The sequence below is a fragment of the Setaria italica genome, chromosome V (assembly GCF_000263155.2).
Source record: "Setaria italica strain Yugu1 chromosome V, Setaria_italica_v2.0, whole genome shotgun sequence".
In the NCBI taxonomy this organism is placed as follows: domain Eukaryota; kingdom Viridiplantae; phylum Streptophyta; class Magnoliopsida; order Poales; family Poaceae; genus Setaria; species Setaria italica.
The window spans coordinates 23,226,540-23,289,745 of record NC_028454.1 but is presented as its reverse complement, the minus strand read 5'-3'; the positions used below and the strand labels follow the sequence as shown (position 1 = coordinate 23,289,745).

The window sequence follows — 63,206 nt, the reverse complement described above, 5'->3', positions numbered from 1 at the left end:
GTGTCAGCAACGAGCTGCGCCAAAAGGTTCTGGGCAAAGAAGAAAAGACACAAAAAAAACCTACACGCATGGCGTCAACTTCCTCCAGTACGTCGGTGCAGGTTTTCGGGCTTGTCTCCGAGAAATATACCCGTGACAACTATCTACTATGGAAAGCTCAATTTCTTCCTGCTATCCAAGAAGATCGACTTTGGGGGATCCCAGCGGGTTATACTCCTAATTAGTATCTAAACATTGATGTGACACTTGATTAAAAATAAGCAAAGGCCTCGAAGGCAACGGTGAGTGAGATTTATATCACCGACCTTTCCTTCTTTGGTAACATAAGAAAGCAAAAAAAGATTATAAAAAAAGATTTGGCAACTACTTCCTCGGTCTCAAATTGTAGATTGTTTTAGTTTTTCTAGATGTATAATTTTTTGTCATGCACTTAGACATAATGCACGTCTAGAAGCTGAAACGACGTACAATACGAAACAGAGGTAGTATTTCTAATTAATGGAGTGAATATTTTCAGTTAAATAAATCAAAATCTCAATAGCTCCCTTTGAAGCTATATTTGATTACGAGTCAAAGCAAAGCAAAGGTTAATAAAGAACCCACCATAGAAATGGAAAAGGCAACTTGTTAGAGTCTCGATTTGGGCATCATGCTTTCGAAAGTGTAAACCGTGACTATTAAAATCACTCGAGTACAGTGGTACGATCATTGGCTTATTAGTCGTATGTATTCGCATGATGTGAAGTAGGTCAATAGTATATATTCTATTGTGGTCACTTTGAGAAGTCACTTTGGAGATCTAATTGTTACGGAGTTTAACCAGCTAAGTTTGGTGGTTCTCGCTAATTTTACCACATAGCTTAAGCTCAGCCCCCGCCGGTGAAAACTCCCACAGCTCGAGCTCGTAGCCCGGTGATGAAGCTCACCTCCATCTCGCCACGAGCGGCTCGACCTTGTCTCGCAGGCTAAGCTCTCCTGCATCTCGCCATTGCTGAGCGGCTTGATCTCTTCCTGCCAGCGAAACTCCCTGCACCAGAGTTGCTCGACCTCGTCTTGCATGTAAACCTCATCCATATCTCACCTCTGCCGAAGCAGAGCAAGGTTGTGGAGGTCGTGGAGCTCACAGCATACACTCCGTCCCCAAATCAATTCCTGCAGGCTGCAGCTCAACCTCCTATTGCCGCCTCTCAACCATTGTTCGTGGATGAGGAAAAATGAGGAAGAAAACTATAGAAGATGGAAAACGGAAGGGCGGACCATGAATGGGCTATTGTATTAATGGCCATCTACCATCACTTACTAGTAGATACAATATTTTGTTAAAAGTATAGATTTTTTTTTAAAAAAACACTTATTTTGGTCATGCTGGACGCCACATCATGCGAATACGTATGATTAGTGCGTCAATAACGATATTAATGTAGTCATGTGAATTTAGTAGCCGCGTTTTATGTCTTTTAAAGTACGGTGGACAAATTGAAACTTTCTAGCAAACATAATACCATTTATGCATTTTACTTGAATCGAAATCATCTTTGCATAATCGATTGCACAAGCCGAATGAACTATAAACGTTACCGGACAGCCGTACTGCCTCCTCTCCTTATGTCTGACTTAACATTTTTCGTTTAGCAAAGATAAAAAAGTTTTGGGTAATTGATGGGGATAGAAATACTAAATTTTTCCAGCAAGCTATTCTCAAGAGAGCAAGAAGAAACAGAATTCTATTTCTTACTGATGAGCAGGGGAACCCTTTAACAACACAGGATCAGATTGTTGCTTGTTTTAGGAACTACTTCACAAATTTGTTCTCAAGTCAAACTGATCACCATCACACTCACTTTTTCTCTCAGCAAAATAGAACAGAAGAAAATCTATTGAATGACTTCACAGCAACCATTCCAGATAAATCTGAGTTATGGACAATCATAAAGAACATGAAGAAGGATGCTGCCCCAGGACCAGATGGTTTTAACGTTGCCTTCTATAGAGCTGCTTGTGAGATGACGTGGCCAACCTGGTTCACAATTTCTACTGCACAGGTCAGTTGCCTCCTGAGCTCAACAAGACTTTCATAGTGCTAATTCCTAAAATGAATGCTCCTGTGATTCCCCAAGATTTCAGACCTATTAGTCTTTGTAATGTCATTTATAAGATCATAGCTAAAAGCTTAGCTGATAGGATTAAGCCTTTTCTTCCTGATAGAGTGCATTTATCTCAGTCTACTTTTATTCCTGGTAGACATATTTCTTCTAATATTATTATTGCCCAGAAAATCACACACTCTTTTGCTCTTTATTCTTGGAAACATAAAGGCCTCCTTAAACTTGACTTAGCTAAAGCTTTTGATAGAGTGGAATGGAATTTCATTTCAGATGCTATGCTTAGGGTTGGGCTTCCAGTGCAGATTGTTAATCTTACTAAGGCTTGTATTTCCACTCCTGAATTTTCTGTTATTATTAATGGCCAACCTTCTGATTATTTTTATTCACAAAGAGGATTAGAAAAGGTTGTCCTTTATCTCCCTACCTTCTTGTTTTGGCAATCAATGAGCTTTCTTTCAGCCTGCAAACTGCTTTGCTACATAACCATCTCTCAGGAATTTCCCTTGGTCAGAACTGTCCACCCATTCATTCTCTTCTTTTTGCTAATGATCTTCTTATTTATGGTACGACCACTACTGCTGAAGCTGCACAAATTAAGCTTATTCTTGATAATTTTTGCCATGCCTCTGGTCAGACTCCTAGGGCAAAATCCTCCATTCTCTTTAGTAAACATGTGGATATCTACACTAAATAAGAGATCATAAATCTTTTCCATGTTCCTTTGATGAACTCCCAAACCACTCATCTTTTTCTTACAAAGACAGAACCAAGGCATACAGTTTCACTCTAAGAGCAACTCCAAGAGTATCCAAAAAAAATCTTCCCCAAAACTATGTATTAGGGGTTTTCCAAAAAAAAATTTCCCCCAAAAACATATCAGTCCACAGCAGATCGCTAATAAATAGCCCCCAATATTTCAAACACGGGCCACGTCATCGTATTGGGCCCATCGGAAGGGACGCGCGGGCGTACGGGAATCAGGATTGGGGGAGGAACACCAACGCTAAAATATACGTGATGGTAGGCTGTTTTTTAGCGTCGCTAAAAAATTGGGAAAAGTTTAGGTGGATTGTTGGAGTTCATTTTTTCTCTCTTTTTTCCTAAAAAGGGTATTGGGGGTAAGATTAGCAGCCTCTTGGAGTTGCTCTAAACAAGTTCAGGGCAAAGCTTACTGGTATTAAGGCAAATAGGCTAAATCATGCAGGTAGAATTACTCATTAATTCTGTTTTGGCTTCCATTCCTACATACTACATGCAGAATATCTTGTTCTCTAAAGCTTGTACAGAGAAGATCAATTCCATCCTTAGACGCTTCTGGTGGCAAGGAGTCCAAGAAGAAGATTCTGCGAAGCCTTTCTATTTTAGGTCTTGGGATGACATCTGCCAACCAAAATCAGCTAGGGGTCTTGGTATAAGAAAAATTCACATTGTTAACAAGAGCTTGGTTCTCCACTCTGCATGGTTAATTGCTACTAATAAGGATCCTTTTTCTGACTTCTGTTCTAAAGGCAAAATATTTTCCAAATAGTAGTTTTTGGCACTAGATCTGCCTTTTGGTCTTCTATCATGCAGGTAAAATATCATCTTCATCAGCAGAGTGTGCTACAGATTCATAAAGGTAATTCTAATATTTGGACTGATCCTTGGTGTGATAATTGGGAAGAAATTCATAACCACTTGAGAGATCCTCATATTAACAAACATCTTCCTAATTTGGTTTCTGAATTATGGAATGAACATCAGTCCACTTTCAATGAAAATCTGGTTAACTCCACTTTTAGTCAACCTTTTGCTCAAGATGTTCTTCATGTTCCTAAAGTCTCTTCTAATTCTGTTGATCAACTTTGTTGGAAGCATTCTTCCAAAGGTACTTGCTCCACCAAACATGCCTATAAGTTCCTTGCTTCTCAGGCTCCTCATTCTTTGCCTAGTCAGGGTCCTAGAGCTATCTCTGCTGCAGCTCTTTCTATTCTTAATCGAGTCTGGAAGCATAAAACTATTCCTCCTCGCATCAAGGCTTTTTCTTGGAGGGTTATTAGATGCTCCATAGCTACTGGTCATCGAGCTGCTACTTTCAGTACTAGAATAGATAACACCTGCAAACTTTGCGGGGCTGATGAAACTGATTTCCATTTGTTTTTTGAATGTAATTTTGCTAGAGCAGTTTGGTTTACTGCACCCATCCCCTTGAGAACTGACATTTTGTTGCAGGAACTAGATGGCCTTCAAAGTACTTCGTAAGCAATTTTATCAAACAATCTTTCTAATGATATTTTGCAGGAAGTGTTTACTAGGCTCTGGTATCTTTGGAAAGCAAGGAATGATTTTAGATTCAACAACAAGGGGTCTGTGAATAGGCTTAATCATGAAGTACATGCAGACATTGCTACTTCTATCTTGTTTGATATTCATGCAGGTTTAACTGCAAATTTGGCAACAAGGACCTCTACTACAACTAATTCCATTCATCAATCCTTTCCTTTTATCATACCATCTATTGATCTCATGCAGCACTCACAAAATAGCCAACATTGGCAGCCTTTTGTTTTTGCTTATGCAGATGCAGCTCTACAACCTGATGGCCAAGGAACAGGTTACAGAACATCAGGCCTCGGTGTGCTGATTGATCTCAGATCCACCATATTCTCTTGTTGTCTGCAGGTACTGGGAACAGTGAGAGCATAATCGGTGGCCATGGCTGAGCTGGCGACTCTCCTTTTGGCGGCAAAGTATCTTTCTGTGTTGCAGGTGTATTCTGGTGGGATTGGCTCTGATTGCCTCATGGCGGTTACATACCTTCAGAGTGATGTTCTCAGTTCTCCATGGAAGCTTAAGCCATGGGTTTCTCAATTCCAGGAACTTATTTCACCTAATGCTTTCGAAGTTGTCAAGATCTCTAGAATTCAAAATCATGCAGCTCACCTTCTTGCTGTTAAAGCGAGAAGTTTGGGTTCTCAGAGGGTTCCTACTTCAGTGTGTACAAAGTCTGAACATGGCCATCCTTGTGCTGTTCTTTCAGCACTGCTATCTGTACAATGGGGTCTTCTGAGCCTAAACCATGTACATTGCTTTTAATTCTGAATGAAGTCCTTTATAAAAAAAAATCGTTTTAATCAGTGCTCCGTTTTCCTTCGATTTGCATTAGTTCCCCCTAAAATTGGGTCCAAATTTGTTGGATTTTGTACCACAATTCTCTCGGATTGAAAAAAAAAAGAAAGAATGAAATAAAAATTGCAATAAAGTTTGGACTCAAAATCCTCATAAATTGAGTTAAAGGACTAAAAAAACTCTAAAAATTATTTTAAATAAAATATTACATGCTATGATAGTTGTTTTCACGGTGAATTTACTAACTTCCTTTTACCTTTACCTTTTACGTTGACAGGGTGTTTGGATCCTGGAGCTAAAATTTAATCCGTGTCACATCGGATATTCGGATGCTAATTAGGAGGACTAAACATGAGCTGATTACAAAACTAATTGCAGAACCCCTAGGCTAAATCGCGAGACGAATCTATTAAGCCTAATTAATCCATCATTAGCGAATGTTTATTGTAGCACTATATTGTCAAATCATGGACTAATTAGGCTTAATAGATTCGTCTCGCAATTTAGCCTAAGGGTTGTGAAATTGGTTTTATAATTAGCCTATATTTAATACTCCTAATTAGTGTCCAAACATTCGATGTGACAAGGGCTAAAGTTTAGCCTGGGGATCCAAACACCCCCTTAGTTATTTTGCATTTTTTTTCATGTTGTTGGAGTATTTGTTGCAATAAATTGTTTAATATTATTTCATATGAAATCAAATTATCAACTAAAGGCGATGCATAAAATCATTTATAGAACCAAATCATAAAGGGAGGGACATTGGACATTTGAACTCCTTCATTCATTCATGAGAACGGAGAAGCCATTTTGCTAAACATTCTTCAAAATAGATTCAACTCCACCAAAGAAACCGCTCCACCAGAGGAGCCATTCATGAGAACGGAGAAGTCGTTTTGCCGAACATTCTTCAAAATAGCTTCAACTCCATCAAAGAAACTGCTCCACGGATAAGCCGGAGCTATTTTGGGAAAAGCCAAACCAGAGCCCTACCCAACAGGGCCAAAAACTTGAGCCCGGAACGTGAATCTTTGCAACATGCGTCAACTCCGGCTCTTCGCGTCCATGCTCCATCCCATGCATGGCTGTCATTCAGACTCTTTATCACCATTCTTGGAACAGACTGTGTGATTGATTGCAACAGAACAGCACTCGGAACATCAAAAGAAGTGTCTCAAAACTACAGAGCATTCGCCAAGTACAACCATCTGCTCCTTAGCCGTGTTCTCTTTCTCGGTATCCTTTAAAACAGCAGTACAGCTACAGCACTACAGAGGCTATGCATGTTTAGCTACTGTTTCCTACAGGGATTCAAAAAATCGATCCCCATGAACACAACTGCTAGAAGCAGAAAACTATTCATCCCCAGATCTTCCACACGGTGTAGAATGTATAGACGGCGTGAGTATCCTATTCACATACTTACATACAACACACCCTCAACCTGCAGTCCACATCAGGCAGTACGTCCAGCTAGTTCATCGGCTTCCTCCTTGGCTCTGCACTCCACATTCTCCTCGATTTCTGAATGAACTTTCTTTGATTTCCTGAGACGCATAGTGCTCTGCTTGATGCGTCCTTTACCTGGATCAGTTACTAAGAGTAGGCGGGACATGACATAGGACAAAAGCTCCTCCCTGTGTGAGAATGTGAAATCCAAATGAGCATACTCAAATTCATTGTATGAGACCTCCACTCCAGATTTCCGCATCAGCTTGTAGTGCTTCTTCACCATGGATGGTGAGATAACTCTGTCCCTCTGCCCAGCGACCAAGTCCACAGGAATGTCAATGAGACCATAATGAGCTCCCAGGTCCAATGGCTCTGGTGTTCCATATGCTTCCATATTTGCTGCATGGCTGCCATAGTCATACATTTGGAACTTCTTTGCCCTCTTTATCTGGGCGAGGTGAAGTGCAACATGAAATGATACACCAGGCATGTCATCCATGTTGTAGTGGGGCAGACCGAGTACTCCTACCCAATTTGAACTGTCACCACCAACAACGTAGCCCATAAGGGTTTGGACAAGTCCTCCCAAAGCTGGATAGTTGTGGAAATCCCTAGCTAATTTGTTCAGAAGCATCCTAAAGAATCGAGTTGGGATGTAAAGCCCAGGTATTAGAGGTGCAAGTACTGGACCAACAAACAGAAGGAGCTTCTCCACCATACTGAACACCACATTCGAATCCTCATGAAAACCTGCAGGAGATAGCAGGACCAATCTCGACAACCTGTGGGGCTTCTGTGTGATCCTTGAAGTCACCACATACATCAACATAACTGCACCTCCCAAGCTGTGGCACACAGCACAAAGCTTGTAGGGTTGATCTTCTGCACCGCCTTGTGAAGCCTGCTCTTCCAATTTTTTTATCTTATCATTTTGAACCTCTGTCTCCTCTCCTGATAAGGGCTGACTTTTGCCAAGTTCTGAAGTTTTAATCTTGTGGATTTCCTCAATTATTGCAGGCATATCTTTTGTTCCATGCTCATTAACAGAATACTTCCAGTATCTGACAAAGGTTCAAGAATGATGCACAAGCAGAATTAACAAAATAATTTTTCACAGGATAGATTTCCTGATTGTGATAAAATCAGATACGTACAGAAGGCCTGCTTAATACTTACTTGTAGGAAGAAATGTTTTTATCTATATGCTCTCTTGAGACTAAACCTCGTAGATTTCCAAGAAAAACATCATAACCTACATTCCAGGAAAAAAAAATAATTAGCACTTACTGCACAGCACCATAATGCCCTATATCCACTTATCCAGTTTTATTTCTGACCTTGATCATAAGCTGCAAATGCTGGCGAGCCAACAACACCATTTGATACCCAACTGCACCGTAAATAACAGGATGATAGATGAGGCTCAAATAATGTCCAGAAGAATATCATACCCATCAGATAAACTGCTTTCAACTAAAGCTTAAACAAGTTAACTGAACATTTTTGCTAATCATCCAAATTGCGCAATCATCTCAGCAGCTCTTCTTTATTTGGACGTTGTATTCAGTAGCACAAAAAAATTATATAAAAAGTAATTTTAGCACTAAGATGTTCTGATTGTCTGTGGAAAACACTAAACATGCAGATTCAGTTATAAACAAAAGTTGAGAACAGTAAACATGGAAAACAATTTTAAATCTTTAATACCCATGTCTAACTTTAAGGAACTCATGTTATCAAACAAACTAATTACATGCATAACTCTTGTTAAGAACATCCCAATATCAGTTTCTGTGAAGATTACCACTACTGACTAACAAGAAGGATTATACAGGAAAGATACCATTGTCACTTGCCAGCATACAGATCAGAAGTGCAGCAACTGATTATAGCCAGGTATGTTTTAGACAAGGTTGGAGGCACAACTACACAACTCTCTTGATTAATCAATGTGCTGATTTCAACTAAAAATTACACTCACTGCCTAATATATTTAGCTATCTGCCACTCACTACGGGAAAACATGGAAACAACTATACCATCAGCTCATATTTCTGTAGATCTTGCAATCTGTTTAAATTCCCACACCACCCAAAAGGTCAAATGACGCAAACAAAGTACAACTTTCCTTTTTTGGAAAACTTGCTGCTTGTGAAGTGGCAAAACTGTTCAGGTTGTAAAGATGCAAACAAAGGATAGTTCGGAAATCAGAAAACGATAAAACTAATGAAGAAAATACGACTTCGTAAAGAATGGCGAATGTCCTAAAGCTGCCTGGAATGTCAATAACATTGTCAACGGTGATTTGGTCAGCACTCACCCCATAGATGAGTCCAGTATTCCATGCTGCAACAAGACAACCTTCTGCGAATCACGCCTAATAAAAGAGTAATGCATCAAATTTCTATCCACAAACATCAGGAAAGACGATGAAATGAGACAGGTATTGTTTTCACCTTGGAATTCTCTCCAGCAACAGAACATACCCATCTGAAGTAACAACCTTTATAGCCTCAAATGGATATCTGAAGAAAAGAAAGTCGTGAGTTCTTTATTTCGATGAAGCTAGCTATATCAATTATCTACTATATGACAACAGTGCTATATTTAGCATATTTTAGCACATATACAGGAAATAACCTACAGTAGTACCAGAAGCCACAGCATACATGTTAATGATACTATTGCTATCCAAAATCTTGGCTTCGAACGTTGCACAAATAAAAGGGACAGGTGTGCTCACCCAAGCTCAGTAATAACATCCTCACATGTTCGGGAATCTGTGTTCAAAGAATGACGATTCACAGCTTTCCTCTCAGTTGGAACTGGATTATCACTGCCAACATTAGCTGTTGGTACATCAACAACAGGACTGGTATCATGGCCACTTCCATGAATCCAGCTAAATAACTTCTGCCACACTTCTGAAGGAGAAAGAACATAATGTGCTCCTTTGTGAACAATGTCAAAGACTGATTCAATGAAAATCTCAATTGCCAGATGGAGATCCTATATGAAAAGAAGAAACCAAGTAGGTGGATGAATACTATATGTGTGTAGGAGAATTGAACAAGAAAGGTTCAAAACATCATAATTTGCCAAAGAAAGTACAGATTGACAAGCAGAAACTCAAATACTACCTCAAAAACTCCACGCCTCCTATCGGTCGTGCGTTGGAGAAACTGATCCCTTATATGAAATGATCTCTTGGCAGGACTACTTCTTGAATAATGAGGTGTTTCTGCACTTTTAGAAGATGACCTTATTATCCGAAACTTGATGGCACTGAACAGAACAAGTAACAAAGATATGAAGAATCTCAATGGCCAAAGAATCCAGGAAACTGCATATCTGATATGCCTTCTCAATCGACGATCACGTCTACCAAAGCTGCTTGCACGTGATAGTCGTGAACTTTGGGACAATGGAGAGGGCGGACAGACAAACTCTTCATTTTCATCATCCCCAGTGATAGAGTCAGCAACTGATTCAGTATCCGAATCGGCAGAAAGTTCATGGATGAACTCATTAAATGAAGAGACCCCACTGAGCTCAGGACAAGAATAATGGAGTCATCAGAAAAGAGCAAAACTATGTTCCCAAAGAAACCATGAATATGCATACTACATTACAATAGTTAACGTAAACAGGAACATGCATACTGTGGTAGTGGTACTCCCTCCGTTTCAAATTGTAAGTCGTTTTGGCTTTTCTAGATTCATAGCTTTTGCTATGCACTTAGATATACGCTATTTCTAGATTCATAACTTTTAATAAGCATCTAGAAAAGCCAAAACAACATACAATTTGGGACGGAGGGAGTATATATCAAGGCTAAAGTTGGTATACATAAGTTCTCATGGAAATTAAGACAAACTGGAACAAATCATTTACCATTACATGAGACAGAATCTATCCAGCAACCGAAGTACCAAACATAGGTCTCACTGGGCAGACGCACTGGTTCAAATAGCTGGCATAAAATATACTAGAAAGTAACAGGTTATGGAGATTCAAATTGCTCGTACAGAATTTATTGTTACAGAGCAGGTACGGATTCAATCAATACTTGCTATTTTCCTTTCCTCAAAAAATAAACTTGCTATTTTCCTACTGAGTTCTAAGAATAGCACATGTTCCTTATCATCACAGACAAATAAGAGTACATCATAACAGCATATATCATAAATCATAAATTTCCACTATAATTTAACTCATATGAAAGAATGCTAACATTACCTTTCCATCCAACGAGGGAGGCGTGGCCCACGGAGAGCTGGCTTCAGTTCCCAGCCACTGATCCCTTCTAAAATGTTGCCTTTCCCAGGTAACAGAGTCAATAAGAGTGCTGATATTCCATTGATGAACCTTGCAATGTTGTTCAGTGACTCATATGTGAATGTCTTCACAGATCTGCCCATAGAAGTACCAGAAGTCAAATGGTGCATGCTGTATGTACTGAAGGGCTAAGAAAAGACCAACTAAATGGCACTTTATGTTCCTTGTCTTAAGAACTGCATACAAACGATATCAAGAATTTCTTTAGTCTCAAACTACCATGGAGCACATGTGTCAAATGCTGATCAGAGGCTCAAGTAGAATTCTGCAGCAGGGCTAAAAACCTAAAACAAGATCAAACTTAAGTCGCACTCTTCAATTCCTTGTCTAAAAAGCAACATGCAGATGAAACCAAGAATTTTAAATGAAATCAATTAGTTTAGTTCGAGTTCCTGGAATTGTCTCCCAGAGACACAAATAAGATGTATGAACCATGAGAGCCCTTCACTACAAAAAAATTTAAGTTAGAAAGCATAGTTCTCTACAAGAAGGTCAAATAAGTATTAGGTTCGTCAGGGTCATATGTTACAACCCACAAGTTCATCAAATGCCAAAGATACTTATAGTCCCATCTTAAACTTTATCAACAGCTTTGGAAAGGATATTCAAAGAGAATATAACTATCCACTTTTGCAAATATCAGAAAAACTCGTATTTCAAAAAATCCACCCGGTAGCCTGGATAAATAAATGTCTGGTTATTCATACTAGAACCCCTCCCTAGCTATGAGTATTACAAAAACTGGTAGCTGACATATACAAGGCTTTATGAATGGGTCAACGAGAATGGAGTTTGGCCACTTGGCCCATTAGTGTTAATCATCTATGTCATGACACTATCTTTGATCCTTCTACAAGCCATTGTTGAGGATTACTTGTGTATATCAGGTAGAACTATAGAAGCATTGCATGTACACGCTTATGTGCTCATGGATTTAGCGCTAGCCTCTGCAATTCTAGGCATGTGCTAGGGCACACTTGCACTTGCCATGTTGTGTTAATCTACCAGTATAATCTCAGAAGGGGAAAGCTGCTTTCATGGATATTAATGGGCAAATTATTAGAAGTTCAGTATCCTTGAACAAAAAAACATCATCATCTATTTAGGATTGGATGAGGCAACCATGCCCTCTCTTTTCTTTTTCTGAGACCAACCATGCCCTGTTTTCGCAAATCGCCCTTCAGGCTACTTCTGTTAGGAAATCTTCAGAACCAGCTTCATAATCAGGAGCTGCGACAATCAGTATTATTCTTACAAGTACACATTCTCATCAACGCTAATCCTACCGCAACGCAATCATCACTACGGAGGCTAACATCCTACAAGGTTTTCAAAGATAAACGTTAACCCAACTCGAAATTCGTGAGTAGCAACACGCAGCTCGTCGCCCCAAATCCCTTCATCAAACAAGCCGACCCTCAACCCAACCGAACCATCCCATCAGGGGCACACGAACCCTCTGAGGTGGACGACTCCCCGCGCCCTGATGAACCATTCCCTAGTACATGTACATCACGCCACCGGCACACACACACACACACACATCCAGCGGAATCGCGGGGTTGGGGATGGGGGAAGGCCGGCTGCTTACTCCTTGGTAACGGCGATGACGTTGTCGACGAACTCCTGCAGCATTGCTGGCGGCGGATTGGCGCAGCGCGCCGCGGATTAGGCAGCCACCACCACCACCACCAGCTCCTTCTGGAACCACGCAGGTGAGGGGAGGGAAGAGGCGACGCGAGCGAGGCCGAATCGGCGAATCGGGAGGGCGGAAAAAGGTGAGAGAGATTGGGGAGAGAACGGAAAGGAGGACACAGGCGGTTGGGCCCCTATTTTGGTTCTATTGGTTTTTCCGTGTCAATCTTGTTTCGGAGAACTTGTGGAATTACCTGATCCACATGTATCAGCTGTGCGATTGGGTGGCAAAAGCCTCTGTTGAGACATGACATGTGGGCCGCGCAGGGAAACTTTAGCCCACATGTCGGCGTCCGTTTCGGGGAAAGGATAGTATCGGCCGGTCGTGTTGCGTCATTGGTCATTGCGTGGCGTGGCCGGATAAACAGTTTCATCCATGGGTCCATGTCGACCAATTACCAACGGCACGGGCTGCGCGCTGTAGGTCCCAATCGGAGGCTGGCTAAATGTCAGTGTCAGGAGGTGCAACGAGGCATCTCGGGGAGCTGTCGATCTCTCTCGTGCGGGGCGCGGCAAGGGTGACGTGGCTCTCTAGGAGGCTGAATGCTTGACACGTCAAAGGAAAAGCTTTGCTGGTGGGGAGAGAAAACAAGAGAGAAGGGAACGGCCGCCTCGTACATCACCCGCTGAAACACAACCGACGAAAAAACATCTGCACCCAGCTCGGTGCGAGCAGGATGAAAAATCGGATTCGTATGAAATTAGATCTGGCACTTTTTACCGCATTTTAAATCGAATATAAATACGAGTTCGATGTTCTCGAATAAGAATAAAAAGAGAATATCTCGGGTTCGAAATATTTACTCAATTTGGAGATAATATTTAACTATTTTGTTTATTGATGGTTTTTAATAACAAAATTATTATATGTTGGATTTATAAGCCCGACAGTCCAGGCTTACCCAAGTGGATGATTTTTGGTGAAGACGATTGCGAAACCAAGAACTCGAAGGTGATCGCGAGAACATGAAAGGATACGAGAGTTTTAGATAGGTTCGGGTGAATTGTATTGCTCAATGGTTCGATTGCTCTCGCGAGGCTCACTTAGCCGCCTTATATAGACTTACGAACTATAATTACAAATTACAACTACTCGGCAATTACATGGAAGGTAATCGAGTCGGACTACAATACGCATTCTACGATATCTGGGCAGATTTGATCTGTCTCGTTGCCTTAACGTGTACTCCAAGTAACTTTATGTCCTCAGCCAGCACGCCTTGGTCGGACGGGCCCACTTGTCTGATCCGATTAGGATTGGTTGGTAGGGACCCATGGGATACCCATATCTCTCAAGTCCCAAACGATGTGTAGGCGAACAGGAATTTGAGGTCATCACAGCGAAGTTTGAATGAAGTCGGCTGAAGCTGTGATGGCGTCATGCTGACGGAGAGGCTACGCAGTGCTTAAAAAAAGAAGAAAATCTGAGCAAACGCAGAGCCAACACGCAGAGCGAAGATGAGCGCCGAGTTGATGGATGCTGGCATCCAGTAGGTCGAAATAAAGGTTACGGAGGGCGTCGCAAGACACACTCCATAGGAGTAGCCCCCGAGCATTGAAGCGATTAGAATAATCGGTCCAATGGTCAAAGAAGAAAAAATTGATCTCTGAAGATCCTAGTGCCTGAGCACAAGGAGAGGCACAACCGCAGAGGCCCGCCAACCAAAAAGGATGCACCCAGCTCTTTGATGACTGGTGCAATGATAAAGTCACGACAAAGATGCCTACCCACGAGAGTACTACTGTGCCTGAGCAAGATTCCTATCAACCTTTATGGATCAGGCCGAACGTCACGTGAAAACCATAGAGCCGTCTCGGTACTGGGGAGTCTTGTCGTGAACCCTCACGGATCCACTGTAGCACCTTGGTAGTGTGCTGGCCACTGTTCTATAAATAGACCATCGTTTATCGCCGGGAAGCAAGGCCTAATCAATAGCACTTGTAGGCTTGAAACTTGTAGTTTTTGATAGGAGTAGCACCCGCCTGGAAGCCCGATGCTAGAAGAATTCTCGTGAAGAAAACTAGAATGCTCCTTCCCTTTGTAGTCTCTTTAACGAAGTCAGGGGTAACGATACTAGAAGAATCCTCGTGATGAGGCTGTATACTGAACCCCGCGAGGTTCTCAAAGGCACTGGTACTAGGGAGGTGTTTCGTGTAACTTTTGTTTCTGTTGTAGCTTCTTAGCCGATATCTTGGGATATTAGTTATCTTAGATTTGTCGCACACATTTGTAACATGTATCGCTAGTTATTATTCCACGAAATACGTTGTATCTGAGTAAATATATGCCCCTGCATCCAAATGTGGGGGATTGATAGAGCCATAGAGGCACACCAACTCGAAATGGGGCGTCCAACCCTTGAGTACGAGGACTAGCAGAGCTACGTAAGCAGGCTGACTAAAAATAGGCCTCCAGCCCCGAGGATGAGGACTGGTAGGGCCATGGAGGCACGCCGACAAGAATTAGGCATCCAGTCCCCGAGGTCAAGGACTGGCGGGGCCGCAGAGGCATACCGACTAGAATTAGGCACCCAAACCCCCAAGGACGAGGACTAGTGAGGCCGCGGAGGCATGCGAACCAGAATTAGGCGCCCAGCCCCTGAGAACGAGGACTGGCGGGGCTGTGGAGTCACGTCGACTAGAAATAAGCATCCAACCCCCAAGGGCAAGGACTGATGGGGCCACGGAGACACACAGTTAAAAGCATAACAGAAAGCTCGCAGATTCCGTCCCGCGCATACCACACTAACGGATAACCCACAGATTTCGCCCAGCACGTTGCGCCGCAGTAACGGGAGGTTCGCAAATTTTGTCCATAGATTACGTCGTCATGCCCCTCAAAAGCGCAAGGGGTCACATTACCATTGCATTCCTATCTAAAACACTCACAGCGCTGCTGCCACAGTCCACCGAGCTCCTTGCTGCTGCGCTTGCGAACCCTAGGCCGTGCCGCCGCATGTCCAATCTTCTCGCGCGCATTACGTCGCCGCTGCCCGAGCCGCCACGCTACCGTATGCACAGCAAAACCCTAGCCACTATCAGATCCAAATCCACCAGCTTGGAGATTGAAGAAATAGCGCAGGCGAACACCCCAGATCCGGCGACGGTGTGGATGAAGTCAGTGATGACCCAGGAGCGCATCCACGCACTAGTCAACCGGGACCTCCTGGGGCCGCAGGCACTGCTAGTTTGGAAACCGACCGCCAGCCAAGAGTTCCCATTAGAGGACGAGATGGAGACGGTGGTCTTCACGCCGTTCTTCGAGCGCGGGTTCAGGATCCCATGCAGAGACTTCTTTCAGGGTCTTCTGTACTACTACCGGATCGAGTTGGTACATCTGAATCCCAACTCCATTCTTGATATTGCTATCTTTATCCACCTGTGCGAGGCGTATCTTGGAATCCTCCTGCATTTCAATCTGTGGCGTTATCTGTATCAACTGAAGCCCATGTCTACCAAGGGGAAACCAGCTCGGGTCATTGGAGGTTGTGGATTTTCGCTGCGGTCCAAGAAAGTACAAGAATATTTTGATCTGCAGTTGAAGGATTCCAACAAAGGTTGGCATAAGGAGTGGTTCACCATTGCCAATCAGCAGCCCGAGCTGCCACCTTGCATAGGGTACGGGCCAGTAGTGATGCCCGAGTGGTCGAACCAGCTGACCTCAGAGGAGCAAGTCCAGGTGAATGAGCTGCTGGCGAGGATCGCCGGCCTAAAATCACAGGGAATAACAGCTAGGGCTATTAGTATCAACTTCAGCAAGAGGTTGATCCAACCAATCAAGTACCAAGTGCACCCGGCGTATGAATATTCAGGGCTAGAGGACCTGACCTGGGAGGTCCAGCGCAAGGTGCCCAAGGAAGAGGTTATCAATTGGGTGTCCGAGTTCTTCGGGGGCGTGATCAGGAATGAAAACCGCCCCAATGCATATTCATTGAAGAGACCGCCATCCAACCTGGTAAGATTGTCAACCGCATTGATTTTGGTGTACTACATGTTCTTGTGTGATGGTTCTGAATAAATCTGTAACGTATTTATATTCTTTTCCCCAGCGTCGATGCCTGGAGGGGTCGATCAGCAACAACCCAAGATCCGCCGGACCGACGAGCCCAACGTGCTGCCCACCTACCTTCCGTGGGAGACCAACTCCTTCATTGGGTTGGATGAGGTGTGATAGAGGGAGTCGGCCAAGCCCAAGGCTCTGAGCTGGTTGGACGAGTGCGCAAGAAGCTTGTCTCCAAGTTGCCGCAACCAAGCGGGAAAAGGAGGAAGATGGCCGGGAAGAAGAAGGAGAAGGCTACCCTGAGCACAACCTCCATGGCCAAGTCGGCTAGCGATGAAAATGTGGAGTCCGACACGCCGAGCCCAGCCACGAAGAAGAAGAAGTCGGTGCTCGAGGAGACCATCACAGTTGACGCGACGCGCGTCAAGGAGGCGCTCAAGATGAAAATGCGCGACGGGTCCAACGAAAATACGTCCACGCTGTTGCCGCCATTGCACCTCAAGTACCAGGTGAAGAAGAAGAGCACCCTGTAAGTGCAATCTGCTTGTGTTGTCTGTGTTGTAGTTACTAATGCTGACTAATGTGTTTGAATTTTTTGTTGATACAGGATCGCCGTGCTAGCGGACGGTGCTGGTGCACAACTGACCAGTTGCTCGGCCCAGACCGAGACAACGAGTAGTCAGACCGTGGAGCAACCGCCACCCCCGGAGGGCGGAGCTGATAAAGATGATCATGCCGGAGAGGTTACGCCGACTCCAATGCTGCCGCAGGATGAAGCCGGCTCCAGGGCTGCAGATATTGCCGTCGCCGACCCAGAGGTTGGGTAGGTTGCTGATGAGGGGGATAGAACCTGAAGATGAGCTCCCCAGAGATGACCTGCTGCCAGAGAGGTCCGTCAAAGATGCTGGCCTTGGTGTACTCCCTAAAGAGGAGTGTGACGCCGAGGACTTTTCTAACGCAGATTTAGCAGGAGACACGACGCAGGACAAGGTAGACCTTCTCAAGCTGTGGCAAGCATCCCTGGACGTCGGCGAGTTAGTTTTTGTAAGTACACCGTCCAACTTCTATTTGAATTCCAATTTTTTTTCTAGAACTTTGAATATTTGAGATCTAAAATAGGGTCTGGCCGCGCGCGCTCAGAAGAGGGCGAGAGGAACTCGGCAGGCTGAGCATTATCGCCTAAAGGCGGAGCACCTTGAGGCCAAGTTCAAGAAGGCCAAGGAGGATGCCGCCGAGCAGCTCCTACAAAAAGACCTAGAGAAGGATGTTCTAGCTTCGCACATGAGAGGTAGGCTGTGCCGACCTGTTTACGCAGTTTTGACCTTGTAACATTGATGCTGATGTAGACTTGCTTGGGTGAGTAGATGCCACAATGAGGGAGCAGAGACTCCAGCGGTACCTCAAGGAGTGTGAGGACTCCAATGCACGCCTTCAGCAAGAGCATGACACGGCGGTCAAGCGTGAGTATGCAGTATCGTAGAAGCTAGCCTATGAAACCAACGCCGCTGCTCGATCGTCTCAAGGCCGCACCAGGTCAGCTCAAGGTGCTACTGAAGGACACTGCAGTGCAATGCGTTAAGAACACCTTCGCTCTGTTGGTGTCACATTTCCCGCAGCTACCCTTGGTGCGCGTTGCGATAGGAGTCGTGGCCGAATTCAACACGAACTTGATTCTTGAAGTGGCGGACCAATATCAGGAGGTGGCAGAGAGTGTTATAAATGTCTTGGACCTGTAAAGTAAAAATCTGCAGTGTATTAAACTGTCTTAGAAGACAACTGATGTAATTTAACTTAATCGTCGGCGGATGAAAAGAGAATCTCTATCCCTTCCTTGGTGTATATGATAGGACAGCATGTAGCTGAGGCCTGCAGCCACTAAGCGCCTAGCCTTGCCTTACCAGCGTCTTGCTGAGACTGGATCTCGAGCTTGTAGGAGGGATGAACACAAGGTTGTCTAGGTTTCGCGAGCTGGGACGCCAACCACATGAGTTAGTCGTATTGCCTCAAGAGGGAGAGAAGGATGCGGGATCCGGAGGTGGGCACCTGGGGGTAGCCCCCGAGCTTGAGAGTGAGCGGGCTGTTGAATAGGTCGGACAGCCCCTGAGTGTCAGGAACAACTCAGGTAAAAGGAAAGTAAGGCAGTAGGTACGCAAAGAACCACAGAGGTTTTATTTATTCAGTATAAAGGGATAACAAAGTACATAGCTTTTAAATCCAGGGGTAGAAACGCATGCTCGATGTTCCACAGATTGGGACGCCGGAGCCATCCGCCCATTGGAGTCGGTAGGTGCCTGGCTGGATGACCTCTTTGATGATGAAGGAGCCCTCCTAGGGGGCGGCCTGCTTGTGTATGTCCTTTGGTAGACTGGACCCGATGAAGCACCATGTCACCAACATTGAAGGAGCGTTCCCTGACATTCCAATCATGGTAGCGCCGTATTTGCTACTCGTGGCGTGTGTGTTGGATGAGGGCTACCACGTGATGCTCTTCAAGGTTGTCGATGTCGACCCGTCGACTTGTTTCTGCCTCATCTTCTTCATAGTACTGGATGCGCGGGGTGCCAAAAGCCACGTCGGATGGTAGGATGGCCTCAGAGCCGTACACCATAAAGAAAGGGGTGTAGCCGGTAGCCCGACTCTTCTGTGTTCGTAGGCCTTAGATGACATGGGGTAGCTCGCGTAGCCACCTGGTGGCGTACTTGGACGCGTTGTCGAAGATACGTGACTTGAGGGACTGGAGGACCATCCCATTCGCGCGTTCAATCTGACCGTTGTAGCGCTGTGTGCTACTAAGAAGTAGTACACATCGATGAGGTTGTCTTGGTAGAAATCCCAGAACTCGGAGCCTGTGAATTGCTTGCCATGGTCGGTGATGATTCTATTACGCACTCCAAAGCAGTGCGTGATTTCCTCGACGAACTGAGCGGCTTTAGCCGACTCAATGCTGGTGACAGCTTTGACCTCAATCCACTTGGTGAACTTGTCAACTGCCACGAAGATGTGCGTGTAGCCTCCTAGAGCGGTCTTGAAGGGTCTGACCATATCGAGGCCACAGCATGCGAAAGGCCAGGATGGTGGGATGGTTCGCAAGGCCTGAGCTGGTAGATGTTGCTGCTTGGCAAAGAATTGACACCCTTTGCACCTTTGGACGAGCTCCTTTGCAACGGTTACCGCTGTTGGCTAGTAGAAGCTAGAGCGAAAGGCTTTATTGACCAAAGTGTCGGAGGCGGCGTGGCTACCACATGTTCCCGAGTGAATCTCATGTAGGAGGTCAAGGCCTTCACTGTGCATAATGCACTTCATCAGGATGCCTGTGGATGCAACTTTCCTATAGAGCTCCTTGCTGATGATGACGTAGTTTGTACTGCGCTGAGTTAATTTTTCATGTTCTATCTTATCATCTGGCACCATCTGGTCGGTGATCAAGGTTATGAATGGGGCACGCCAGTCTTGTTCTGCCTCGATCATCATGATGTTAGGGGATTTTGGGTCGGCTAGAGCTTGAGCGCCATTTTGATAGAAGGTTTTCAAAGATCTTGTACGAATACGCTGGCTGGGACCTGTGTGCGCTTGGAGCCAAGCTTGGCTAGGACATCGGCGGCGACATTGTGGTCCCTAGGGACGTAGTGAAACTCAAGACCGTCGAAGTGGGCCTTAAGTTTGCGAATTTCCGTGCAGTAAGCGTCCATGGACTCCTTGGTGCAGTCCCAGTTCTTGTTTACTTGCTCGATGACAACCTTGGAGTCGCCATAAGCAAGGATACGCTTGATTCCGAGGGATACGGCGATACGGAGGCTGTGGATGAGAGTTTCATACTCGGTGCCATTGTTGGTGGCCTTGTAGTGGATCTGAAGCACGTACTTGAGCTGCTCGCCTTTGGAGGATATGAAGAGGACCCCCGCGCCGGCTCCTTCAAGGTTAAGGGCGCCATCAAAGTACATAGTCTAGTGTTCTGGCCTCTCCAGGGAGGGTGGCTTCTGAATTTCCGTCCACTCGACCATGAAGTCAGCCAAGATCTACGATTTGATCGCATGACGCGGGTAGAAATCGAGATTGAACTCACCAAGCTCCACGGACCACTTGATAACTCGGCCGTTGACGTCCCTGTTGTGGAGGATTTCACCGATGGGGTATGAGGATACCACGTGGATCTTGTGCACCTAGAAGTAGTGCCGTATCTTTCTTGATGATATCAGAACTGCGTAGAGAAATTTCTGAACCTAAGTGTAGCAGGTCTTGGAATCGCTGAGTACTTCGCTGATGTAATACACTGGGCGTTGCACCATGTGAGCATGGACGGGCTCTTGGCGCTCCACAACTAGCACAGTGCTGACAACATGCGTTGTTGTAAAAATGTAGAGGTACAAGGTTTCTTGGTCGGCTGGGGCCATCATGACGGGAGGAGTGGTGAGGAATGCCTTGAGCTCTTCAAGTGCCTTGCTGGCCTTGTTGTCCCACTCGAACTTGTTCGCCTTTTTAAGTAGCTTGAAGTAGGGCAGACCTTTTTCTCCAAGTTTGCTAATGAAGTAGCTGAGAGCCGCCGTCATGCCAGTAAGCTTCATGACGTCCTTCTTGTTAGACAGCTTCGCCCTATTTCTAATTGCATCCATTATGACGGGGTTGGCCTTGATGCCGCGCTGGCTAACCATGAAGCCTAGAAGTTTTCCAGATGGGACACTAAAGACGCACTTGCCCGGGTTGAGTTTCCAGTAGTAAGCCCGAAGGCTTACATACACGGATGAATCCGGCAGCTAAGAGCTTATTTAATTCTATCCTAATGGCGTCCTTGCGATCCTGGGCGAAGTGGCGGAGCTTTTGCTTGACCAGCCGTGCAGTGTTGCTCAAGTCCAAGGAGTGCTCAGCCAGCTCCCTGGGGACACCGGGCATATCGGATGACTTCCACGTGAATATGTTCGAGTTTTCCTGGAGGAAACTGGTGAGCGCGAGTTCCTATTTCTCCGAGAGGTCGGCCCCTATGAGGGCCGTCTTGGTCGGGTCTTATAGGCCGAGGTAGATCTTCTTGACCCTGTGGTCGGGTTGCAGTGCTGTGGGCGTCGGCTCCATCTCTGTGATCGTGAGACATTCCTTGTCCACCTTCTGGACCTCGGCTACCATGGCGGTGGCCTTTGCTGAGTATTCCAGGGTTTCTGCAAGCTGGACTGCCTCGGTGTCGCACTTGTATAATGTATCGACGTCACCGTAGATGGAGAGGACTCCGTTTGGAGCCAACATCTTGAGGACAAGGTAGGTGTGGTGTGGGATCACCATGAACCTCGCCAACATGGGCCTGCCAAGGATAGCATGGTAGGAAGTCTTGAAGTTCGCCACCTCAAATGTGAGGTACTCCATGCGGTAGTTGGCCTGTGTGCCAAAGGTGACTAGCAAAACAACTCGGCCAATACGGTAGGACCCTTTGCCGGGGACAATGCCGTAGAAAGGTTCTTCACAGGGCTGGAGCCGTTTGAGGTCGAAGTCCATGCGCTTCAAGGTCTCGGTGAAGATGATATTGAGGCTGTTGCCGCCGTCGATCAACACCTTGGGGAGTAGGGCCCGGTCTATGGTAGGGTATACCACCAACGGGTAGGACCTGGGATCTAGGATGTGGACCCAATGATCTTGCCTGGAGAAGGTTATGGATTGCTCCGATCAGCGCAGATACTAAACCAGTTGTATGGAGATGAAGTGCACCTCTTGTCACACTGCTTCTACTTGCGGTTGCTATAGAAAGCGTTGGGGCCGCCCATGATGATGTTGACTTGCCACTCCGGTCGCTGGAAGTCCCCATTCTAGTCAGCATTGGGCCATTGGGCGTCTAGCTGTGGCTGGTCACGGCACTCCTTTTGGTACTGGTTTTCGTGATTGTCGCGCCTACAGTTGTCACGATCATCGCGGTCATCGCGGTGACGGTCATTGCGGTCGTCATAGCGGCGGTCGCGGTCATCGTTGTAGCGATCGTCACGATAGCAGTAGTCGCGCTTGTTGTTGTCCCAATGGTAGTCGTTGCGGTGGGGTCGCTTGTACTCCACCGGGGCGCCAAGCTCTTTCTTGAGGGCTGCGCAGTGTCGAAGATTATGACGTGCATCGTTGTGGAAGTGGCACAGAGCGTTGAGGGTGTTTGGCTTAGCAGGTTTGCCTTCAGCAGCGAGGACCTCAGAGGCCCTTTTTCGAAGTCGGGACTCCGGACGTGCTTGGGGTTCGTCATGGATCAGCTGATCATAGTCCTCGGCCGGGCGGTGCTTGACGTTCTGGAACTGAACTTTCGCCACCTCCTCAATGTCTGCTTGCTTGTTGACAACTTCTATCATCTGCCCGACCATCTTGGGGGTAACCTCGTACATCTTGTAGAACATTGTATGGTTCATCAGGCCGGAACGAAAGTACATGATGATGTCACGGTCTTCAACACCGGGCAGTCTGTTGCGATTCTCAAAGAAATGGTTGGCGTACTTCCAGATGGTTTCGCCTATCCTCTGGTGAACTTGGTCAAGTTTCTCCGTGTTGCCAGGTCTATTATAGGTAGCTTGGTAATTCTGAGTGAAAGTTCTAGCGAGCTGACCCCAATTGCTCGGAGGGAGATTCTCCAGCCATAGGAGCGGAGAGGGACCCAACACCATCGAGAAGTAGGCGGCCATCTGGTCGTAGGTGCCATTGGCGGCTTTCACCGTGGTGTTGTACATCTTAAGCCAGATGGTGGGGTCGGAGCGACCATCATACTTTTCATTGATGGCCGGCTTGAATGTGGCCAACCAATCGACAGCCCTGAGGCGTGGAGTGAAGGCGCTAAAGCCATCGATCGCCATGTCGTCGTCGTCGTCGAGGTAGTACTGGATGGGTGGAGCCCTGGGGCGTCCGCCGTTATCATGCCTGGGTGGGTTGTAAGCATCTTCAGGGGCGCCGTACACAGGGTCGTAGTTGGCGCGGCGGCGCATCTCGTCTTCCTAGTGATGGCGGTCCTCGCGCTCTTTATCGCGGTTGGGTATATGGGCGCCGTAGTCGCGGTCGTACTCGGCGTGGCGGCAGAGCTCATTCTCATCACACTCGTTGTGGCGGTTGTTGAGGTCAGGGTGGACATGGCAAAGATTGCGCAACTCATCACGGAGATCACGTTGCCGACCTTGTCGGCCGCGGTCCCCATCATCGCCTCTACCACCGTGGCGGCGGTTGTCGTTGTTGTCGCGCTAACAGTCGTTGTTGGTGTTGTCATTGATGAGTGGGTTGGCGTTTTGCTCCACCTCTTCTTCGTGGTCAGATCTGCTATGCCCGGATCAGCTCCGAGAGTGCCGGGTAGCTGTGGACCGACAGTGTGCGGCCCGATTGTTGGCTTGCTATCCGATTTGGGCGTTGGCGACTTGGTGTTGTGCCTAGATCTGCCAGATTTGGTCTGACTCTGGAAGATTTTCCAGGTCGGCGAACAAAGCCCCCAGGTTGGCCTGGGGTGTAGTGAAGACGTTGTGGCCATCCTCCTCAAGGTCGGCTAGTAGATTGCAGGTGTGTACAGGGTGCCTACGTCTGTCCTGAGCGCCGCCCTAGTCGGCGTTGTCGTGGTCGTTGCGCGGTGGTTGGCGCTGGTCGCCTGTTGCCGTTGCAATAGCAACAGGTTGCTGCTAGGCATTGGCTTGCTCCTGTTGGCATCATGCCACGCGGTTCTGGTTCCTGGCATTACAGTCTTCTTGCTGAGATTCCATTTCGCCATCTCGGGATGGCTCATAAGTGAAAGCTTCATGATCGGGCGTGGAGGAGTTGCTCTCATCGTCGCTTCCGTAGGGATTTAGCGTCAGGACGATGCGGGGCACCTGGAATTCACCACAGTCCGGAAACTGGGTGGGTTCAGGTGGGTCTCCAGATTGGATCTAGAAAGCTTGGTCGAGTTTGGCGGAGTACATGGCAGCCGAGTTCTGCAGACCAAAAGAGACGCGGGACGAACCCTGCACCGACCTTGTTGAACGTACCGTCGCCTTAGATAGATCTATGCACTCAGCAATAGTGCTACTGATGTGATTTAGCCCCAGGATCAGGTCAGAGGGCATGGGTGGGTGAGCAACAGCAAGTAGATCTGAAACCCTCTCGGAGAGAGAGAGAGAGAGATTGACGACCCGCTGGGCAAGCATCGTGATGATCCTTGGGTGGAGAACTTGTCCTGTTGGAGCAGATTCGACGGAAGCCGAGCTGGTGGTGGAGGCCGAGTCGACGAAAGAAGCGGACGGATCGGAATCTGCTGGCATTGTCCCGAAACGAATCTGGATCGGGTTGGCAAGGAAGTCCTTCATGCTTTTGGGAAAAACAACGCCGGAGCGGGATGCCATCGAGCTCGTTGGGGAGGATCTCACAATCACCCCTACCTGGCGCGCCAACTGTTGAATTTATAAGCTCGGCAGTCCACCAAGGGCTTACCCAAGTGGTTGATTTGTAGGTGAGGGCAATTGCGAAACCTAGAACTCGAAGGTGATCGCGAGAACACGAAGGGACATGAAGCCTCCGCCTCTGCCTCCCCCGTGCGCTGCCCACCCGCGCCCGTCCCGCTCCACCGGCACCGCTCCACTCCGTGCCGCCGGCCCACCTGCTGCCACCCGCTATCGTCCTGCTTCCGCTCCTCACTGCCAGTGAGGGGCAAGCAGAGGGGGAAGAGGAGGGGCAGTAGGGGGAGGGGGCGGCGGTGGCGCAGAGAGGGGGAGGAGGGGAGTGCCGGTGGAGAAGAGGAGAGGGAGGAGGAGAAGAGGAGAGCAAATGCTTGTGAAGAAGACAAGTGCGGAGAGCGCTGCCTGTGGGACTACCTTGAGGGCTCTACTGCTATCGTGTATTGGTCCTAAATTTGCGTCAACATCTAAATTTGTTATGGATTGGGGTGTGCGCATCATCTGTATGGATTTATCTTCTTTTTATTTCTTTCATCAATCTTATCCGTTCTTGTATACTAGTGTGATAGACAGGTAGAGAACAACGGTATCAGGAGTTCAGGGGACACGCTGTGAGGTTGATGGATCAAGATCATCTGCATAGGAGCTAATGCAGAGGACGAACACTGCATTAGGATGAACAATTCTCTGTGTTAGACTGCAGTTAGAGGCGTCCATCTCACGATCAGTGGCAAGGATCGAGTTGTACAGAAACATACTATATAATAAAATTTCATGTAAATACATTTGCCTGGCAAGAAATAAGATCACAAAGAAACAACTGTGTATTTGGCAATATATGCAGGTATTCTAAACAAATTGTCACAAACTAAAATGTTATATTTATCAAGGAATTTATTTGTAGTCGAAAGTGCTCCACTCCCATTCTCTGTTTTTGATGTATAGCTCTGGCACACTTCCCATTGGCTCCTTTCTGAAGGAATTTCCGTACAACTTTATACCTTTTCAAAATCTACTTATAGTCTATAAATGTAATGCATATTATTTGTCAATATAAGTTCATCTATGAAGATGGAGATGAATTGTCATTTTGAGCACAATTTGCCATTCTATGTCTACTGAAAACATGTATTGCAACATATCATAGATATGGAAGGGGTCTTCCTTATCATCAAGATTTGGTTGAAAGGATATAAACACAAGATTGGTCAAAATGTGCCAAATGTTGAATTCATGTTGTGCTCGTTTACTTTTTTTCTTCTTATGATGGGGTCACGAATTCTTCAAGTTTTTTTATATCATCTAGCTAGGTTGGCTGCTGGTGAAATTACACCATTTAGTACGGACGCAAATTGGAGAACTATTTATTGAACATGCTCTGCTCATACATGATGATATCAGATAATGAGCGGTAACCTGTAACGACCATGGTACATCCAAACTACAAATACTTTCCCTTTCTCTTAATGCAAAGATACAGAGTTGTTCTCATTCTTGATGAACTATCTATCCAGCGTACATCTGAGCCCTGTTATTTATAATTATATTTACGTCTAAGCAGGATTCTTATCATAGGCCTTCAGATATCCTGATGACGCCGGTTCACATTGCATAGTTTCAGGTTGCAACACTCTAGGTGGTCCCTAGATTAGGACGGTGGAACGAGAGGTGAACGCACGAATGCTGGCACAGGGCTCACGAACTTTGCTTCCTCTGAACTCGTGTAAATGTTTCCTTTCTTTCCTGCATCAATCGAAAAACATCAAACTGTAGATGTTACTCTCCTTTGCTCGTTCTGATCGTGGAAAGTTTGCAGATCATGCACGTGTGGCAGTAATTTGATTTTAATTTTTTGCGTGATGAGCACACTTATCATCACCTGTTTTCACGTGGTGTTTCTTAAACTTTTTTTTGTCAAACAATAAACGAGAAAAACAATAGAAGAATTTCACTGAGAACCTCTGAATAGTGAACTCAAAATTTTAAAATGGTGTTGCAGCACAAGTAAGCGACCTGAACTATAAGTGATCAGATCTTACCAACCGCTGCTTGAAGCTTAGTCTCTGATGGCTGCATGCCACCAGGTGATCCTCCATTCACGCCGTTCATCCAACCAAGACCCAAACCACGCCTGAGTGGCACGGCATGTCCAAGCTCGCCACCCACAACCACAAGCAGAAGCAGAGCAGCGAATGCGAACTTGGACGCCATTATTCTCTTAGTTCTCTATGGTAACACACTGAGGGATACTTTGGAAGGACGTGGCTAATTAGTCCAGGTAGATATGCCCCTGCGGATTTTTTTTAACATTTTAAATCCCTTCAACCAGAGAGATTTGCTGCCCTCTCTCCCCGGTTGCTGTTTGGAAGCTGTGACGTGGGGCATGCACCACAGGGAGGGAATATATATCTAGCGGGAGGAATAATAATAGCAAGAGATACAAATGGTAGTGCCGATATGTACTTTGATGATGACATAGTGATAAATCAACCAAAGTTCAGTCCACACAAATGGTACAATATTATAATACATCTAGCTCATGCAAAAGATAAAAAGTTGTAGATTTCTCAGCATGTTTAGTCACAAAACTACACTCTTTAACTTAACCATCGATGCAATACGAGTTTTTTTAGTAAAAGAAGCTAGCTAAGGACCTTCCCCAATCATTCTCTTCATGCCTCTTGGTTCTCCTCAACACTTATAAATTCTGTCAAATAAACAATAAAACAAAAGTTGAGATCAGTGTTGAGGAGATGCAACCAGATGCAAAGTATGTTACACATATTTCTTATTCAATGCTCCATCAGTATCTGCAAAACCATGTGGAGCTATCAAAGCCACAAAATTAGACGGTACAAATGGTTCCATGCTTCTTGAATAGCATCAGTACCACAACAGAAGGTGAAGCAATACATGCTTTGGATCTACATATTAGAAGAAGTAGCAAAACTAGAACAAAAGGTTGGTCATGGATGGCTAGGCTGATATTAGAAAGCAGATAGCAGATTACCAAAGAAAGGAAAAAACATGTGAATCATCTCTAATCTATGCAAAATTGTCCAGTATGGTAGCGTGGAACAAAGAAAAGTGCAACAGTTCACCAAAGTATTCAAGCAAAGCACAAACAAGTCATTAGAATACGACTAACTTACCTTTTTGAAATATAAACGGTGGCTAACAACCGGAAATAAAGGTCATTTTAGGCAAAAGAAAATGTAATTATTTGCACACACAAAATATGTGTTGGAATTCAAGCACACACAAAAAAAAATATCTAAGTTCAAACTCAAAAGTCACGAAATGTCATGGCTGGTTCCTTTCATTCTTCAAAAGTTCTATTTTGTTTCTTCCAAATGAAAGTTTTCTCCTGCCAAAAGAAAAGAGAGTTTTTCCAAGGACTAAAGTATACTTTCTCAAATGTGCTTACAGTATGCTATGAACTGACAAAAGAGAAAGCAGTACTCTCTCACGGAGGATAAAAGGATGGTATAAAGAGAAAGCAGAGGATAAAAGGATGCATACCAATTGTCATGAGCCATCTATGCTCAGAATTAACATTTGACTCAATAACTAAGAGAGAACTTGTTTGACAATATAGTGATTAGTGAGAGTGAGTGTAAATAAAACCACAAGCCAACAACACAAAGATAGCTACAATAATTACAAGCAAGTTTACAACAGTGTACTCACAGTCGCTGCTTATCTAGCAACATAGTTACTGTGTCAGATCTAGTATACTAATGTGCAAAGAAAGAATTCCACATTATACACTTCAGGTGCTAGGATTTTTTATGTAATCAGTAGAACATCCAGTTCAGCTGGAGATCTGTTCAAATTACTTGAGCACCTGGATGTACCTATGCTTAATCATTAGAACAGTATGCTCTGGATGTACCTATGTTCCAGAGAATAATTTAACCAACAGGTGGCAATAGGTTAAGAGGACTGACATGAGCATCCAAATTAAAAGATTGATGCTTGCAGACAAGAAAACATGGTTTATACATACTGCAAGATTACATATAATTCAAAAATAGGTGGCAATAGATTATACGCTTGCAGATAATGGGTAGAGCAGCCACATAATTAAAAATCCAATAATAAGTATATGAAAACATGATTTATATATACTGCAAGATTATATAATTTTTGACAATAGCTTTAAAAAACTGAATAGCCACGTGCAACATTCATAGGCTGACCTAAGTATCTTCAAATTACCTAAGAAGTTAAAAAAATGTTGACTTTAAGTCTGAGCTAAAGTGACTAACCATTAAAGCACTTGGATATACTGATTACTGAACCATTAAAGTATTTGCATGTGAAATGGATGGAATCTGCCTGCGGCACAGGTGAAAGAATGGAGATGTATTGAAAATCTGAACTTCTGCTAAAATAATTGCACATTCAACGTGGCACACATATATGGAAAAATGGGGTGTACTGAATGTCTGAACTTCTGCTAAAATGATTTTGCACATTCAAACTAGTAATACTTTGCATCAGTTTGGATACATTGAAATGCGCTCTCGAATAGAAGTAAACTTCATATTCAAGTAACCCTCTACATGCATGTGAAAGAAATAAGACCCTGCAAACTCAAATCATAGTGACACAAGTTAAGAAACATCACAACAGATGTGCATTCCCATCTGCGAATGCAAGTGGTCTCTACATTAGGGAGGTGCAGCACAACTAGAATTCAAATCAAAGATTCGACACAAGAATGGAGATGCTAACTTCAAGAAGTCGCAACGTAGGCACGACGAGTACAAATCCTAGGCAAACCCTAGGCAACAGTTTAGGAGGAAGTGGAGAGAACTCACATCATGGATGCGGAGGCAGCGGCCGAGCTAGAGATCTCGTAGGTCAAGATGTCCATGGTGGCCGTGACAAGATGGCAGGAGACGGAGCGGCGTGGCCAGGATGGAGGCACGGTGCGGCCAAGACGGAGGATGCATGGAGCGCCCGGGTCGGAGATGGAGCGCACGGCTAGGATGAAGATGGAGCGCACGGTCGGGACAGAGACGGAGTGGTGCGGCCTTGACGGAGGTGTCTAGGACAATGGAAGTGGAACGACGGAGGTGGAGCGGTGCGGTCGGGATAGAGCGGCGCGGAGGCGGAGAAGAAGGGAGCCGCTCGGGGAAGAGACCCCCGGACTCGAGAGGTGGGAAAGCGCTGCCCCGAGGAAAACGTGTGGATAGGGTTCTTGTACCCCCGGGCGTGGACTTCCAAAGGGAGTGTTGATTTAGTCCGTGCCCAGTTTTCCGTGTGGGCTTTCAGCGGAGGGGAAAAGCCGGGTTTCCCACGGGATCTGGGGTTCCCAAATTAGGCCTGAAAGATTGGGTTGGACTGGGTTCACTAGATAAGAGGTATATATAGATGGAATTCGAGCATAGTTGGACGGTTAGGCAAAATTATTGTTAGAAATGTTGCTGCTTTCTGTAGTATTAGAATTTAGAAGCATAGGGGGAATCAATATCTTCTAGAGTTGTAGGTACCTAGTGCTATCACAAGAAACGTTAAATCTGGCAGCAGCTCATAATGAAATGCTTGTGAAAAACAAAAAAAAAAAAATGCCCTCAGTTTCGTTTTTTCCCATAATAAAGCAGGGGAATCCTGCCGAGGAATTGAAAATATTTGGAAAGGAGTCCAGGATTTATGTTCAGAGAATTTGAAGGGAGTCAATTTTACATTTTAGTGTTACACAAGTCTGGCCTAGATAGTTGGAGGAATCCTATCCCTTTGAAAGCAAGTCTCTGCATCCCGGGCAGTGCCATCTGAATTTCAACCATGATGCGTCACAGGCTCACAGCCGTAGAACTTGTCACTGTACATATTCCCAAAAAAACTTCTTTATAGTTCTTTATCTAATTAATTTTATATATGACTGCTTGAGTGCTTGACATGAAGTTTTTTCTCTGGATATTCGTGTACAGAAGGATACTGATTTGTTAGCCAAAGATAAAGCAGAGTGTTATATTCATTTTCAACAAAAGAAAATATTGGCTCCACGTTTGCTTGCTCATTCACTGCAAATATTAGCATTTCACTTGATGTGTAACCATTGTGTACTGCGGTCTCTATAGCTTTAGTTTTGAAGCATGGTCAAAATATGCAGATCAAACAAGTTCATCACGCATAAATTTAGTTTGGGCCATCTGAAGAAAATTTATAAGTATAGCCGCACCATCCTATTTTGGCTGTATATATTTCGTTCCATGCAAATACTCTGTCCGTTTAATTTCCTGATCACATGAAGAAACTGCACCATTAGGCTCTGAAAAATGCTACTTGAGAAATGGGAATTAGCCGGGATGTTGGAAGTGGATCTGGTACATCCATTGGGCCATGGATGAATATAATAGCCCATCAGGTCCAAGGTGTGGTCCAAGCCGTTGTGGAGAACTCATCAGAATCTGTCGACGAATGAACTCCGAAACCAAACTCTGCATTGTCTTCTTCCTCCTCGTGAGTCCTCCCGGGCAGCTTCTCCCCTTCCCAAATTCTTTCTGATTATCCTAGTAAATACTACCCAAAATTCCATGTGGGTTCACAACATTCTATGAGTATTTCATCTCGGTCAATTCGGTACCGTAAAAAATTATATCTGTGCCACTACAATAACTTGGTTGAACATTAATAGCTACTAGCTAGCTAGACGGATGTTTTTTTTGATCTGTCATCGTTGATGTGAAAATTTTAGAGTCACGTGTCTTGGTCCACGGAAAGTAGAGGACCATAACTTAGAAGTACCCATGGGGTTTCAAGCCAAGCTGCCTATCTCGTGCCCAGAATACACAAGTGCAACCGACCCTCATATTGTCATAAACTGGGGAATTTTATATTTATTACAACATGAGGGACAAAGGGCCTAACCAAATGGTGCAAGTGCTGGTTAGGGTGAGGATTAGATAAAAATAATTTCTGTGACTCTAATATTTACTTTTTTCCAAACAAATATACCACATACAGATGGATATACCACGTTATTATCTTGAGAAGTACATTCAACATACCATGTATGATTTCACCTTTGAAAATAATCAAAACCACAATAGGCTTCGGAACCATGAATATAAAGCCTTTACATGTTCATCGTTATAAGAAACCGCTAACGGGGATACCTCGATGACAACAAGTACTCTTCTTCAAGACTGTACTGCCTACTTGACTCTTTGCTGCTTCTACCCTCCATTGTTGGAAGGGTCACTGCCATTTGTTTATCCTCGGATATCTTTGTACCCACACTATGCAGTTTAACTTGTAGTGATTCTTGAATGCTTTCAAGGGTCATCTCCACCTGTCTCATGGTTGGCCGATCCTCCGCTTTTAGCTTCACACATACTGTTGCCAATGAAGCTACTTCGCTGACTTCTTTGCCTCCCTCCTCCATAATTTGTGGATCAAGTACATCAGACAAATTGCCATGTGTAACCAAGGAAGTGAATTGAGCAATTAGGCTATCATCCTCAGGTGATCTGTATAAATACGGTTTCTTTCTAGTGAGCAACTCTATTAGAACAACACCAAAGCTATAAACGTCGCTCTTCTCGGTCAGTCTACCGGTGTAGTAGTACATAGGATCTAGGTATCCTAGTGTTCCTTGGATAGCCGTTGCAACACCAGTTTGATCAGGTGGAATGCACCTTGAAGCTCCAAAGTCCGACACTTTAGCTGTTAGAGAGTCATCCAATAGAATGTTATGAGACTTTACATCCCTATGAACTATAGGGACAGACACGGCCATGTGAAGGTAGGCAAGGGCTCTGGCGGTTTCTGTCGCAATTCTCAGCCTATTCTGCCATGGTAATGATGTTGGTCCTTGGACGTGAAGATGGTCATAAAGCGTGCCATTTGAAATGAATTCATACACCAAAAGTGGCACTTCGGTCTCGAGGCAGCAGCCAAAAAGTCTTACCACATTCCTGTGGTTGATCTGTGAGAGAATGGCTACCTCATTTATGAATTCGTCAATCTCTCTTTGGATTGCCACCTTCGACTTTTTGATCGCAACAACGTGCAGGTCTGATAATATCCCTTTGTAGACAGTACCGTGCCCTCCTCCACCAAGCTCGCGATCTTTGTCGAAATTGTTTGTGGCTTTCTCCAGTTCTACCAAGGGGATGATCATCCTCTCAGCAATATCTGCATTTTGGGATACCAATTGTTTCAACAAATGCCCACGGTTCTGCTTGAAGAACTTCTGCTTCAGCATTCTTGCCCTCTGATGCTTAATCCTACGTGTCATAAAGGCAGCACCGAGTACCAGGACCAGAAGACCTGCCCCACTACCAACTCCAAGGCCAATACTTAGCCCTGAGAATATAAAAACAAACATTGTTTTTTCCTATCAGGGTGAATTATGTACATATGAAACGACCAGGAAGGATTGCAGAACTAAAACAGAGTTATAAGCCACAGATCTAAAACAGAACTAACACTGGAAACGATCGATCGAGTGGTGCTCTGCTCACCTAGAGAAGATTTGATACAGCCATTTGCCATGAACGGGTTGCCACGAGCACCGCGTGGGCACCGGCACTCGTACCCTCCAGCAATGTTTGTACACACGCCGAAACACTTCCCCGGGAGCGCGCACTCGTCAATATCTGGTCAAGCATAGAAGCATGTCAAATCACGAGATGTCGATATGTAATCAATGGTGCCGTGCCTGTGCATACCTTGGCATCCGCCGTCACCGGCAAGGTAGGGGTTGCCGGCGTACCCGTCCTGACACTGGCACACATATCCAGTCCGGTAGTTGTCGGTGACGTTGCGGCAGGTGCTGTGGCTGCTGCGGCACGCGCTCCTCGCCGCGTCAACGGGACACGACGAGTTGCCGATGCCGTTGGCGTGCGGCGGCACTATCATGATTGACGCCACCGCCCACTCCAGCATTACCGGCACCGCCGTCTGGAGCACGCTGCTGCTCGCCACCGACCCGTTGAGCATCTGCGCGGCGACGCCGTCGAACCAGCCCTGCTCCGCGACGCGCACCGCCATAGGCAGCATGCCGTCGTTCTCGTGGTTCGGGTCCAGGGCCTTGAGCTTGACGGCGTAGGAGGGGCGGCCGATCGGGATGGGAGTCTCGCAGCAGCCGATGCCGGAGCATCCGCCGCCGCTGGCGGGGCTGCTCACCACGGGGTTTATCCAGGTGTCGCGGATGGAGCAGAAGGAGGAGCAGCCGGTGATGATGTTGCCGCTGTCCCCAAGCAGCGTCCCCTGCACGTTGCACCCGGTCACCACGAACTGGTTGCGCCGCTCGGAGAGGATGAACGGGCTGTTGCTGGCGGAGCCGAGCCCGCGCCAGGTGCCGTTGCCTTCTGGCCCCGGGCCGACGAAGTTGCTGATGTTCACGGCGCCAGCAGTGTCCATGGCGCGCACCGTGGAGTTGACGAGCGAGATCTCCACGACCTCGAGGGCGCCGTCATCGCCGAGCAGCAGCCTCGGCGGACGCCGGGTTTGGTCGCAGGTGAGGTTGAAGCCGGGGAGGAAGCAGCCGTCGCGAATTCCGAACGGGTAGGGGACGGTCACGTTGCCGCAGGTGGTCGGGCAGCCCGGCGCCGGGCCTGCACCTCCGAGCTGAGCATCCGCCGAGGAGATGAGCTGCAACATCAGCAGCAGCAGCGCTGCTGGAATCACCATCGCTGAAAAAAGAGTAGTGGACTAGTGGTTCTGACATGTCAATCCATCATCCTGTCCACAAATAGTATCGGGATAGCTTGCCTCACCATCTCACCAAATACGGCTGCACGTTGACTGACTTGGGCCTAGCTTGATTAGCTTTGCCTCACCATCTCACCGAATACGGCTGCACGTTGACTGACTTGGGCCTAGCTTGATTAGCTTTGACGAGTTCTTCATCCACGCCTTAGACCTCTCATCCACGCCTTAGTACCCATCACTTTTTGACCCGGTACTAATATTAGCATTAGTACTGGATCTAATGGATAACTTTGGAGGGGCGTCCGTGAGGCCCTCAACCTCAACCGGTACTAAAGGGTGCACATTAGTACCGTACTAATGCGCCACCCACTCTCGTATCAAATTGTCAATACCGGTTGCACAACTAGTACCGATATTAAATGTGGATTCCCTTTGTTTGACCGCTTCTGGCAGGTGGCAATAATGTAGCTTTGCTGATGTAGCTGCCGAATTTCATTGTAGGCTTGTAGCATGGACCTTCTTCCAGTGGCTTTCACAAATCAGATCATGTGATTAGCTGTCAACTGAAGAATCGATGCGTCACCGCTGGAGGCCAAGCGAACCATGCTAAGAAGAAACCGAACCTGGAAGCAATCAACTAGCCGTTGCTTCCTGGCCTATACATATTTTTTAGATAAAAGGAATATAATTATCCCAGCCGCTGCATCAAAAAAGGATGCACATAGCCGTTCATTCTTACAACTTGACCCAAAGTGGAGAGAACAAAGTAGAAATTCTCAACATCTAGAGTCCAACCCGTGGCAAAAAAGGTTTTAAAAACACAACCGGTTACTAAACCTCCTCCATCCATGGTGTAACGCCCTAGTGTTAAAATGATGATGTAATGAGGAATTAAGGTCACTAATGTGGTTTAGAGCAGGTAATTAAATCATTATGAAAGTGGACAACTCATCTTGGAAATGATCAAAATTGGAGAAAAATTCAAATATATAAATCCAAATATGGAAAAGTTTGGCCAAATACAAAAGTTGAAGATTTGAACGTGCTTGACACGATGGAAGTGAGACAATACAAATTTGATCAAAATCCCTTCAATTGGATGGTCAAAGTTTGCAAAACAAGGCAAACCCTACACTTGGTGAAATTTCTGAATTGTTGGATATATACTCAAGTAACCATGTTTGGAAGCTAATTTCTTTTAAGTTCTCCTAAACAGTGGGTGAATTCAAAAGCTGTAGTGCAAACTGCAAAGTCATGGACTTTAACATTGTTATGTTCTACTTCAATGTTGTGGAGTCAAATGATGTCAAACAACTAGCCAAAAGTTGGAAGTTATGCAGATTCCATCCTTGAACTGGAAAAGTTTCTGAGCCTGAAGACTGTGTGGGTTCGGCAACTTTGAACTAAATTTTTCAGAAATTCATGTGAGAAGGTTGGAAAGGAACATGCCTAAAGTAGAACTTTGCTGCCAATGAACCTACATCGCTTGGTAAAATTCGCCCGTGCCATTCACTAGCAAACCGCGATGACAGCGCAAGGTATGTAAGTATGAGGTGGTGATGCGGAGGCGGTGAAAATTTGAAGAAATATCGTGACATAGCCATGTTAATCTTCTTCTTCCTTCCACCACCGCCGTTCCACCGATCTTGAGTCGCCGGCAAAATCCACCTCTATCTCACTGTTGCCAACCAAACCTCCATCCCCAACCTAGCTATACTTTCGACCCATCCACACCCACCCTTGTCCACCACTGACCCTCATCGCGTTGCCCTCTTCTCAACACCGTCGTCACTGCCGCTGCTGTTGACACTCATTATTGACACACTTTTAGTGCTATTTAACTAGTGTTGTCATACTTAATCTTATACTAACCCGCCACTTGGCACCTGAAATGACCCTATTATTGCATATGTGTTGTATTTTGGAGTGTATTACATTATGACAGAAAATACGGCATGATCAAGGGGGTTTGGATAAAGAGCTTAATGGATATTTGGACATGGGTCATTAAGGGAAGCCAGAACGAAGAAGGAGAGGACCAAGAGGGCTAGAAAGGGCCCAGGCCGATCGGCCTTGGACCCACTGGGCTGATCGGCCTTGCCCATTCCTCGTCCCGGTCAACCTCCCATTTCTTCAGCGTGAAGCCTACGATGGTCTCTGGGGTTCTTTCACTGACATTGACCCAGAGCCGCCGCCTATTGGAGACTATAAATACCCCCTCATGGACTTCAAGGAAGGAGAGTTGGAGAGAGAGAGAGGAGAAAACACCACGTAAACACCATCCACCGCCGCCACAAGGAGGAAAAATGGAGAGAAGATTTGATCTACAAGAAGCCACGCGAAGTGGAGCACCAGAGGAGGGAGAAACCTCCTAAGCCAATTGCCATGGGAATTTCCTACACTCGTTCGTTGTCGTCTTCGATCCAGTTGAGCTATAGGGTGATCTCTACCCAGAATTCTGTCAACATATGTAAGATCATGGGGTAAAGTCTCTGTTTGTCTTCGGGGTTGTATGGAAATCTTGATTTGTAATCGCTGAATCTCTTGTTTAAGATCTGTTTGTTATCTATCATATCTTGATGATACTCTTTCATGTAATGGCTGGCCAGTGCTACTTTGGGTTGCTTATTTGCTTACCTAGAATGATCATTATGCCGTGTTCTTATTGTTCAATAATTGAGTACCCTCGTGTAGTGACAACGTGCGAGAGGAAAAGTGTTAGGCATGGTTCACATCCACTCACAACAACACTTAGATCTAGTTCTTTATTGCATGGTGATTACATTTACAAGTGATCGTAGATCCCTAGGACAAGTGTTTTATCTACCTTGTTTACATCCATGCTCTCTATCCGCTTTAATCTAGATCACTAGTTCTTTTGTTAGTTCAATCCTATCTTATACAAAGAACATTTGGTTACATAGATTAGTGCTTAGTTAAGCGTGCAAATCCACTTGTTCCACAGATTGATAAACCTTGAGGGATTACTGTAAGGGAAGAGATGCAACTGATCCGTACGTTTGCGGTTCACAAATTGGCGTGCTAACTGCCGTCAACAAGATTTTCTAGTGTCGTTGCTGGGGAACAAGTCAGTTTTGTTACGCTTAACTTTGTATTAATTTTTGTTAACCTCTAACATCTAAATTTTTCTCTAGAAAACAAAATCTTTGTTTTTTAATTTTGGTGCCTAGATGGCTCTGACTAATCCCTACAAGGAGGAAGGAGAAAAGTCACTGAGGGATTATACGATTCCATTAACTGATCAATTTGACCTACAGAAATCTGACTCAGTGCTTGCAGCCAAGGAGTACATTTTAGATAAAGGAATAATTGAGATGGCTGGAAGCAATCCTTTTCAAGAAGTGGAGACTGATAATCCATATAGACACATAGAGCGATCACGATGTTGTGCAACACGCTACAACAAGAAGGAATTCCGCCAGCTTAGTTTAGGTGGAATCTATTCCCGTTTTCACTTGCAGGTGAAGTGAAATGATGGTATGCAGAAGCTTCTTTCAATGCGAAGGGGAACTGGGAGACACTAATGAAAAATTTTTATGGGAGATTTTTCTTTGAGAGCAAACTTCAGAACCTTTGGAAGGAAGTGATCATGTTTGTGCAAGGATAAGATGAAGGAATAGATCAAGCTTGGGACAGATTCAACACACTACTCGAACAAGTACCTAAGCTTGGATTCTTAGGTGATGTGTTGTTGCACATATTTTATTTTTCACTAACCCTAAAATATCGGGAGTTTGTTCAAATGTATGCAGGAGGAGACCTTATGAAAAAAATACTCAGGGAGGCTACACAACTTCTATGAAAATCAGTAGAGGAGCAGCTGTAAACAGAGAATGGGATAACTATCAATCTGGGGCACAAGAGCAAGGAAATCAAGGACATATACTTGCAGGACTTTTAAGAAAAGAACTCCAGAAGGATGAGAAGGAAGAACCTATGGTGCAAAAAGAATAAGAACCAGCACGCGCTAAGGAGGAACCTACTCGGTGTATCAAAGATGACAAATCAGAAATATCAGAAGCTCAAAGCTTGGCGAATGCAAAACCCCTGTGGGAGTTTGAACAAATGAATTGGATTCCTATTGATTTCAACAAGATATTTGATAAACATTGGCCATGACCAAATCAAAAGGGGTCAACCAATGCCATAGAGATAGATTTTCCACTAGAGAGACACACTAGGTATGTGCTTGACAAGGAAACAGCTGGAGACATTATTCAAAAACTTTTCAGCGAAGAAGAAATAGACCTAGACTACATTGCTGAAGTAAAGAAAGTCATAGGAGTAAAACCCTAGGCATCACGATTTGCCAGTCTAGCACAAATATACGCAATTGGAACGAATCAAGATGAAGGAGCACATTTGCCTACACCACATTTCGACTGCATGATCAATGGGAAGATTATCGACAAAGCACTCTACGATATTGGAGCACATGTAAGTGTTATGTCTTCAAAACTTTATTATAAACTTTTCAGTAAGACTTTGCAACTTGCTCCAGCACCGATTCAATTGATCATGGGAGATGGTAGAACAACCGAACCTTTGGGTATGCTTAGAGATCTAAAAGTTAATATCTCAAATAAATTTATACCAACTGATTTCTTTGTTATTGATGCTTGCCATGATAAACATGATGATATAATCCTTGGTAGACCCTTTCTTAAGTTGGTAAATGTTGTGCTTGATGCGGGAGAAAGCAAAGTAACAATTAATCTTGATAGTGCTAAACACACTTATGATTTTCTGCTTGCATCTAGGAAAAAATTGCATCTATCTCCTAATAACAAGGAGGTAGAAAGTGTATATTTTGCTAAAAATTTCAGGGATCCTCTACTAAGAGCAATGGAAAATAATGAGGATGACCAAGATAACGAATTGGAAAAAGCAACTGATGCATTGTCACCTCAATATGGGACTCTGGAGGAAGGAAAATTTGAAGATATTGGAGAATTGGTACAACAAGAACCAGAGCGCCAGATGTTGAGCAGAAGCCATTACCCAAGGGATTAAAATATGAATATTTGGGGAACAATAAGACGTATCTATTTATCATTAGCGACGAGTTGAGCGAAGAAGAAACTAAGAAGTTGCTGAATTTATTGAGAAAGCATCAAAAAGTGATTGGGTACATGATCAAAGACTTAGAAGGAATCAGTCCAGCCTTCTGCACTCATCGCATACAATTAGAAGAACATTATAAGCCAGTTGTGGAAGGCCAAAGAAGACTAAGTCATGCAATGCATGACATAGTAAAGAATGAGGTGATCAAATTGCTTAATGCTAGGATAATCTACCCAGTATCACACAGTGAATGGGTGAGCCAAGTGCATTGCGTACCAAAGAAAGAGGGACTTACTATCGTGGCAAATGAGAAGAATGAGCTGATCCCCCAGAGGATAGTGATGGGATGGAGGATGTGTATCGACTACCGAAAGCTGAACGAGGCAACTAGGAAGGATCACTTCCCTTTGCTTTTCATCGATGAAATGCTCAAAAGGTTAGCAAATAACACTCACTTTTGCTATCTTGATGGATATTCCGGGTTCTTTCAGATTCCTATACACCCAGATGATTAGCATAAGACCACATTCACTTGCCCATATATAACTTTCGCTTATAGAAGAATACCTTTCGGGTTGTGCAACGCACCTGCATCTTTCCAACGCTGCATGATGGCTATATTCTCGGATTTGATTGAAGATATCTTAGAGGTATTTGTGGATGATTTTTTAGTTCATGGTACAAGTTTCAACAACTGTTTGGAAAATCTTGATAAAGTTCTTAAACAATGTGGAGAAGTTGATCTAGTCCTAAACTGGAAGAAGTGTCACTTTACGGTGAAGCAAGGAATAGTACTTGGGCATGTCATCTCAAAAAGAGGGATAGAAGTTGATAAAGCAAAGATCAAAATTGTGGAAAATTTGCCTCCACCTACAGACATCAAGTCATAGAGAAGTTTTCTCAGACACGCTGGATTTTACAGGAGATTCATTAAGGATTTTTCAAAGATCACCAAGCCATTGACACAACTCCTGCAAAAAGATGTGAATTTCAAGTTTCATGAAGACTATTTCCAAGCTTTCAGAACTTTAAAGCAATCACTTATCAGCGCACCCATTATTCAACCTCCAGATTGGAATCTACGTTTCAAAATAATGTGCGATACAAGTGATTATGCTGTTGGAATAGTCCTTGGAAAGAAAAGAAGGGAAGGTACACACAATTTACTATAATAGCAAGACTTTAAATGAGGCTCAAATAAATTATGCAACCATGGAGAAAGAATTGCTTGCGGTACTATTCCCTTTTGAAAAATTCAGGTCTTACATCATGAACTCCAAAGTGATTGTGTGCACCGACCATGCTGCGATTAAATATCTTTTATCCAAGAAAGATGCTAAACCACGTCTGATTCATTGGATATTGCTGCTACAAGAATTTGATGTGGAGATCAGAGATAAAAAGGGATTAGAAAATGTGGTGGCTGACCACTTGTTGAGAATGTATCAACAAGATGACGAAAAAGAGCCTATTGAAGACCAAATGAGAGATGATCATCTATATAGAATCCTCGATAAGGATACTTGGATGAATGATATTATTAGAGCAATAAAAAGAGCTCCCTTAAATCACTTACACAATAATGAAAGGAGAAAAGTGGTTGCTGAAAGCAAGAAATACTATTGGTTTGCACCTTACCTATATAGGTATGGAGCAGATGGAGTATTAAGAAGATGCATCCCAATAGAAGAAAGGAACGGTACTTCAAAAATGTCATTTATCAGAATATGGAGGACATTATGGATACTTCAGAACTCAAGCAAAAGTTTGGGCAAGAGGATTTTATTGGCCAGAGATGCATGGAGATGGAAAGAGATTCGTTGCTACTTGCCCGGAATGCCAAAGAACATGAAATATTTCAGCTAGAAATTCTATGTTGTTGAACTAGAATTTGCAGGTGGATTTATTTGACGTTTGGGGTAAAGATTTCATGGGACCATTCTTAAACTTACATGGATTTAAGCATATCTTGGTTATGGTTGATTACGTGTCTAAATGGGTAGAAGCTATTCCATGTCGGAAGGCGTCAACGGAAGAATCATTTCACATGATCAAGACTATAGTATTTCCCAAGTATGGAGTGACAAGAATCTTGATCAGCGATGGAGGATCGCATTTCACGGGAAAAGATTTTAACAAATGTCTATCAAAATTGGGGATCGAACATAGAGTATCTATAGCTTATCATCCTCAAACAAATGGACAAGCGGAAACTTCTAATGAACAGCTGAAGGATATCTTGAAGAAGATGGTAATCAAAGAAGGGAAGGATTGGTCAAAGAAGCTAGATGGAGCATTATGGGCATACAAGACGGCTGACAAAACACCTATAGGTATGATCCCGTATCAATTCATCTATGGAAAACATGCCACCTTCCCATTGAACTCGAACATAAAGTCTATTGGGCTATAAAGGAGATGAATCTTGATGTTGATGCTGCAAGAGTAAAAAGAAGAATTCAGATCAGTGAATTGGAAGGGATGAGGCTTAAAGCTTACCACAGTGCAAGCATTTATAAGGAGAGAATAAAGAGGTGGTTCGATAAAAGGCTTCACAAGAAAGAATTCAAAGGAGACAAAGTGCTATTGTTCAACTCTAGGTTCAAACTCTTTGGTAAAGGGAAATTGATGAGCAAGTGGGACGGACCATACGTGGTTCATTCTGTATCACCTATCGGAGCAGTGACAATCATGAATATCAAAGGAGATCAATATATTGTGAATGGACAGTGACTAAAGGTATTCTTGGAACCTGACGTCATGCCTATTAATTATGTTGATGTTTACACCATAGAGGAAGAACGGCCATGTAAAGCCTGTCAAGACTAAAACAGGTACCTTCTACATACTCTATCTTGAATTCTATTATTTTCTTTCGAATTTTGTGTGGGACTCAAAAAATTAGATGTATTTTTAGACGTACGTGCTACCATGAAAATGTGGGAGGCAGAAGGGCTAAAAACCCCCTGGGCCGATTGGCCCATTAGCCCCCAGGCTGATCGGCCTGGGAGGTTTTCGCCTCCGATTCGGTTCCCCCTTTCTCATCTTTGGTAATGACAGAATATGGAAGTGAATTTTTGTGGGAAAGGGTGAGGAAGTTTTTGAAAATGTGTGGATCCTTGACCAAGATTTCAAGAGTATATAATGAAGGCAATTGGAGCTCGAGTTTCGCATCTAGACAAGAAATTCAGAGCCACCCAAACAGAAAAAGAAAGTGGAATGGCGATGTCTAGGAGCTCGGGAGACAAGAGGGGGCTATAGCCGGTTAAGGAGGAGGCCAGGCCGTTCAGCCTGACCTCCCCAGGTCGATCGGCAGCACCCCCTCCCTTGGCCGCCGCCTTCTCCCTTCACATGGAAGCCAAGAGGTGCGAGTTGGGTCCCAAAACTCTGCCAAGGACCGGTCGTAACGCTCGCATCAGCGTTGGGGGCATGGCGCTATCTAGAAAGCTCACGGATCGTAAGTTCATCGTCCTCTCAAGTGATGATGAAGCAACCAAGAAGAAGAAGGAGGTCATCGTCGCTCCCACAAGGCGTTCATCAAGGCTCCTCGGGATCAAATACAAGAGCTATGTGGAGAAGACGTCCGAGTACTCGTTGACCGACTATAGAGGTGATAGCGACTAGGAGGACAATAGGAGCCCTGGATTCTAGGGTGCTGCAGGTTGTGACAATGAAGAAAATGCCAACACGTACTGGGATTGGGCTGATGAGATGAAGAAAATCAAGGAGGAAGAGGACCGTCGTCAAGACAAGGGCAAAGAAACAGATCTAGAAGATGACAGGCCAGAACCAGAGGAGCATGATCGTATGTGTTGCACCGCTTGCAGGAAGAACATCCACTACCTCTTCGACATCGTCGACAATGTCATGCAAGCCTTGCAAGCTCTAGATCAAAGAGTAGAAGATAATGATTGCCGTCAGGAGGATGACTGTCGGTGTTTTAAACCAGCAACCCACCTAGGGGGTACCCTAGGAGGTCTTTTGTGTGGTAAGGATCGTCGAGAATCAAGGAATCAATGGTGATGCAAGGAACACGATTTAGACAGGTTCGGGCCGCTAGATCGCGTAATACCCTACGTCCTGTGTGTTGGTTTGTATTGATCTTAAGAGAGATAGATGACGATGATCGGTTGTCCTGAGGAGGGTCCCTGCCCGGCCTTATATACGTGGGAGGGCAGGGTTACAAGTCTAAGTCCTAGTCGGGTACTATTACAGAATTCTACTCGGTATTTGGCCCGAGTAGTTTTCCATAAACATACAAGACTAGTCCGAGAAGGATACGCCTATCCTTGTTCTGATGTTGTCCGAGTACGTCCCTTAGTGGGCCGTCCAAGGCCTACTCGTGGACCTGGGGAGTATGCCCGACAAGCCCCTGAGTGCTTTGTAGTCGTGCGCCACAGTCTTGGGCACTGCGGGCACTATCCGAGTAGTTTTGCAGACTGAAGTGCTCGAGTACTGTCGCGTGGCTGGAAGGTACTCTTTCTGCAGCTTCAAGTTGTTTTCGTTCCTGAGTAATTTTATATGGTAGTGCGATGTCAATCGCACTCCATATGGAGTAGCCCCCGAGCCTTAGGTTGAGTCGAAGAGTCAGGCTTAGGGTCAAACCAACTTTTGTCCATTTTACCCTTGGAGATCTTGAAAAGAAAAAACTGACCAACGGGTACGGTACCCGCAGCCCCCGAGCACTTAGGCGATTTCTGTCGTTGAAGTGGTCAGCAATCCGTTGAATAGAGTAGCCGTTGGATGTTTAAGGCGATTGAAATCTGTCCGTTGCGCAACTGACGTGTGGAAACCGGAGTCGGCGGAGATAAAACTGGAAGGCCCCCTTTCGGTTGCTGTTACGCCGTACGGTGATCAGATCCCTTTTTCCTCCTCTGCACCTCCGCTCGGCGTTTCGCCGCTGTGAGAGCTGCCGCCACCGCCATTGCTGCCTGAGAAAGATCCGAGTGTCGAGTCGCTTTTAGCCCGTTGAATGCGCACCAAGAAGATGGGCAAGAAACCCGAGAAGATCCAGGGCAAGGCTTCAGCGACGGGCAAGATCAAATCCAAGAAGGGGAAAGAGCTGGTGCTGCCGGCGCCGAAGGTGGGGCCGACGAACCAACCTGCGCTGCCGCCGTCTGGGGCAACTTGGCAACACTCGGTGATGAAGGAGGAAGCTGTCCAGGCGCTAGTTGATGCGAAGTTCCTTCAGCCGAAGGAGATTCTTGAGTGGCGCCCCACGTTTCCCAATGCGTGGCCGTTTGAGGAACATCCTGCCGAGACGGTGATGCTTGCATATTTTGTGGAAAGGGGATTGGCGGTGCCCACCTCTGACTTCTTCAGAGGTATTCGTGAGTACTATAAACCCCAGCTCGTCCACTTGAATTCCAATGGTGTACTACACATGTCTATTTTCATACATCTGTGCGAAGTTTACCTGGGAGTACCTCCAAGTCTCGAGTTGTTTAGGAAGCTGTTCCATTGCAAGCCTCAGCCGAGTGCTCAGCGGACAGAAGTCTTTGGAGGCATCGGGTTCCAACTTAGGAACTCAGGTGCGTATATTGAGTATAACCTGACCGACTCCCATGGGGAGTGGAAGAAAAGGTGGTTCTACATCGGGAACCATGAACCCCGCTTGCCTGTGGTGACTGGTCATGCGCCTAAGCATGCGGAGAGCTGGGTGAGCGAGCCCGAGGACACCCCTGAGCTCGATCACCTAATGCAGCAGATCACCGAGTTGAAGGCACTCGGTTTGACTGGGATCAACGTGGCGGCCAGCTTTCTGAAGAGAAGGGTCCAGCCGCTCTAGCAACGTGCTCACTCGGGAAGTGAGTACGTAGGTCTGAAGGATCCATCGCGTATGTCCGATGAGGACATATCCGATGATGATGTAGAAGCGCTGCTGGCTAAGTTTTTTAGGAACTATCAGGGAGTACCAGTAATCCCTGCAGCCCTTCGTCAATATGATGCCTGGTACGAGCTAGAAGTGGTAAGTGTTTTCCTCCTGACTTGTTCTTCTTCGACTTGTGATTCTTGCTGCTGATACCGATTTGTCGTTTTGAAGTCCCGAGTTCTTGCTGGCTACTTGGCGCAGTCGGAAGAAGAGTCGGAAGCTATCATCGAGGAGTCGGAGGACGAGCCTTCTCCTCCTGTTAAAAGACGCAGAGTAGTCCGCAAAATGTCTGCGGCTAAGTCTGCTTCAACCCCTGAGAAGTCTCGGGGTACCAAGGTATGTAGTCGGTAACATCTCTGTTACTGATGGATTTGAAACCGTTATTGATGTGCCGAATCTTGTCTTGATTCGTGAAGGCTGTGGATACGGCGCTTGGTGAAGACGAGGCTGTTGCTGGGGAAATGGCCGTGACCGACCAAGAAGTCGGTGATGTAGCTGTTAACATGGTGCCGGAGAGGGTACCATCAACAGAAACTGGTGTAGCCCCCACACCAACTCCATCGGACATCATGCCGCCTATTACTGACTAGGTGGTCTTGGGGCTGCCTGCTGGAGCAGCGAAGGAGGTGTCGCCAGTACTCGCTACTGGTACCTTGCTGTCCAATGTGATCGCCAGTGGTAAGCATTGTCCCCGCTTGTTGTATTCGTTCGAGTAGTATTGGAGTCTTGACTTCGGTTTTGTAGGTCTTGGCGAGAAGATAGCGCCCGCAGCGCCTAGTACTCGGCCGTCTGTCGCTGAGAAAAAGCGTGTGCGACTTCCGCCACGTTCAACCCGGTGAGCTTCCTTGTCTTTTTTGAATGACGTTGGATTGTCTTGAAGTCATGTAATGACACTTTTTTTTGGTGCAGAGATGCAGAGGAGACCATCCCTGTAGAGACAGGGGTAGTACCGGACCCCTCGACTACAGCATCTGTTCCTTTGGAGGACTTGACTGTTGAAGAGGTACCCGAAGTTGACGCTGGCCAACTTGGAGCTACTATGTCGATGCTTCAAGACGTGATTCGCTCGGTGGAGGTTCCCGCTGCTGCATCGGGTTCGAGGAGCGCTGCTTTATCGTCATCTACTAGCGGATCACTGGCCGTAGTAGATGTTGAGAAAGCCAAACAAACGACTACTCCAGGTAAGTGCCTGTAGTCTATTTATTGTAGTCGTAGCCGGTAGCTAATGCGATGAATGTTGTAGGTGCTACTCTGGGTACGGTTCCTCATCTTGTGGAGAGCACTCAAAAGGCAGTACTTAGCCCGCCTTCTGATTTGGAGTTCCAGAGAGCCATCGATGTTTTCCGGAGCTTCCAGGTAGATTTCCTTGTTGATTTTGTTGTATGACCCGAGTAGCCGTGAGGCTTTGAAACTTATCATACCATACTTGGATGCTTTCAGGAGAGAAGCCGTCAGTTGGAGCAGGAATGTGCCCGACTGATAGAAGCTCTTCGGGTTCATGAAGTCGGGGCAAAGTCCTTTGCCGTGGAACGCGTGGATCACGCAGTTCTGTAGGAAAAACTGGAGAGCCGCTACAAGTCCTTGAACAAGAAGTATCAAGGTGAGCATGTCAACTACTCTGAGTGTGTTCAACTGTAGTTTGCTGTGGCCTGAATTCTCTATTTTGCAGAGCTGAAGAAGCAGGAAGCGGCTGCAAGGAGCCAAGTCATCGACTGGAGAAACGCTCATGACCGAGTGGCTGATGAAGCCGAACATCTTCGATCTGCGCTTACGGAAGCACAGGATGCTTGCGAGCATCAGCGGGACCGAAAGATGCAGAATGGTGTGATGCTTGCCATGGCTATGGTGGCATGCAGAGATCATGCCCAGACCTTGGGAAGACTTCGGAGCGAACTTCGAGAGCTGTCTGGAGCGGCCGAAGACTTGGTGAATGCCATAGCCCCCGTGGAGGAAGGCGTGGGACCGCAATCGCTAGTCGAGCGACTGAGAGCTGCCCCGGGTAAAGTAGCGGGACTTTGCAAGACTGTTTGCAAACAGGTTCTTGCAGTTGTGAAGTCCTACTACCCGAGGGCAGACTTGGCGGCAGCTGGAGATGGCGTGGCTCGCAACTGCACAGAGGAAGCATATGCGCAGTACCTCGAGGAGGCGGAGCCTATTGCAGCCAAGATGTCGGAGTTTGTCTCCCTAGAGGAGCTTTGAGATTTTATGTGTACTCTTGTTCTTGTACCGAATACTTTGATACTTTTGAATATCAAGCCTTTGGATTGTGAAGTTCATTGTCTGCGAAGAGTAGTTTTACTCCACTTTGTCTAATCCAGAGTATTGGAGTCGTCTGGGCCCGACCCTCTAGGGAAGAGAGTGTGGCGGATCCACCTCGGATTAGCCTAATTAAGGCACGGTTAAGTCGCCTAACATGCGACACTCGGCCTTAATCGTGCTAACTCGAGATGCCGTCGGATTTCATCCGATTTAACCACTTTGACAGGACCGAGTTTAGCAAAACCCACACGAAGGTGAGTGGTTCCAGAGAATACAACAGGTCCAACAGTAGATTATAAGTTGTTACACACTTGGTAAAAATCAGAGTTTAACAAGTTCTGAAGAAAACAACAGAAAGTAAAACAAGCGGAAGCTAAACGTAGGGGTCGGACGTCCTTGGTGAGGCCAGCCAAGACATCAGTGATCCCTCTCCTCGCCGTCCGAGGAGGGATCCCACTCGACCGTCCAACCCGGAGGGAGTTGGGGCGGCCAAGTGCCAACAGGAGACGACTCGGGAGCAGCGACTTCACCTGAAAAAGAAAGCCACAACAAGGCTGAGCTACTAAGCTCAACAAGACTTAACCGACCGGGAGTAAAACTACTCCACCTCTTCTAGACATGCAAGGTTCTTTGGCTGAGGGGTTTGTTTGCCAAAAGCACTAAGTAGATCCTTAATTTTAAACTTTTAGCTCAGATTCTAGGTTCATTAACTGGTCTAAGTTGGCAACTTACTCTAGGCAACAAAGATTCAGCAAAAGGGTATATAACATCAACAAGACCATGTCATCATCAGATTTCCTTATTACTCAGTGTAGCATAGCGATCAAGTAGTCTCAAACTGTGAGAGGCAGACTAATCGATTCGAGTTCTTCAACCATGCATGGTGAACCTAACCTCACGACATCCGCGCACCACTGAGGTCGCTTCCTGTGTCGGCCTTCCCCATCAATTCCCTAACCCGTGTCGGGCCCATTTCCTTTGGTGCAATGTTCCACAGACCCGGCCTCTGCGGTTCTGTGACCACACTTGCCACCACGTGCGGCCGCAGGGGAACTCCGTTCCAGGGACAATGGGGCGACCGCTCACGTCTAGGTTCAATCTAGTACTAGGCTTCCCCATCCCATAATGAGTATGAGGTTAGTACTTTCAAACACTTGATCACGAACACCACCACTGTCGGGCCTTAACAGATTTCATAGACAGACGGGGCGATCAGCCGACCACCAAAAGTTAACCAAAACCCTGCCCCGTCCGTCGTCCTTATAGTTGTGATAGAAGGAGAACAACCAACTCCTACAACTCGCGAGTGATAGGAAATCACTCGACTTTTACCGCTTCCTATTTAAGCATAGCAACTACTCGGTCCAACAGCTAGTGTTCAGATCAAGGGACTATGCCATGCATCTACGGGTGCAAACAACTCCTATACGTAAATGCACAAACATGATGAAGAAGGTATGCGCAAGTTTGGGAAACTGGGGTTCATGCTCCGGGGCTTGCCTTCGAGTAAGGAGGAAGGGAACGGGTCTTCTGCTGGGGCGGCTTCGGCTTCTAGAAGCGGGATCTCGGCTACAACTCCGTCTTTTGGCGCCGGGTACAGCTCGTAGACGCCGTCGGCGAGAAGCAACTCTACACGAATGCAAATGCAGGGGGTTAGCACTTAGACGGTTATTTCAACAACAACACTTGCAAGTTAAAGCACGGACACTGGTAGCAAAGCTATAGAAAAGGTGGGGAAGTGTACTTGAGTTGGTGGAGAGCAAGGTAAAAGGGTCGGATGGGAAGAAAACTTATGATCTGACCCTTAGGCTAGAGGAATGGCTGTGCTGGGGTCCTCAGACTTAACGCAGAGAAGTCCCTTTCTTTACACATATATCCTCGGGTTAAGGAAAAGGATACAGCCGAGCCCTCGGGCGAGGCGGAGAAAGGGTTGGCGAAACAGACAGGGTCGGGCGAGACGGAGAAAGGGGTCGGACGAACGGATAGGGTCGGACGAGGCAGAAAAGGGGTCAGACGGACAGACAGGGTCGGGCGAGACGAAAAAGGGGTCGGACGGATAGACAGGGTCGGGCGAGGCGGAAAAGGGGTCGGGCGGACAGACAGGGTCGGGCGAGGCGGAAACGGGGTTGGACGATTAGAGAGGGTCGGGCGAGGCGGAAAAGGGTCGGCAGCTTACCTTCGGTTTACAGGTGAAGCTTGGGGTCGGGAAGGAGCAGACTTGGGCGGAAGGATGGAAGCTCAGACTTGGGCAGCGGCGAGATCCGGCGGTGCTTCTTGTGGTCAACGAGCAAGCTTTAGCACAGCGCGGAGGAGCAAGCGGCTGGGTGGATTGGGAAAGGCGGGTGTTGAGCGGAGAGGAGAGTTCCTCAGGAACTTAGGCAGTAGCGCTTGAGCTCGAAACAGAGGAACGGCGGTAAGGCAGCGATGGCGAAGGGGACTCCGGTGGGACTCTGGCATTCCCTTTTATAGCTGCGCGGAAGAGAGAGAGGGTTGGAACAGCACAAAGACCGGGAAGGAGCGATGGCGGCGATTGAGCAGCGGGGCGGCGGAGCAGGACTTCGGGGATGACACCGTCGGCCATTGGGCACCAGAGACAGGGCGGCGCAGGCGCGGTTTTGCCGGTGGTTGAGATTTGGTGGAGGCGGGCGTCGTCGTGCGGCGGATCTGATGGGTGTGACAGGGGGAACGGCGCTGCGAGCGAGGTTGCACAGGTGAGAAGACAGGCGGGCTGTGGCTGCGCGGGCGAGCGCGAAGCAGCGGTCTGTTGGGGCGCAGATCTGGCAAGGCGGAAAAGGAGTTGTCGCGGCCAGGGTCGGGGTTGGCGGAGGAGGAATCGTCGCGTAGCACATCTGGGGCGGCGCGACTGTGGAGAGGCGGCGAAAAAGCCGGGAGGCATCGGGCCTTGCAGCCGGGGGTTCAGCGAGGTGATGATGGGCGCGAGCTGCGATGCGCTGCAGAAAGGGTAACAGAGGAGCTTCCGCTGCGATTGGGGAAGAGGGCGCGGGAATCCATCCGGTCACGGCCGGCGACGGGGCAGAGCGGCGGGGTCAGAGGAATTGAGCCACGTGGCAGAGAAGCTCTGAAGCGGGCATGGCACTCGAGTGCGTCTGCACCAGGAGATCGGGGAAAGATTTTGCGGGTCCACCGGTCAGTCTCGGTTGGTCCACTGCTCAGATTGAAAAGGAGATATTGTTGGGGAGACTTCGAAGGATCCGGCGGGATGGGTTGGGGGTCGGCAGGGGTCGGAGCTGGGAACCGACGGAGAGGGGTTGGGTTCTCAGGGGTCAGGACCAGGACTGGAGGTTGAGCACTCAAGTTGGGGAAGCTGAGATAGGGGATCAGGGACTCAGATTAGATTAACTCGAAAGATTTGGGGTCGGTCGTCACAGAGAGTCATCCCGCCTGACCTTGAGTCTTGGGGTCGGCTAAGCCTGACCCCTTTTGAGGGTGAAAACTCCGCCTCGCCCGACCCTGGGTCCTGGGGTCAGAGTAGTCGAGGCCCCCGAGATGTAGGCCATGCTTGGCTTGCACTAGTCCCGAGTGTCGAGTAGTCGTAATGCTATTTGAGTACTCGTCTTTTGAGGGACACGGGTGTACTGTACTCTTTGTCCTTTGTGGATGCATGGGTGTACTGTACTCTTTTATCCGTTGTGGCATGAGTGCGGTCACATGGGCAGAGTCAGGAGTCGTCAGACTCATTGATCACGGGTGCATAGTAACTCTTGAGCAGGTGGTAGTTGGGGCTTTCGGCTATAAATAGGGCCATTTAGTGGGCGAACCAACTCAAGTTCCTAAGTAGTGATGGATTGCCTGCGGTTGCTTCTGTTTGAGTGTAGAGAGCCATCAAAGAGTGCACCGGTGCTAGAAGATTCCTCGTAGATTGAGGCCACCTTCGCTCCACAGACTCCTGCGCTTGTAGGGATAGCCGCGATGGTAGAAGAATCCTCGTAGGAGGTTTCGTCGCACGCCTCATCTTGCAGCTCATGACCCAGTGGGGTACGCGCTGGAGCTCGCGAGTGATGGGTGATGAGTGCCGCGGTCTTTATCCCGCTCTGAAAGGGGTGGAGGTGCGGCCGTAGAGTAGATGGGCTCCGCAAGGCTAGCAAAAGAGCAGCCTTGGTTCCCTCTAGGCGCGTCATGCCGGTTTTGTCATTGCCGCTGCCAAGGCAGTGGCGATGCTGGAGTTCCTGGCATTGCCTTGGGTAGGGTACCTGGGCATGGCTGCGTTTTGCGCAGCTTCCTTGCGTGTGGGCCCTTTCTCTTGTGGTCGGCAGACCTGAATGGCCTTGTGATATAGTAAAAGCCTGAGGCTTAAATGCAGCCCGCCAGTAGGCAGTTGCTTGTAGTCTTTATGTATGCCGAGTCCTTGTACTCGTATGTAACTTGATGTACTCTTGTTTCAGTAAAGATTAATACGAAGATTTTTGTACCGGGGTAATGATCCTTGTGGTAGAAAACTCATGTCGAAGCTGAGATATCTTGAAGTTGGTAGTCGGGCAGTTGGCCCGAGTAGCTGCCTTGAAGCGACTACTCAGGTGCTGCTATGGGTAGTAGCAACAAAGATGTTCGATGTTCCAAGAAGCACTTGTTCTCCTGAGAGCTCTTGGAGCCTGTAAGATCCGGGTCCTGTAACCTTTGATACGATGTAAGGACCTTCCCACGGTGAATTGAGTTTATGTAATCCTGATGTGTCTTGAATGCGTTTAAGGACCATATTGCCCGAGTTGAAAGATCTTTCCTTGACGTTGCGGTCATGATAATGCCTTAAACCATCAAGGTATCTGGCAGATTGCACTAGTGCTGCGCATCTTGTTTCTTCCAAACTGTCTATATCCGTTCGTCGTGTTTCTATTGCAAGTTCTTCGTTGTATTGCTCAACGGATGGTGATTGCCACATTATGTCGGCGGGTAGTATGGCTTCCGAGCCATATACCAGAAAATAGGGTGATAGTCCCGTAGTCTTGCATGGTTGGGTACGTAGGCCCCACAAGGCATTGGGTAACTCTTTGAGCCATCTACCACCTTTGGTGTTGCCGACGTCATGTAGTCGTTTCTTTAGAGTGTCGAGTATCATGCCATTAGCATGCTCGACTTGTCCGTTGGCTCGCAGGTGAGCAACCGAGACATAGCGGACGTTGATGCCGCTGTTCTCACAATATTCCCAAAAGTCGTGATTATTGAAGTTTGACCCAAGGTCTGTGATAATCCTGTTGGGAAAACCGTAGCGGTGTACGATTTCATCCAAGAAGTCGAGGACTCGGTCTGCCTTGGGGCAAGTGACCGGTTTGACCTTGATCCATTTGGTGAACTTGTCGATTGCCACGAGTACTCTGTTGAATCTTCCTGGCGCAGTTGGTAACGGACCTATCATGTCGAGCCCCCAGCAGGCAAATGGCCATGTTGGAGGTATTGTGACTAGCTTGTAGGCCGGCACATGTTGCTGTTTTGTGAAGAATTGACAACCTTTGCATTTCTGAACTAGTTGTTTGGCGTCGGCCAAAGCCATTGGCCAGTAGAAGCCCGCTCTGAAAGCCTTGCCAACTAGTGTCCTTGAAGATGCGTGGTTGCCGCAGATTCCTCTATGAATCTCTTCTAGGATTTCGTGGACATCTTCTCTGGTGACGCACTTCATGAGTACTCCAGATGATGCACCTTTCCTGTAGAGCTTGTCTCCGACTAGAACGTAATTCTTTACGCGTCGGGAGATTTGCTCAGCTTTATTCTTGTCGGATGGTAGCTGGTGATCTTTGATGTAGTCGATGAAGGGTGTCCTCCAGTCGACTTCTATCATCATGATTTCTTGAGAGACGTCAGTAGTCGGGACTACTGGCGGTGTGACCTGTTCAGGTATGGACGGCTTGCGTAGTTCGTGTACGAAAATTCCTGCTGGAACTTCTGCACGAGTTGAGCCCATTTTGGATAAAACGTCGGCGGCAACGTTGTTGTTGCGGACGATATGATGAAACTCTAAGCCTGAGAACTTATTTTCGAGTTTACACACTTCTTTGCAATAAGCGTCCATGTTGTCCTTGTTTCGGTCCCACTCGTCATTGACCTGGTTTATGACGACTAGGGAGTCGCCGTACACCAGTAGTCGTTTGATGCCGAGGGAGATTGCGAGGCGAAGGCCGTGTAGCAGTGCTTCGTACTCAGCTTCGTTATTAGATGCTTCCCAGAATATCTGCAGCACGTACTTGAGTTGGTCTCCCTTGGGGGAGATGAGTAAGACACCTGCGCCGGCCCCCTCGAGTTTGAGGGATCCGTCGAAGTACATTACCCAATGTTCTGGTCGTTCGACTGGAGTTGAGACCTGGTTTTCAGTCCACTCAGCTATGAAGTCGACCAAAGCCTGAGACTTGATGGCTGTCCTTGGCTTGAAGTTCAAAGTGAGAGCTCCGAGTTTGACTGCCCATTTGGAGATTCGACCCATGGCATCTCTGTTATGGAGAATTTCGCCGAGCGAGAAATCGGAGATGACAGTGATGTTGTGCTCTTGGAAGTAATGGCGCGGCTTCCGGGAGGTGAGCAGAATAGCATATAAGAGTTTTTGTATCGGTGGATACCGAGTTTTGGAGTTCGAGAGTACTTCGCTGACGAAGTAGACAGGTCGTTGGACCTTGTAAGTGTGGCCCAGTTCAGACCGTTCGACTACTATTGCCGTACTGACGACATGAATAGTATCGGAGATGTATAGGAGCAAGTCTTCATTCGGCGAGGGAACGGTGAGTACAGGAGGCTTTGACAGAAAGTCTTTGAGTTGTGTAAATGCCTTATCTGCCTCTTCCGTCCATTTGAACTTGTCCTGGCGTTTGAGAAGCTTGAAGAAGGGTAGTCCCCGTTCTCCAAGTCTTGAGATGAACTGGTTGAGAGCGGCCATGCAGCCTGTGAGTTTCTACACATCCTTAATGCTGGCTGGTGCCTGCATGTTTGTGATGGCAGATATCTTCTCCGGGTTGGCCTCAATGCAGCGATGGCTAATGATGAACCTGAGTAATATGCCGGAAGGTACTCCAAAGACGCACTTAGTAGGATTGAGTTTCCATCGAAAGGCGCGGAGACTGGAGAAAGTTTCCTCCAAGTCAGCAATGAGTTCCTCCCGGTTTCGTGTTTTGACGACGACGTTGTCAACATAAGCTTCGACATTGCGATGAAGTTGCTTTTCGAAGCACATCTGTATAGCCCTTTGGTAAGTTGCTCCTGCGTTTTTGAGTCCGAAGGACATTGTTTTGTAGCAGAAGGCTCCATAGGGCGTGATGAACGCTGTTTTGGCTTGATCTTCCTCTTTGAGGCTTATCTGGTGATAGCCGGAGTAGCAATTGAGGAAGCATAGCAAGGCGCACCCGGCAGTGGAGTCAACCACTTGATCGATCCTGGGTAGCCCGAAAGGATCTTTTGGGCAGTGTTAGTTGAGGTCGGTGTAGTCAACACACATTCTCCATTCGTTGTTTTTCTTTCGAACAAGCACAGGATTGGCGAGCCAGTCAGGATGAAAGACTTCTTTGATGAATCCTGCTGCGAGTAGCTTGGCTAACTCTTTCTTGATTGCTTCTCGTCTGTCCTGAGCGAACCGGCGTAGTCGTTGCCGTTTTGGAGTAGCTTTGGGATCAACGTTGAGAGAATGCTCGATCACTTCCTTGGGCACACCTGGTATGTCAGCCGGTTTCCAAGCGAAGATATCATGGTTAGCCCGAAGGAAACTAACGAGCGTGAATTCCTATTTAGGATCTAGCCCTGTTCCGATCAGGGCTGTCTTGGAAGGATCACCGGTCTGGAGGTCGACCGATTTGATGTCTTGCTCACTGGTGGGTTTCACCTTTGTGGAGCCCGACTTGTTTTTCGGGATCTCTAGTTTGGTTGGCTGGAGCTTCTTGGAAGCTGTGAAGACTTGTTGCATGGGACTAGGAGTTTGAGTAGTCGCAGCAATTTCCACGGCTTCGGTGTCGCATTCGTAGGATCTCCGGAGATCTCCTCGTAGCATGAGCTCTCCTTTGGGGCCTGGCATTTTGAGTACCAGGTAGACATAATGTGGGATGGCCATGAATTTGGCGAGTGCTGGCCGTCCGAGTATGGCATGGTAAGATGTTTCGAAGTCGGCGACCTCGAATCTGATGTACTCGGTACGGTAATGTTCCTTAGTTCTGAAGGTGACTGGAAGGACAACTTGTCCGAGTGGTATAGCCGCGTTTCCGGGTACAATGCCGTAGAAAGGTGAATCCGTTGGGGTGAGCATTTCAGTGACGTCAAGGCACATTTTCCTTAATGCCTTGGCGAAGATAACGTTGAGGCCGCTTTCGCCGTCGATGAGTACTTTAGTTAACTTTGAACCTGCCACGACTGGATCCAGGACTAGTGGGAAACATCCAGGTTCTGAAAATTTTGTCCATTGATCTTTTCTGCTGAAAGAAATTGGAACTTCTGACCATTTTAATGGTGCGGGGTTTGTTGGTTCGATGGCCATGATTTCCCTGAGTACGAGTTTGTTGGCTCGTTTGGATGCAGTGCCTGGGATACCGCCGAAAATGACGTTGACAGTTTTTGCAGCTGTCAGGAAGTCGCCTTCGCTATCTTCGTCATTGCGGGCTTTATTTTTACCCTTATCTCTGTTTTTGGTGTACTCTTCAGGAGTTGGTGGTGCGGGTAAGTCTTGCATGACTCGGCGCATGCTGTAACAGTCTATTGCGGAGTGCTTGCTAGTCGGATGCCATGGGCACTGCTTTTTGAGTAGCTCTGTGAAGGTTGGCCCTTCGTCGTTTCTGCGATGTCCTTTTTTGCCGGAGCTGGTCATGGAGGCAATGGTGTTGTCGGGCTTCCTTTTGCGATTGTGGTTACTCGGATAGGAGTTCTGAGCATCGTTATGCCGAGTTCTTTCTATTTCATTGTTGTGGTTGTTGTCGCGTCCGCGGTTACGGTGGGAACCGAACCGTTCTCGCTCTTTGTCCTCTTCATCAGCCCACTGTTGCACCATGACTTTGAGTTCTTTGACATCAGCTGGTCGTCGGTGACCGAAGTCTTGGTATGTTCGTTGATCATGGAGTCCATTTTGGAAGCACTCAATGACGTCTGCTTCGGAGATGTCTACTATGGTAGCCTTCTTTTCGAAGAACCGTCGCAGATAGTCGCGTAACGTCTCGCCCTCTTTCTTCTTAATTTGTCTTAAGTCAATTTTGTTGCCTGGTCTAGCCATGGAGCCTGCGAAGTTGTTGGTGAAGGCCTTTGTCAAGTCTGCCCAAGAATCAATGGACTTGGGTTTGAGTGACTCGAGCCAGGTCAGTGGCGCGGGCTCCATGCATATGGGGAAATGAATGACTTTGGTGTCATTATTGCCCCCGGCTGCTTGGACGACTAGCGAGTAACAGCGTAGCCATTGAACTGGGTCTTGCTTGCCGTCGTATTTGGTAATTCCAGTTGGCTTGAACTTTTCGGGTAATTTTGTTTTCATTACCCGATTTGTGAAAGCAGGAAAATGATTGTAGCTGTCGACTTCTCGTTCGCGCCGACTGTTGAGAATTTCTTGCAGATCGCTGAAGTTGGACATCTCGCGGGTCTTCCGAGTAGGGCGGATACTTTTAACCGAGTTGGTGTAGCTGACCTCTCCAGCGTCCTTCTGTCGTGTATGAGCTTTATGCTTGCTTGGACCTTGGCTGTGTTGCTGGGGTTGGTTGACTACATCATTGTTCTTTGGGGCGACATTTTTGTCTACAGCTCCCCTGCTACATTCTTGATGAGAAGTGATACGAGGAACGGACGGGATTGGTGATTCTTTGTCAAGTAGCTTGTAAGCTTGCTCCGCGAGTTGTGCGATTAGTCCGTTGCCGCGCTGCATGAGTTGAGCTGTGGCTGCATTATCCTTATCCTGAGGCATAAATGTTGAAAAAAGGTTGATTGAAGTGATAGCCACGAGTGGAGTATTGTGCTCCTGAGCCTGGACTGCGTTGAAAGCCCTTTCAAGATTTGTAATAGGAATATTTGTAGCCATCGACTGTCGTCGCTCAGCTCGAGTGGCATTGCGCGCCCTTCGTTGGTTGCGCTGCTTGGAAGTTTCAACGTGAGGGGCGTCAGCTGTAGATTCGTCTTCGGAGATGTAGTCGATTTGTGCCAATCGCCTGGGGGTTCTGTTCTGGCTAGTACCCGGGTTGTTGTTCTAAGTGATAACAAGTATCTCCCTGTCCGGGTAGTAGCTTATGGAGCTTGATGTTGTAATCTCTGTGTAACTTTCTTCGCGGTTGGAAGTGAGTGGAACGCCTTCTTGATATGGTAGGTTGTCTATATGGGTGACAAGGTGTGAATCGTAGTCATGGTCGGGAAGAGAGTGTCGCAATCCCGGCCAGTGGACGAATCTGCCTTGAGATGTCGAAGTTATTACCAACCCTTGGGCTGGACCAGATAATGGTATCTCTGGTGAGTAGGATGAGTCGGAGTCAACATCTTCGTCATGCCTGAGTTCGGCTCGGGTTTGAGCAAGAAAACCTTGGTAGACTTTGGTTGCATTGCGGAGTCCGTACGGGAACCGCGTTGAAACCGAAACCGATTTGGATGCTGACTGGGGCTGTCGAGTCCGAAGCGGGTCCGACCCTGAGTCCTAGGGTCGGCTAAGCCCGACCCTTTGGAGGAGTAGCTCCGCCTCGCCCGACCCCGAGTGAAGCTCCGTGTGGCGGATCCACTTCGGATTTGCTTGATTAGTCATGATTAAACCGCCTGATATGCGACTCTCATGCCTTAACCAAGTAAACACAAAGTGCCGTCGGATTTCATCCGATTTAACCACTTGAACAGGACCGAATAGCAAACTTACCCGAAGGTGAGCGGTTCGAGAGAAAACAACAAGTCCACTGAGTTAACAAATTAACCGTTTGGTTTGGCCATAAAACAACATCAGAGTTTACAAGGTTCAGAAGAAACACAACAGAAGGTAAAACAACTAGCGGAAGCTACTTCGTCGGGGTCAAACATCCCTGGTGAGGCCAACCGGGACATCAGCGATCCCTCTCCTCGCCATCGGAGGAGGGATCCCACTCGATCATCCAACCCGGAGGGAGTTGGGGCGGCCAAGTGCCAGCAGAGGAAGGCTCAGAGGCAGCCACTTCACCTGAAAAAGAAGAGCCACAACAAGGCTGAGCTACTAAGCTCAACAAGACTTAACCGACAGGGAGTACGCTACTCCACCACTTCTAGACATGCAAGGCCTTTTGGCTGAGGGGTTTGTTTACCAAAATCGCTAGGTGTATCCTTACTTTCAAGTTTTAGCTTCGGTTCTGAGTTCATTATCCGGTCTAAGGTTGCAACATATTCTAAGCAACCATAGAACCAACCAAAAGGTATATATATCATCATCATGACCATGTCATCATCAGATTCCTTTATTACTCAGGGTGACATAGCGATCAAGCAATCTCAAACTGTGAGAGGCAGACGAATCGATTCGAGTTTCTTAACCATGCATGGCGAACCTAATCTCACGACATTCGCGCACCACAAGGGTCGCTTCCTGTGTCGGCCGTCCCCATCAATTCCCAGGCGCGTGTCAGGTCCAAACTTCCCTTGGCATGCAATGCTCCACAGTCCCGGTCTCTACCGTACTGTGACCGCACTTGCACCCACATGATGCACCATGGGAACCTCGTTCCAGGGACAGCAGGGGTATAAGCCACGCCCTAGTTCAATCAGGTACTAGGCTTCCCCATCCCATACTAGGTATGAGATTAGTACTTTCAAACACTTGATCACAAACACCACCACTGTCGGGCCTTAGCAAGTTTCATAGACAGACGGGGCGATCAACCGACCACCAAAGAGTTACCCAAAAACCCTGCCCCGTCCATCATCCTTATAGTTGCAACAGAAGAGGAAACAACCAACTCCTACAACTCGCGAGTGACAGGAAATCACTCGGCTTTTACCGTTTCCTATTTGAGCAAAGCATCTACTCGGTCCAACAGCTAGTGATCAGATCAAGGGATCTCAGTCATGCATCTATGGTTCCAAACAACTCCTATACGTAAATGCACAAGCATGATAAAGAAGGCATGCGCAAGTTTGGTAAAACACAGGGGATTCATGCATCCGGGGCTTGCCTTCGAACAAGGAGGAGGGAACAAAGGGTCGGTAGCTTACCTTCGTCTTACAGGTAAGGCTTGGGGTCGGGAAAGAACAGGCTTGGGTGGAAAGACTAAGGCTTGGGACGGCGGCAAGGATGTCCGGTGGTACTCCGGCGGCGGTGGTGCTTCTTGTGGACCACAAGCAAGCTCTTGTGCAGCACGGGGAGCAGTGGCTGGTGGATTGGGGAAGGTGGTGTTTGAGCGGAGAGGAGAGTTCCTCAGACTTAGGCGGTGGTGCTGTGAGCACGAACAGGGAGCAAGCGGGAGGGCAGCGATGGCGAAGGGGGAACTCCGGCAGGGCTCCGGCATTCCCTTTTATAGCTGCGCGGAAGAGAGAAGGGGGGGGGGCGGCGCGAAGGCTGGGGAACAAGCGATGGAGTGCGCTGCCGGGGCGGCGATTGAGCGACGAGGGCGGTGGACCAGGACTTCGGGGATGACACCGGCAGTCATTGGGCACCGATGACAGGGCGGCGCAGGCGCGGGTTTGCCGGTGGTTGAGATTTGGCGGAGGCGGGCGTCGTGGTGCGGTGGATCTGATGGAAGTGACCTGGGAAACAGTGCTAGAAACGAGGGCGCACAGGTGAAAAGACAGGCGGCTACGGTCGCGCGGGCAAGCGCGGAGCAATAGATTGTCGGGGCGGAGCTCTGACAGGGCGGGAAAAGGAGCTATCGCTGCCGTGGTCTGGGTTGGCAGAGGAGGAATCGTCGCGTAGCGAGGACCGGGGCGGCACGACTGTGGAGGGGCGACGGAAAAGACGGGCGGCATCAGGCTCTGCAGTCGGGATCTGGCGATGTGATGATGGGCGCGGGCGGCGAGGTGCTGCAGAAAGGGTAGCAAAGGAAGTTCCGCTGCGATTGGGGAAGGGGGCACGAGAATCCATCCGGTCGTGGCCGGCGACGAGGCGGAGCGGCGGGCGTCGAAGGAGTTGAGCCACGCGGCTGGGGAACTCTGAAGCGGGCATGCAACTCGAGTGCGCCTGTCGCGGGAGATCTGGGAGAAAGATCTTGTGGGTCCATCGGTCAGTCTCGGGGGTCCACGGCTCAGATTGAAGGGAGTCGTTGTGGGAGGACTTCGAAAGATCCGGCGGTGGGTTGGGGGTCGGCAGGGTCGGAACTGGGGGAAAACGGCGAGGGGTCGGATCACAGGGGGTCGAGACCGAGCTGGAGGTTGAGCACTGAGACTTGGTAAACTGAGACAGGGGATCAGGGACTCGGATTAAGATTAACGCGAAGGATTTTAACCGAGGTCGTTACAGCCTACCCTCCTTAAGAAGAATCTCGTCCTGAGATTCGGATGTAGAAGCAACCGGTGGGGGTGTGTAGCCCTTACATCCTTAGCTGGAAAGAAAACCTGGGAAGTGCTTGTTCAAGTACTCTTCTGTTTCCCACGTTGCTTCATCCTCCGTGTGGTTTCTCCAGAGGATCTTGTACATTTTGACCACTTGGCGTCGGGTGCGCCTCTCCTTCTGGTCAAGGACCTTGGCCGGGTACTCTGCATAGGTTAGGTCAGGCTCGATTTGAAGCTGCTCCTGTTCTAAGATCTCAGTTGGGACCTGGACACATTTCTTCAGTTGAGACACATGGAAAACATCGTGTATGGCTGAGAGCTGTTCTAGGAGTTGGATCCGATAGGCAACGGGTCCACAAATTTTCACAATCTCATAGGGGCCAATGTAACGGGGAGCCAATTTCCCTTTTACTCCAAACCGTTATATTCCTTTTGTCGGGGAGACCCGGAGATATACATGATTACCAATGTCAAACTGTAGGGGTCTTCTCCGCCTGTCGGAGTAACTCTTCTGTCGGGATTGGGCAGCCTTGAGATTTGCTTGGATTACCTTCAGTTGCTCTTCGGCCTCTACCACTAAGTCAGGGCCATAAACTTGTCTCTCTCCCGCTTGGGACCAGTTCAATGGTGTCCGGCATCTTCGTCCATACAATGTTTCAAACGGTGCCATCTTCAAACTGGCTTGGTAGCTATTGTTGTAGGAGAACTCCGCCAAGGGCAGGTACTTGTCCCAATTTTTGTCATAGTGGATGACACAAGCTCTCAACATGTCTTCAAGGATCTGGTTGACTCTTTTGATTTGACCATCGGTTTGAGGATGATAGGTTGAGCTACGGATGAGTTTGGTGCCCATGGATGCTTGTAGCTGTTCCCAAAAGCGTGCTACAAACTGAACTCCTCGATCAGAGATGATGGTCTTAGGCACATCGTGTAGGGAAACTATGCAGTCGAGGTACAGCTCTGCATACTGCTTGACCGTGTGGGTGGTGTGGATAGGAAGGAAGTGGGAGGTCTTGGTTAGATGGTCCACTATAACCCAAATGGAATCATGTCGTTGCGACGAAAGGGGAAGTCCAACAATGAAATCCATGCTGATATCTTCCCATTTCCAAGAGGGAATAGGTAGGGGCTGTAGAGTACCCGCTACCTTTAGATGACTGGCCTTGACGCGTTGGCAGGTTTCACACTCTGAAACATACCGGGCAATTTCCGGCTTCATTCCGCTCCACCAGAAAATTTGACGGAGATCATGGTACATCTTATTGCTGCTTGGGTGGATTGAGAACTTGGAGAGATGAGCTTCATCTAGGATCTGCTTCCTCAAGTTGGGGTCAGCTGGTACAACTAGTCGGTTTCCATAATACACTTTTCCAGTTTCATCCTGTCGAAACTGCTTATACCCTTCATCCTTCAAGGAAATCTTCCTTGTGATCCGCCTTACTTCCTCATCCTCCACTTGTGCTGACCTTATTTGGTCTTCCAAAACAGACTCAGGGGCGATGTGGCCGAGGGTTCCATGGGAAACAATTTCCAAATTGAGTTTTCCCATCTCATGACACAAAGTCTCGGTGAAGGTTGTTGCCGACAAGCAGTTGCAAAAGGTCTTGCGGCTAAGAGCATCGGCCACCACATTGGCCTTGCCGGGGTGATAGTGCACTTCCAAATCATAAACTTTTATCAACTCCAACCATCTTCTTTGGCGCATGTTGAGGTCAGCTTGGGTGAAGATATACTTGAGGCTCTTGTGGTTGGTGTAGATGTTGCAGCGGGTGCCCATCAGATAATGTCTCCATATCTTTAAGGCATGGATCACTGCTGCCAACTCAAGATCATGGGTCGGGTAGTTCAGCTCATGAGGTCGTAATGCCCGTGAGGCATAGGCAATG

General features: G+C 47.0%; 3 protein-coding genes across 3 annotated transcripts; all 3 read right to left on the bottom strand.

Moving 5' to 3' along the window:
- Nucleotides 1-5,961: 5,961 nt before the first annotated feature.
- Nucleotides 5,962-12,820, bottom strand: LOC101773677. The gene is made up of 9 exons (XM_004968792.3): nucleotides 12,595-12,820; nucleotides 10,905-11,078; nucleotides 9,806-10,211; nucleotides 9,409-9,674; nucleotides 9,122-9,190; nucleotides 8,986-9,042; nucleotides 8,003-8,055; nucleotides 7,842-7,917; nucleotides 5,962-7,726 (listed from the first exon to the last, which is right to left on the bottom strand). The coding sequence occupies exons 1-9, from the start codon at nucleotides 12,636-12,638 to the stop codon at nucleotides 6,670-6,672; spliced, it is 2,202 nt and encodes a 733-aa protein (XP_004968849.1). The 5' UTR covers nucleotides 12,639-12,820; the 3' UTR covers nucleotides 5,962-6,669.
- An 8,876-nt stretch (nucleotides 12,821-21,696) lies between these two features.
- On the bottom strand, nucleotides 21,697-22,176 carry LOC106804347. Its single transcript, XM_014805210.1, has one exon. The coding sequence runs from the start codon at nucleotides 22,174-22,176 to the stop codon at nucleotides 21,697-21,699; it is 480 nt and encodes a 159-aa protein (XP_014660696.1).
- Nucleotides 22,177-31,962: 9,786 nt separating this feature from the next.
- On the bottom strand, nucleotides 31,963-34,764 carry LOC101773269 (wall-associated receptor kinase 2). The gene is made up of 3 exons (XM_004968791.3): nucleotides 33,737-34,764; nucleotides 33,530-33,664; nucleotides 31,963-33,371 (listed from the first exon to the last, which is right to left on the bottom strand). Exons 1-3 carry the CDS (start codon nucleotides 34,698-34,700, stop codon nucleotides 32,167-32,169), a joined length of 2,304 nt encoding a protein of 767 aa, XP_004968848.1. The 5' UTR covers nucleotides 34,701-34,764; the 3' UTR covers nucleotides 31,963-32,166.
- Nucleotides 34,765-63,206: the final 28,442 nt, after the last annotated feature.

What these genes read in the sequence shown, in the direction of transcription:
- LOC101773677 (XM_004968792.3), bottom strand. Translation starts at nt 12,638, where the DNA reads ATGCTGCAGGAGTTCGTCGACAACGTCATCGCCGTTACCAAGGA. An exon ending in CTCCCTCGTTGGATGGAAAG is followed by an intron (nt 10,212 to 10,904) that starts GTAATGTTAGCA and finishes TCCTGAGCTCAG; the next exon opens with TGGGGTCTCTTCATTTAATG. An exon ending in TTGCTGGAGAGAATTCCAAG is followed by an intron (nt 9,043 to 9,121) that starts GTGAAAACAATA and finishes CTCTTTTATTAG; the next exon opens with GCGTGATTCGCAGAAGGTTG.
- LOC106804347 (XM_014805210.1), bottom strand. Translation starts at nt 22,176, where the DNA reads ATGGACTTCGACCTCAAACGGCTCCAGCCCTGTGAAGAACCTTTCTAC.
- LOC101773269 (XM_004968791.3), bottom strand. Translation starts at nt 34,700, where the DNA reads ATGGTGATTCCAGCAGCGCTGCTGCTGCTGATGTTGCAGCTCATCTCC. An exon ending in CGGTGACGGCGGATGCCAAG is followed by an intron (nt 33,665 to 33,736) that starts GTATGCACAGGC and finishes ATGCTTGACCAG; the next exon opens with ATATTGACGAGTGCGCGCTC. An exon ending in CTGTATCAAATCTTCTCTAG is followed by an intron (nt 33,372 to 33,529) that starts GTGAGCAGAGCA and finishes TTATATTCTCAG; the next exon opens with GGCTAAGTATTGGCCTTGGA.